This window comes from Bufo gargarizans, unplaced genomic scaffold (assembly GCF_014858855.1).
Source record: "Bufo gargarizans isolate SCDJY-AF-19 unplaced genomic scaffold, ASM1485885v1 original_scaffold_2135_pilon, whole genome shotgun sequence".
Lineage (NCBI taxonomy): Eukaryota > Metazoa > Chordata > Amphibia > Anura > Bufonidae > Bufo > Bufo gargarizans.
The window spans coordinates 118344-190432 of record NW_025334659.1 but is presented as its reverse complement, the minus strand read 5'-3'; the positions used below and the strand labels follow the sequence as shown (position 1 = coordinate 190432).

The window sequence follows — 72089 nt, the reverse complement described above, 5'->3', positions numbered from 1 at the left end:
AGGCATCGTTCTTAGAATCACTGCACACTTCACTTATTTGGGCAGTCACGGGGCCAAAACTGACCAAATAACTCAAGTATGAACTCAGCCTTACAGGCCGATGTTAGCGCCAAGAAGAAGCGAACTCCTTTTAGCTGTTGGAACAAGAGGGAGAGCTTATCGCTCTGGGATGGGGAAGAGCTTATGGCTCTGGGATGGGGAAGAGCTTATGGCTCTGGGGTGGGGGAGAGCTTATGGCTCTGGGGTGGGGGAGAGCTGATGGCACAAGGGGAGAGAGAGCTGCTGGCACAAGGGGGAGAGCTGCTGGCACAAGGGGGAGAGCTGCTAGCACAAGGGGAGGGAGAGCTGCTGGCACAAGGGGAGGGAGAGCTGCTGGCACAAGGGGGAGAGCTTATCGCTCTGGGATGGGGAAGAGCTGATGGCTCTGGGGAGGGGAAGAGCTGATGGCTCTGGGGAGGGGAAGAGCTGATGGCTCTGGGGTGGGGAGAGCTGAAGGCACCTTGGGGGAGTGGAGCTGATGGCACTGGGGAGAGCTGATGGCACTGGGGAGGGGGAGAGCTGAAGGCACTGGGGGGAGTGGAGCTGATGGCACTGGGGAGGGGGAGAGCTGATGGCACTGGGGAGGGGGAGAGCTGATGGCACTGGGGAGGGGGAGAGCTGATGGCACTGGGGAGGGGGAGAGCTGATGGCACTGGGGAGGGGGAGAGCTGATGGCACTGGGGGAACAGAGCTAATGGCACTGGGGGAAATGACAGGTGTTGGGGACTGATGAGTTTTTATAAAGGAAAAGAGTCTATTAATAATTTTTTTCTTCTTAGAATACTCGATTAATCGTAAAAAAATAATCAATAGAATACTCGATTTCTAAAATAATCGTTTACTGCAGCCTCATGTGGAACCATTCATTTCAATGGGTCCGCAAAAAAAAACTGAAGTTACTCCGTTTGCATTCTGTTTCCGTATGTCCGTTCAGCAAAAAAATAGAACATGTCCTATTATTGTCCGCATTACGGAAATGGATAAGACTGTTCTATCAGGGGCCAGCTGTTCCGTTCCACAAAATACAGAATGCACACGGACGTTATCCGTATTTTTTGCAGATCCGTTTTTTTGCGGACTACAAAATACATACAATCGTGTGCATGAGCCCTTAGGGTTATGATTAATAATAGGGTCATTATTACGGTTACCGTTATCATTAGGGTTGGTATTACAGTTAGGAGTCCGGATTAGGATTAGTAATACGGTTAGGGTCAGTATTATGGTTAGGGTTATTATTACAAATAGGGTCAGTATTAGGGTCATTTTTCGTGCAAATGAACATAAAAGGGAAGGACAGTCTCAACGAACCTGTCCCAGAGGGGTCCCACGATGATCATGCAGCGATGCAGACAGGCCTCTTCTGGCAGCTCTGCTCTGGTGTAACCAGGCATGGGATCCAGCCGGTTCTCTTCGGTTCTGCCGAACCGTTTGTTAAAATTACAGGCGGTTCGCAGGACCGGTGAGAAGCAGGGATCCCGACCCGGTCCTGCAGCTGCGCCTGCACCAGTGGCGTAGCTATAGGGGTGGGGGCGGAGCGGAAGCCGAGAGGAGAGGCCCTGTGTGACGCGCACTGTGCAGGGCAGCTGGGCAGGCGAAGTGAGGAGGGGCCGGGGGAGCGGATTCAGTTGAGGTGCGACGCAGGACTTAGTCACGTACCTCACTGTGTCTTCCTGCGGCGGATCTCGCGAGATGACGCGATGACGCGGCGCGGGAAGGCACAGTGAGCGAGGCATTGGTGACCGCCTGTACCAGGATGCCACAAGCTGTGAAGGAGAGAGAGGTAAGTAATAATTATTTCTCCTAAGCAGGTGCCTACTCCACCTTCCCCTCATCCTGACCCAATGTTTAGATTCTTTTAGCCAAACAAGAGTTATGGATGAGGTTGATGACAATATTTAAGGTGGCCACACACAGGGAAACAGCATCTATTTTGCCCACAGAGTAAGAGCAGCTTTTTTAAGCGGTACTCCACTATGTAATGGCCCCCTCTTTATTATTAATATAATGGCCCCCTCTTTATTAATATAATGACCCCCTCTTATTATTAATGTAATGGCTCCCTCTTTGTTATTAATGTAATGGCCCCCTCTTTGTTATTAAAGTGGGGGCCATTATATTAATAATAAAGAGGGGGCCATTATATTAATAATAAAGTGGGGGCCATTATATTAATAATAAAGAGGGGGCCATTATATTAATAATAAAGTGGGGGCCATTACATTAAAAATAAAGAGTGGGCCATTATAATAATAATAAAGAGGGGGCCGTTACAGTAATAACAAAGAGGGGGCCATTATATTAATAATAAAGAGGGGCCATTATATTAATAATAAAGAGGGGACCATTATACTAATAATAAAGTGGGGGCCATTAAATTAATAACAAAGAGGGGGCCATTATATTAATAATAAAATGGGGGCCATTATAATATACAGGGGGAATAATATTTACAAAGGGGAGTGTCTTGAGAGTGAGCAGAGGCGCGAAGCTGCCAGCCCAGAACAGAGAAGGAGAGAGGAGTCCTCTCACTGTCTGCAGAGTGCCCTAGTTGCTGACAGTCCACACCCCACACACAGCCATGAAAGATTGAAGAGCCGGCCCCTAGCCTAACAGAAAGGAGTCTGAACAGGTCAGGACAGCCTGGTTGGTTGAGTGTGATTTGTGTGACACTGACAAGTTGGCATTAACCACCGACCAGGGGCTGAAATTGAAATGTGACAACATAACAAAAATGGAGGGGGCCATGAATCTGTGGGGAGAAGCTATATGAGAAGTTTGAGAACATGGAGGGAGCCATGAATCTGTGGGGAGAAGCTATGTGAGAATATGGAGGGGGCCATGTGGGGAGAAGCAATGTGAGAACATGGAGGGGGCCATGAATCTGTGGGGAGAAGCAATGTGAGAACATGGAGGGGCCATGAATCTGTGGGGAGAAGCAATGTGAGAACATGGAGGGGGCCATGAATCTGTGGGGAGAAGCAATGTGAGAACATGGAGCGGTGTATGTAAATATGTGTCGTGACTCGTGACGCGCTGCGTATCCACCGCTGAGTAGGGAACCTGTTGTTAAAAATTTGAATCCCACCCCTGGGTGTAACGTCGCGGGCGGTGCGATGACATCATCTACATTACAGAGATGCGCCGGCAATGGAGGGACAGGTAGCCAACCGTTCCCTTCTTCCGCTGGAGCGGCCAGAGACTCAATTGTATTTGTGACCAGTGGACGCAGATACACTGTACAATTGAGTGCATGGACTCCAGAATAGAGTTGAGCGGACACCTGGATGTTCGGGTTCGAGAAGTTCGGCCGAACTTCCCGGAAATGTTCGGGTTCGGGATCCGAACCCGATCCGAACTTTGTCCCGAACCCCATTGAAGTCAATGGGGACCCGAACTTTTCGGCACTAAAAAGGCTGTAAAACAGCCCAGGAAAGAGCTAGAGGGCTGCAAAAGGCAGCAACATGTAGGTAAATCCCATGCAAACAAATGTGGATAGGGAAATGAATTAAAATAGAAATAAAATAAAAAAAAATTAACCAATATCAATTGGAGAGAGGTCCCATAGCAGAGAATCTGGCTTCACGTCAGCCACCACTGGAACAGTCCATTCTCAGATATTTAGGCCCCGGCACCCAGGCAGAGGAGAGAGGTCCCGTAACAGAGAATCTGTCTTCATGTCAGCAGAGAATCAGTCTGCATGTCATAGCAGAGAATGAGGCTTCACGTCAGCCACCACTGCAACAGTCCATTGGCATATATTTTGGCCCAGCACCCAGGCAGAGGAGAGAGGTCCCGTAACAGACAATCTGGCTTCATGTCAGCAGAGAATCAGTCTGCATGTCATAGCAGAGAATGAGGCTTCACGTCACCCAACATTGGAACAGTCCATTGGCATATATTTAGGCCCCGGCACCCAGACAGAGGAGAGAGGTCCCGTAACAGAGAATCTGGCTTCATGTCAGCAGAGAATCAGTCTGCATGTCATAGCAGAGAATGAGGCTTCACGTCACCCAACATTGGAACAGTCCATTGGCATATATTTAGGCCCCGGCACCCAGACAGAGGAGAGGTTCATTCAACTTTGGGTAGCCTCGCAATATAATGGTAAAATGAAAATAAAAATAGGATTGAATGAGGAAGTGCCCTGGAGTCCAATAATATATGGTTAAGGGGAGGTAGTTAATGTCTAATCTGCACAAGGGACGGACAGGTCCTGTGGGATCCATGCCTGGTTCATTTTTATGACCGTCAGCTTGTCCACATTGGCTGTAGACAGGCGGCTGCGTTTGTCTGTAATGACGCCCCCTGCCGTGCTGAATACACGTTCAGACAAAACGCTGGCTGCCGGGCAGGCCAGCACCTCCAAGGCATAAAAGGCTAGCTCTGGCCACGTGGACAATTTAGAGACGCAGAAGATGAATGGGGCCGAACCATCAGTCAGTACGTGGAGGGGTGTGCACACGTACTGTTCCACCATGTTAGTGAAATGTTGCCTCCTGCTAACACGTTGCGTATCAGGTGGTGGTGCAGTTAGCTGTGGCGTGTTGACAAAACTTTTCCACATCTCTGCCATGCTAACCCTGCCCTCAGAGGAGCTGGCCGTGACACAGCTGCCTTGGCGACCTCTTGCTCCTCCTCTGCCTTGGCCTTGGGCTTCCACTTGTTCCCCTGTGACATTTGGGAATGCTCTCAGTAGCGCGTCTACCAACGTGCGCTTGTACTCGCGCATCTTCCTATCACGCTCCAGTGCAGGAAGTAAGGTGGGCACATTGTCTTTGTACCGTGGATCCAGCAGGGTGGCAACCCAGTAGTCCGCACACGTTAAAATGTGGGCAACTCTGCTGTCGTTGCGCAGGCACTGCAGCATGTAGTCGCTCATGTGTGCCAGGCTGCCCAGGGGTAAGGACAAGCTGTCCTCTGTGGGAGGCGTATCGTCATTGTCCTGCCTTTCCCCCCAGCCACGCACCAGTGATGGGCCCGAGCTGCGTTGGGTGCCACCCCGCTGTGACCATGCTTCATCCTCATCCTCCTCCACCTCATCCTCGTCCTCCAGTAGTGGGCCCTGGCTGGCCACATTTGTACCTGGCCTCTGCTGTTGCAAAAAAACCTCCCTCTGAGTCACTTCGAAGAGACTGGCCTGAAAGTGCTAAAAATGACCCCTCTTCCTCCTCCTCCTCCTCCTCCTCCTGGGCCACCTCCTCTTCCATCATCGCCCTAAGTGTTTTCTCAAGGAGACATAGAAGTGGTATTGTAACGCTGATAACGGCGTCATCGCCACTGGCCATGTTGGTGGAGTACTCGAAACAGCGCAACAGGGCACACAGGTCTCGCATGGAGGCCCAGTCATTGGTGGTGAAGTGGTGCTGTTCCGCTAGTGCTGACTGACCTGTGCGTGCTGCAGCTGAAACTCCACTATGGCCTGCTGCTGCTCGCACAGTCTGTCCAGCATGTGCAAGGTGGAGTTCCACCTGGTGGGCACGTCGCATATGAGGCGGTGAGCGGAAAGGCCGAAGTTACGCTGTAGCGCAGACAGGCGAGCAGCGGCAGGATGTGAACGCCGGAAGCGCGAACAGACGGCCCGCACTTTATGCAGCAGCTCTGACATGTCGGGGTAGTTGTGAATGAACTTCTGCACCACCAAATTCAGCACATGCGCCAGGCAAGGGATGTGCGTCAAACCGGCTAGTCCCAGAGCTGCAACGAGATTTCGCCCATTATCACACACCACCAGGCCGGGCTTGAGGCTCACCGGCAGCAACCACTCGTCGGTCTGTTGTTCTATACCCTGCCACAACTCCTGTGCGGTGTGGGGCCTGTCCCCCAAACATATGAGTTTCAGAATGGCCTGCTGACGTTTACCCCGGGCTGTGCTGAAGTTGGTGGTGAAGGTGTGTGGCTGACTGGATGAGCAGGTGGAAGAAGAGGAGGAGGACGCTGAGTAGGAGGAGGTGGCAACAGGAGGCAAAGAATGTTGCCCTGCGATCCTTGGCGGCGGAAGGACGTGCACCAAACAGCTCTCCGCCTGGGGCCCAGCCGCCACTACATTTACCCAGTGTGCAGTTAGGGAGATATAGCGTCCCTGGCCGTGCTTACTGGTCCACGTATCTGTGGTTAGGTGGACCTTGCCACAGATGGCGTTGCGCAGTGCACACTTGATTTTATCGGATACTTGGTTGTGCAGGGAAGGCACGGCTCTCTTGGAGAAGTAGTGCTGGCTGGGAACAACATACTGTGGGACAGCAAGCGACATGAGCTGTTTGAAGCTGTCTGTGTCCACCAGCCTGAATGACAGCATTTCATAGGCCAGTAGTTTAGAAATGCTTGGCATTCAGGGCCAGGGATCGAGGGTGGCTAGGTGGGAATTTACGCTTTCTCTCAAATGTTTGTGAGATGGAGAGCTGAACGCTGCCAGTGTGACATGGTTGAGATGCTTGATGACGGAGGTGGTGGTGTTGGTGGTACATCCCCTGTTTGCTGGGCGGCAGGTGCCAACGTTCCTCCAGAGGACGGAGGAAGAGGCCGAGGCGGCAGCAGCAGAAGAGGCCGAGGCGGCAGCAGCAGAAGAGGTAGCAGGGGGAGCCTGAGTGACTTCCTTGGTTTTAAGGTGTTTACTCCACTGCAGTTCATGCTTTGCATGCAGGTGCCTGGTTATGCAGGTTGTGCTAAGGTTCAGAACGTTAATGCCTCGCTTCAGGCTCTGATGGCACAGCGTGCAAACCACTCGGGTCTTGTCGTCAGCACATTGTTTGAAGAAGTGCCATGCCAGGGAACTCCTTGAAGCTGCCTTTGGGATGCTCGGTCCAAGATGGCGGCGGTCAGTAGCAGGCGGAGTCTCTTGGCGGCGGGTGTTCTGCTTTTGCCCACTGCTCCCTCTTTTGCTACGCTGTTGGCTCGGTCTCACCACTGCCTCTTCCTCCGAACTGTGAAAGTCAGTGGCACGACCTTCATTCCATGTGGGGTCTAGGACCTCATCGTCTCCTTCATCGTCTTCCACCCAGTCTTGATCCCTGACCTCCTGTTCAGTCTGCACACTGCAGAAAGACGCAGCAGTTGGCACCTGTGTTTCGTCATCATCAGAGACATGCTGAGGTGGTATTCCCATGTCCTCATCATCAGGAAACATAAGTGGTTGTGCGTCAGTGCATTCTATGTCTTTCACCGCTGGGGAAGGGCTAGGTGGATGCCCTTGGGAAACCCTGCCAGCGGAGTCTTCAAACAGCATAAGAGACTGCTGCATAACTTGAGGCTCAGACAGTTTCCCTGGTATGCATGGGGGTGATGTGACAGACTGATGGGGTTGGGTTTCAGGCGCCATCTGTGCGCTTTCTGCAGAAGACTGGGTGGGAGATAATGTGAACGTGCTGGATCCACTGTCGGCCACCCAATTGACTAATGCCTGTACCTGCTCAGGCCTTACCATCCTTAGAACGGCATTGGGCCCCACCAAATATCGCTGTAAATTATGGCGGCTACTGGGACCTGAGGTAGTTGGTACACTAGGACGTGTGGATGTGGGAGAACGGCCACGTCCTCTCCCAGCACCAGAGGATCCACTAACACCACCACGACCATGTCCGCGTCCGCGTCCCTTACTAGATGTTTTCCTCATTGTTATCGTTCACCACAACAACAAAAATATTATTTGACCCAATGTATTGAATTCAAATTCAGGCCTTTTTTTAAAGACAACTAACACTATCTGGCTATCTATTTAGGTACCGTATTACACTAATACAGGCACAGCAGTAACCACAGATTTAGCTGACTATAAATTTGAGGCCTAGTATTTAGGCGCTGGGTGACAGGTATAGGTTTACTGACAGAATTAGACTTGGAAATACACAGTAGCGGGTGTGTGTGAAGTTATTCAGAATGACCCTATGTGCACCTTGAATATTATATACCCTTTTAGGGATAGATTTCAAATAGCTCTGATATAGCAGAAACCACTAAATTAGGAAATTGCTAAATTGGGAATTGTATTTCAACCCAGAACAAAAAATGTGCTTTGACGGACACTAAATAACTTGACCAGCCACAACAGGACAGCGGTAACGAGAGATTTAGCTGGATATAAACTTGAGGCCTAGTATTTAGGCGCTGGGTGACAGGTATTGGTTTACTGACAGAATTAGACTGTGATATGGCCAAAAAATAACCACACTATTGCTGGTTAAATGCACTTGGTGTGACAGCTTGACCAACCACACTACTGAGGGTTAAATGCACTTGGTGACGGGCGCAGCTTGCCCCTGATGTAGTATATGGCCAAAAAATAAACAGACTATTGCTGGTTAAATGCACTTGGTGACAGCTTGACCCTGATGTAGGCTTTAGCCAAAAAACAACCACACCATTGAGGGTTAAATGCACTTGGTGACAGGCGCAGCTTGCCCCTGATTTTGTATATGGCCAAAAAATAAACAGACTATTGCTGGTTAAATGCACTTGGTGACAGCTTGACCCTGATGTAGGCTTTAGCCAAAAAACAACCACACCATTGAGGGTTAAATGCACTTGGTGGCAGCTTGTGCTGGCGCAACACAAGACACAAAATGGCCGCCGATCACCCCAGAAAAAAGTGACTGAAAAACGCTCTGGGCAGCCTAAAAACAGTGAGCAATTCAATAGCAGCAGTTCAATCATCCACAGCTGCAGATCGATCACTGGATGGAGTCTTTTGGAGGAGTTAATCACTGCCTAATCTCGCCCTACTGTCGCAGCTGCAACCTCTCCCTACGCTAATCAGAGCAGAGTGACGGGCGGCGCTATGTGACTCCAGCTTAAATAGAGGCTGGGTCACATGGTGCTCTGGCCAATCACAGCCATGCCAATAGTAGGCATGGCTGTGATGGCCTCTTGGGGCAAGTAGTATGACGCTTGTTGATTGGCTGCTTTGCAGCCTTTCAAAAAGCGCCAAGAAAGCGTCACAAAAGCGCCAAGAAAGCGACGAACACCGAACCCGAACCCGGACTTTTACGAAAATGTCCGGGTTCGGGTCCGTGTCACGGACACCCCAAAATTCGGTACGAACCCGAACTATACAGTTCGGGTTCGCTCATCCCTACTCCAGAAGCCAGGTGAATTCACCTGGTGCCTGGGGTCATTGTTGGACTGGGGTGCCCAGGCCCCACCCCATAGCTACATGGAAATATTAGGGTACAGCGTGTCACACTGGACATAAACGCTGTAGATTTGCTGCACACCAGTATATGGTGGCCGGTTCACAGCGTTTACGTGCCGGCAAAGTGGGTACGATTTTAAAGGGTCTCAGCCACATGTCACAAAAAAAATTCACTGCACAGATTGCACTGCGGTGCGGATTAGAATTCAGTGGCATGATTTTCTGTGGATTTTACTGCTGCAGACTTACAAAATGGCGGACCGTCCCCTGTTCTTCATAGGGTGGCCACTGGCTTTACCCCAGAAAGCAGGACATCACCAGCTACGCCCCCAAACCGATAAACCACACCCGCCTCAGTGAAGCCACGCCCCCGCCTCAGTGAAGTCACGCCCCCCCATCGCCGACCGGGAAAAAAATGGGGGGAGGAGAGGGAAGAACTTTCTGAATGGAAGGTGAGCTGCGGGCAGCCGGGGGGGGGGGGGGGTGCTTCTCTCTGTCCGCGGCTCCAGTGACTGACTGGGGGTGGGAGAAGCTGCAGCTCACGGTCAGACAACGCAGTGCTGCTATCTGAGGGTGAGCACTGCAAGGGTGGACATCCCTGCGCCGGACGGAGGACAGGGAGCCTGAAAACCGGACTGTCCGGCCTCAAACTGAACCTCTGGCCTCCCTAGTTCTTCACGACCAGAACTGTATTGTGCATTGCCATATATCAATATCGCAGGCTGCGGATCAGCAACCTCCGGAGCTCCAACTGTTCTGAAACTACAGCTCCCAGAATCCTCCTTTCACATCTATGGGAGTTACAAGAACAGCTGAGTAAATGTGCATGCTGGGAGTTGTAGTTTCACAGCAGCTGGGGTGCTGAAGTGGCGTAGCTAAAGGCTTGTGGGCCCCGGTGCAAGAGTTCAGCTTCGGCCCCCTTACCCCAGTGCATTGAGGCCAGGGGCAGGGGAGCACATAGCCTGAGGCAAAAATTGAAACAGCAACAGCTACCCCCCATGCCAAATGCGACTGCTACCTCTGCACCTCCTATAGCTATTACTAATCGTTTTATGCCACTATGCTGATGCAAAAAAGTCACCGATTATGGCGCATGACATGTGTACCATAATTTGAGACTTTTTAAGCTTCTTGGCACCTTTCTGGAGCAACGTCCACCACGTCCTCACTCAAGTATGGCAGAGAGGATTACCCCATAGATGCTGCGGGTGATTAGCCACCACGGCATCTAAGGGGTTAACAGGGCAGCAGAGTTGATGATATAATCATAATCCTAGTATAATTCACTCCTCAAAAAGAGGGCACCATCTATTAGACTCATAATCTTATCCTATGCATTCGGCACAATACTAAGAATCTACTGTCACAGCGCCATCTGGTGGAATGATAAACCTGATCCTGTGTTCGCTGTTAGAGAAGCACACCGCCCTCTAGTGGACATGCAGAGTCACTGTCTGCTCAGTCAGGAATTATAGAACAGCATTTTGCATGCTGCACCGCGCCCCACTGCTGCTCATTTATTTGAATCTGAATGTTAGTACAACGTTAAAATGAAAATTCAAACGGTCTTTCTTTTTCATTTGACTTTTGGCAGGGGAAATGCCTGCAAGAGATGAAATTGGAATCTCAATCTACCATTTTCAGCTTCTACATGGTGTTTTCATTTGATTTATGATTTTGACATGAAAACCCAACTATAGGAAGAGGAGAATTGACAAAGTGGAAATTTAAAATGAAAAAGGCTGTTTAGTTTTACATTTACTTTTGACACTTATGACCCGCACTGGAGTTGAAAAAGAAAATTCAAATGGAGAAATTGAATTTTCTTTTTAGTTTTGGCGTTTATTTTGCAGACATTAGATGAAATTAAAATGTTAAAAAGGGTTATTTAATTTAATTTTTTACAATTTCATTTTAATTTTGCCAGGTTTTACCTCCTATATATACACAAGGATCTGTATGTAGGTAATTTTGCCCTGTATACAAATGGAAATATTATGTCCATATAAATGTGCAAATAAAGTTGGTGCAGTGCCTGTGTACATACATTACTTATCCTGTACTGATCCTGAGTTACATTCTGTATTATACTGCAGAGCTGCGCTCACTATTCTGCTGGTGCAGTCACTGTGTACATACATTACTTATCCTGTACTGATCCTGAGTTATATCCTGTATTATACTCCAGAGCTGCACTCACTATTCTGCTGGTGCAGTCACTGTGTACATACATTACTTACCTGTACTGATCCTGAGTTACATCCTTATACTCCAGAGCTGCACTCACTATTCTGCTGGTGAAGTCACTGTGTACACATACTTATTCCTGTACTGATCCTGAGTTACATCCTGTATTATACTCCAGAGCTGCACTCACTATTCTGCTGGTGAGTCACTGTGTACATACATTAACTATTCCTGTACTGATCCTGAGTACATCCTGTATTATACTCCAGAGCTGCCATCACTATTCTGCTGGTAGAGTCACTGTGTACATACATTACTTATCCTGTACTGAATCCCTCAGTTACATCCGCATTATACTCCAGAGCTGCACTCACTATTCTGCTGGTAGCAGTCACTGTGTCACATACATTACTTATCCTGTACTGATCCTGAGTTACATCCTGTATTAACATCCAAGAGCTGCAGCTCACTATTCTGCTGGGTGCAGTCACTGTGTACATACATTACTATCCTGTACTGATCCTGAGTTACATCCTGTATATACTCGCAGAGCTGCACTCACTATTCTGCTGGTGCAGTCACTGTGTACTACATTACATTACTTATCCTGTACTGATCCTGAGTTTACTCCTGTATTATACTCCAGAGCTGCACTCACATTCTGCTGGTGCAGTCACTGTGTACATACATTACATTACTTCCTGTACTGATCCTGAGTTACATCCTGTATATACTCCAGAGCTGCACTCACTATTCTGCTGGTGCAGTCACTGTAGCTACATTACATTACTTATCCTGTACTGATCCTGAGTTACATCCTGTATTATACTGCAGAGCTGCACTCACTATTCTGCTGATGGCAGTCACTGTGTACATACATTACTTATCCTGTACTGATCCTGAGTTACATCCTGTAATTATACTCCAGAGCTGCACTCACTATTCTGCTGGTTGCAGTCACTGTGTACATACATTACTTATCTGTACTGATCCTGAGTAATCCTGATTATACTGCAGAGCTGGCACTCACTATTCTGCTGGTGGAGTGCACTGTGTACATACATTACTATCCTGTACTGATCCTGAGTTACATCCGTATTATACTCCAGAGCTGCACTCACTATTCTGCTGTGGAGTCACTGTGTAATACATTCTTATCCTGTACTGATCCTGGAGTACATCCTGTATTATACTCCAGAGCTGCACTACTATTCTGCTGGTGGCAGTCTACTGTGTAATACATTACTTATCCCTGTACTGATCCTGAGTTACATCCTGTATTATACTCCAGAGCTGCACTCACTATTTGCTGGTGGAGTCACTGTGTACATACATCTGCTTATCTGTACTGATCCTGAGTACATCCTGTCTTATACTCCAGAGCTGCACTCACTATTCTGTGGTGGGTCACTGGTACATACATTACTATCCTGTACTGATCCTGAGTTACATCCTGGTATTATACTCCAGAGCTGCACTCACTATTCTGCTGGTGCAGTCACTGTGTACATACATACTTATACTGTACTGATCCTGAGTACATCTGTATTATACTCCAGAGCTGCACTCACTATTCTGCTGGTGCAGTCACTGTGTACATACATTACTTATCTGTACTGATCCTGAGTACATCCTGTATTATACTCCAGGAGCTGCACCTCCCTATTCTGCTGCGCTAGTCACTGTATACATACATTACTGATCCTGAGTTACATCCTGTATTTATACTCCAGAGCTGCACTCACTGATTCGGCTGTGTGCAGTCACTGTGTACATAACATTACATTACTTATCCTGTACTGATCTTGAGTTACATCCTGTATTATACTCCAGAGCTGCACTCACTATTCTTTCTGGGTGCTAGTCACTGTGTACATACATTAACTTATCCTGTACTATCCTGAGTTACATCCTGTATTATACTCCAGAGCTGCACTCACTATTCTGTGGTGCAGTCACTGTGTACATACATTACTTATCCTGTACTGATCCGGAGTTACATCCTGTATTATACTCCAGAGCTGCACTCACTATTCTGCTGGTGTAGTCACTGCGTACATACATTTCATTACTTATCCTGTACTGATCCTGAGTTACATCCTGTATAATTCTCCAGAGCTGCACTCACTATTCTGCTGGTGCAGTCACTGTGTACATACATTACTTATCCCGTACTGATCATGAGTTACATCCTGTATTATACTCCAGAGCTGCATTCATTATTCTGCTGGTGCAGTCACTGTGTACATACATTACATTACTTATCCTGTACTGATCCTGAGTTACATCCTGTATTATACCCCGGAGCTGCACTCACTATTCTGCTGGTGCAGTCACTGTGTACATATATTACTTATCCTGTACTGATCCTGAGTTACATCCTGTATTATACCCCGGAGCTGCACTCACTATTCTGCTGGTGCAGTCACTGTGTACATATATTACTTATCCTGTACTGATCCTGAGTTACATCCTGTATTATAGTCCAGAGCTGCACTCACTATTCTGCTGGTGCAGTCACTGTGTACATATATTACTTATCCTGTACTGATCCTGAGTTACATCCTGTATTATACTCCAGAGCTGCACTCACTGTTCTGCTGGTGCAGTCACTGTGTACATACATTACATTACTTATCCTGTACTGATCCTGAGTTACATCCTGTATTATACTCCAGAGCTGCACTCACTATTCTGCTGGTGGAGTCACTGTGTACATACATTACTTATCCTGTACTGATCCTGAGTTACACTATGTATTATACTCCAGAGCTGCACTCACTATTCTGCTGGTGCAGTCACTGTGTACATACATTACTTATCCTATACTGATCTTGAGTTACATCCTGTATTATACTCCAGAGCTGCACTCACTATTCTTCAGGTGCAGTCACTGTGTACATACATTACCTATCCTGTACTGATCCTGAGTTACATCCTGTATTATACTCCAGAGCTGCACTCACTATTCTGCTGGTGGAGTCACTGTGTACATACATTACTCCTCCTGTAGATATGATCATCATGTAAACCTCCTCTAAAAGGGTTTATCAGGAACGTCGGCCATTTGTGTCCCCGATGCGGCTGCTCCTCGGCCTCCTTTATTACACATCCCACTAACCGTGTGCAAGAAGGACAAGGTTTATATTCTGTGTCAGTAATTTATAAGAACAATATAAAGGATCATCTTAAAAAAGATGATGGGGGAGGGGTACTGCAAAAACATATTAACTCTTCCATGACTGATGCTACAATGCTCAGCGATGCCCTTCCCGGCCCTGGACCGCTCCTTCCTCTTCGTGGTTAAGCTGTTGATTCACGTTTGATGCTGGATATAAGAATAAATCATTAAAAGTACAATTTTCTGGACTATCTTCTCAGTTTGCGGCCGCTTGTACATTATAAAGTGATCTCCATGGTCAGAGATGAGTGTCTGTGGTCATCAGAGATGGAAGAACAGAGCATTATATCATCCAGGAGACCTGAAGAGACTTCATTCTACGGGAGACGATTACAGTTCGCTACATTTCAGGACACTGAGGTTCCTCGCGCCCGTTGAGGTACAGTACGCTCAGAAATGTCTATTATTCTGCATTTAGTTCTGATCCAAGTCATTTCTTCCAGTCTGTATTAATGCACAGATGTAGCAGAGCTGAAGTATTACAGATGTAGCAGAGCTGAAGTGATACTGATGTAGCAGGGCTGTATTTGTGATAGTTGTAGCAAAACTGAGTTTTGCCAAATGTATGAGAGCCGGGTGGACACAGATGTGGTTGTGTTTGTCAGGTGCAGGATATGTACTGTAGACTTGTAGTACAGGTGGGTTTGGACACATGCAGAAGATCTAGCATCATAGAGATGTAGCAGATATCTGGAGTAAAGCAGGGTAGACAGATATAGCAGTGCTGATGTGTATACCATCATTGTAATAACTTTTGTAGAGATATATAAACATATCAGTGCCCCAGGTGAAAAATGTATGCAGGGAGGGTGGATTTAAACAGATGAAGTGGAGTTTAATGGTCACTGTGGTTTCAACAAACTTTGCATAAAACAATAGTATGGGTGAATATAAGAAACTTTGTAATATATCCCATCAGAGAAAACTGCTTCCTTCTCTCTTCCCCTCTAAAACTAAAATTCTCTAATAGGGGAGGGTTTACACAAAGCTATTTATTTTTAAAAAATAAACTCAGTTTTTTATGCAGTTTGCAGTGTTCAAATAAACAACTGTGCAAAACGCAGGTTTTCAGTATACTGAAGGATTATATTACATGCTGCCCATAGAAGTCTATGGATAGTGGAGGGGGAGGGAAGTAAGCTACAGATTGAGATAGATAAAAGGATAGAGAGAAACGCACATGCTGCCCCTAGATGTCTACGCAGAGGGTAAGAAAAGAAAGAGATATTTTTCTCCAATAAGATATATTACAAAGTTTCTTATATTCGCCTCTTTTGTTGATTTTTTTCCAAACTTGCTGTCAGAGTTCTCTGACCAGTTGTTCAATATATTGGTTTTTATCCAAGCTGAATTTAGAAAGCTCCAACCAAGCTGATAAGAATAATTTTTATATAGTGCCGAGATATACTGCAACACTTTACAATTCTGAGGGCGTATGTACAGACAGAGTCAGGCGTTACATGGAATCAAACTACCAATCCCCTGCTCGTAAGAGCTTACCATCTGTGAGGGCTGTTGTCTGCAATTGTAAAGCATAGCATTCAAGTTAATACAGAAGTAGCAGAGCGTACAGTCAAAGCAAAGCTGATTTGTGCAGATGCAGCGTTGCTTCGTTTTTCTGGAGCCAGGTGTGCTGCCACGGAGACCCGGCATTCTGTTACAAGCTTGTTGTCTTGTGTTTTAGTTACACCGTTTTTGTTTTGTTTTTTGTTTCCTTTTTCAATATGGTTTGACTTTCCTATATAGAAGTCTACAGAAAATATAGGTTGAAAATATATTTAAAAAAACAGCAAAAACTAAAAGAATAATGTCTTAAAACAGCATTAGGCTACATGCACAAAACAGATTGCAGAACGGCACGGGCAGCCCTTAATATAACTGCCTATTCTTGTCCTCATGTGGTGTACACATGCAAAAACATTTTGCGCAAGTGAGTGTAAAAAGTCACCAATTTTAGCGCAAAAGCCCTATTTTGCGACTTTTTGATGCTAGAATTCTGGAGTGAAGGTATGATAAATCAGGGCCACAGTGTGAAAGCAGCAGAGCAAAAAGTTCAGAAATGTGACAAGAGTTTATCGACCGCAGGAGATTTTTTTAGGGTTCATCTAATAAAGTTTGTCTGGATATAATATGTGTTATCAGGTAATTTAACTAGAAATTGTAAAAAAGTAAAAATACAAAAAACACCAACATAAAATACAATAAAAGCAGACAGAAAAACAGAAGATTTATGGAAACCGAGTGAGAAGAATTGAAGACCAAAAGGGAACAAGAAATGAATGAAAATGATCGCAGCAGAAAACCAGTAACACAGAGAAATAATGATCAAAATCAAATAAATTTTTATATTATTATCTTGATCGCCATCTGCTGGACAATGGTGGAAATGCAATCCATCTGGTAGATATCAGCATATGGTATCAGGTTTTAATGGTGAGCGCAGCTCTGAGGGGAAGAAATAAAACAGCAGATAAAAGCATTACACTACTATAATAATAGTCACTTACTTCTCCGCTCAGCTCAAACATTTATAAACTCCCAGCTTGTCCCGGCCCTTTTCGACCAAGAATTCGTCACATTTGGATTTTTCCCTACTGTAGTGTCGCAGTCGCATCATGCCCGTGGCATAACGGGAGCACTTTCGCAATCATGACTTGTGATCTTGCCGTGCTTCCCACATCACTGTTTAATGAAAAATTCTGCAGATTTCTAATATACTGTGTTTTTAATTTACTCTCACTACCTCTGCTTGCTGCCAGTGAATGGAAATATGCTCACAGCAAAAACAAGCTGCCATGGAATGAATTGTGTCACTACACCCTGATACACATGCAGCACAAGGTTTGTCTCTGTATATAAATATGACTGTTCCCACACACTGACAACAAGCAGAGATCTTGAGAATGAAGGGAGGCATTGGAAGACAATGTATATTATTAAGCTGCCGATGCGTCTATCGTTACCTTAGCTCAATTTTGGTTAGAACTCTCATGAAACCAATACGTTACCACATATTAGCAAAACCCTTAAGAGGCTGCAATTCACATCACAGCCACTGGGTGGCCGAACACAGAGAGACATCTGGGATAGACATCTTGTGACACAGTATTACGAACACTGGTAATCTTGATCTCGGGATGTGTTAAGACCATAGGAAAGGTAAAGAAGAATATAAGCTATAAAGCTAAAGTCTAGTGCAACAAGTGCAAGAAGTTTTGTATGTAAGGTTCAGGGGTGTAACAAGAACCAAGGAGGCCCTATAAAAAAAACATGGGGCCACACTCGACTGTGACCAATTTCAGTAGCAAGTTCAGAACATGAAACGCTTATGATTATGTTGGTTTCCCCAATGTCCAAGGATAATGCACACAGTGACATCTTAAAGTTTTTGTCCCACAAAAAATATTCTACAGTTTTCGAACCAGCACCTGGATCTGAATACTTTTGTAATTGCATGTATTAAAAATGTTGTATAGCTACTGAGTTATTTTAATAAAATGTATCCATATAGCGCCACCTGCTGTTTTTTTTTTTCTTATCCTGAGATATGATAGGGGATGCTGAGACACGCTTCCTGAGCTGTGATAGGGAGAGCTGAGACATGCCTCCTGAGCTGTGATAGGGAGAGCTGAGACACGCCTCCTGAGCTGTGATAGGGGATGCTGAGACACGCCTCCTGAGCTGTGATAGGGGATGCTGAGACACGCTTCCTGAGCGGTGATAGGGAGAGCTGAGACACGACTCCTGAGCTGTGATAGGGAGAGCTGAGACACGCCTCCTGAGCTGTGATAGGGAGAGCTGAGACACGACTCCTGAGCTGTGATAAGGAGAGCTGAGACACGCCTCCTGAGCTGTGATAGGGAGAGCTGAGACATGCCTCCTGAGCTGTGATAGGGAGAGCTGAGACACGACTCCTGAGCTGTGATAAGGAGAGCTGAGACACGCCTCCTGAGCTGTGATAGGGAGAGCTGAGACATGCCTCCTGAGCTGTGATAGGGAGAGCTGAGACACGACTCCTGAGCTGTGATAGGGAGAGCTGAGACATGCCTCCTGAGCTGTGATAGGGAGAGCTGAGACACGCCTCCTGAGCTGTGATAGGGAGAGCTGAGACACGACTCCTGAGCTGTGATAGGGAGAGCTAAGACACGACTCCTGAGCTGTGATAGGGAGAGATTAGACACGCCTCCTGAGATGTGATAGGGGGAGCTGAGACACACCTCCTGAGATGTGATAGGGAGAGAGCTGAAACACGCCTCCTGAGCTGTGATAGGGAAAACATGGACACGACTCCTGAGCTGTGATAGGGAGAGCTGAGACACGCCTCCTGAGCTGTGATAGGGAGAGCTGAGACACGACTCCTGAGCTGTGATAAGGAGAGCTGAGACATGCCTCCTGAGCTGTGATAGGGAGAGCTGAGACACGCCTCCTGAGCTGTGATAGGGAGAGCTGAGACACGCCTCCTGAGCTGTGATAGGGAGAGCTGAGACATGCCTCCTGAGTAGGGATGAGCGAACTCGAACTGTATAGTTCGGGTTCGTACCGAATTTTGGGGTGTCCGTGACACGGACCCGAACCCGGACATTTTCGTAAAAGTCCGGGTTCGGGTTCGGTGTTCGTCGCTTTCTTGGCGCTTTTGTGACGCTTTCTTGGCGCTTTTTGAAAGGCTGCAAAGCAGCCAATCAACAAGCGTCATACTACTTGCCCCAAGAGGCCGTCACAGCCATGCCTACTATTGGCATGGCTGTGATTGGCCAGAGCACCATGTGACCCAGCCTCTATTTAAGCTGGAGTCACATAGCGCCGCCCGTCACTCTGCTCTGATTAGCGTAGGGAGAGGTTGCGGATGCGACAGTAGGGCGAGATTAGGCAGATTAACTCCTCCAAAGGACTTCACTTGATTAATCGATCGATCTGCAGCTGTGCATCATTGAGCTGCTGAAATTCAAATGCTCACTCACTGTTTTTAGGCTGCCCAGACCGTTTGTCAGTCACTTTTTTCTGGGGTGATCGGCGGCCATTTTGTGTCTTGTGCGGTGCTGCGACCAAGTGCATCCAAGCTGCGACCAAGTGCATTTAACCCTCAATGGTGTGGTTGTTTTTTGGCTAAAGCCTACATCAGGGTGAAGCTGTCACACCAAGTGCATTTAACCAGCAATAGTCTGTTCATTTTTTGGCCATATACTAAATCAGGGGCAAGCTGCGCCTGTCACCAAGTGCATTTAACCCTCAATGGTGTGGTTGTTTTTTGGCTAAAGCCTACATCAGGGTGAAGCTGTCACACCAAGTGCATTTAACCAGCAATAGTCTGTTCATTTTTTGGCCATATACTAAATCAGGGGCAAGCTGCGCCCGTCACCAAGTGCATTTAACCAGCAATAGTCTGTTCATTTTTTGGCCATATACTACATCAGGGGCAAGCTGCGCCCGTCACCAAGTGCATTTAACCCTCAGTAGTGTGGTTGGTCAAGCTGTCACACCAAGTGCATTTAACCAGCAATAGTCTGTTCATTTTTTGGCCATATACTAAATCAGGGGCAAGCTGCGCCTGTCACCAAGTGCATTTAACCAGCAATAGTCTGTTCATTTTTTGGCCATATACTACATCAGGGGCAAGCTGCGCCCGTCACCAAGTGCATTTAACCCTCAGTAGTGTGGTTGGTCAAGCTGTGACACCAAGTGCATTTAACCAGCAATAGTCTGTTCATTTTTTGGCCATATACTAAATCAGGGGCAAGCTGCGCCCGTCACCAAGTGCATTTAACCAGCAATAGTCTGTTCATTTTTTGGCCATATACTACATCAGGGGCAAGCTGCGCCCGTCACCAAGTGCATTTAACCCTCAGTAGTGTGGTTCGTCAAGCTGTGACACCAAGTGCATTTAACCAGCAATAGTCTGTTCATTTTTTGGCCATATACTACATCAGGGGCAAGCTGCGCCCGTCACCAAGTGCATTTAACCAGCAATAGTGTGGTTATTTTTTGGCCATATCCCAGTCTAATTCTGTCACTAAATCCATACCGGTCACCCAGCGCCTAAATACTAGGCCTCAAATTTATATCCCGCTAAATCTCTCGTTACCGCTGTCCTGTTGTGGCTGGGAAAGTTACTTAGTGTCCGTCAAAGCACATTTTTTGTTCTGGGTTGAAGTACAATTCCCAATTTAGCAATTTCATAATTTAGTGGTTTCTGCTATATCAGAGCTATTTGAAATCTATCCCTAAAAGGGTATATAATATTGAAGGTGCACATAGGGTCATTCAGAATAACTTCACACACACGCTACTGTGCATTTCCAAGTCTAATTCTGTCACTAAACCCATACCTGTCACCCAGCGCCTAAATACTAGGCCTCAAATTTATATCCCGCTAAATCTCTCGTTACCGCTGTCCTGTTGTGGCTGGGAAAGTTATTTAGTGTCCGTCAAAGCACATTTTTTGTTCTGGGTTGAAATACAATTCCCAATTTAGCAATTTCATAATTTAGTGGTTTCTGCTATATCAGAGCTATTTGAAATCTATCCCTAAAAGGGTATATAATATTCAAGGTGCACATTGGGTCATTCAGAATAACTTCACACACACCCGCTACTGTGTATTTCCAAGTCTAACTCTGTCACTAAACCCATACCTGTCACCCAGCGCCTAAATACTAGGCCTCAAATTTATATCCTGCTAAATCTCTCGTTACCGCTGTCCTGTTGTAGCTGGGAAAGTTATTTAGTGTCCGTCAAAGCACATTTTTTGTTCTGGGTTGAAATACAATTCCCAATTTAGCAATTTCATAATTTAGTGGTTTCTGCTATATCAGAGCTATTTGAAATCTATCCCTAAAAGGGTATATAATATTCAAGGTGCACATTGGGTCATTCAGAATAACTTCACACACACACACGCTACTGTGCATTTCCAAGTCTAATTCTGTCACTAAATCCATACCGGTCACCCAGCGCCTAAATACTAGGCCTCAAATTTATATCCAGCTGAATTTGAATACAATACATTGGGCCAAATAATATTTTTGTTGTTGTGGTGAACGATAACAATGAGGAAAACATCTAGTAAGGGACGGGGACGCGGACATGGTCGTGGTGGTGTTAGTGGACCCTCTGGTGCTGGGAGAGGACGTGGCCGTTCTGCCACAGCCACACGTCCTAGTGTACCAACTACCTCAGGTCCCAGTAGCCGCCAGAATTTACAGCGATTTATGGTGGGGCCCAATGCCGTTCTAAGGATGGTAAGGCCTGAGCAGGTACAGGCATTAGTCAATTGGGTGGCCGACAGTGGATCCAGCACGTTCACATTATCTCCCACCCAGTCTTCTGCAGAAAGCGCACAGATGGCGCCTGAAAACCAACCCCATCAGTCTGTCACATCACCCCCATGCATACCAGGGAAACTGTCTCAGCCTCAAGTTATGCAGCAGTCTCTTATGCTGTTTGAAGACTCCGCTGGCAGGGTTTCCCAAGGGCATCCACCTAGCCCTTCCCCAGCGGTGAAAGATATAGAATGCACTGACGCACAACCACTTATGTTTCCTGATGATGAGGACATGGGAATACCACCTCAGCATGTCTCTGATGATGACGAAACACAGGTGCCAACTGCTGCGTCTTTCTGCAGTGTGCAGACTGAACAGGAGGTCAGGGATCAAGACTGGGTGGAAGACGATGCAGGGGATGATGAGGTCCTAGACCCCACATGGAATGAAGGTCGTGCCACTGACTTTCACAGTTCGGAGGAAGAGGCAGTGGTGAGACCGAGCCAACAGCGTAGCAAAAGAGGGAGCAGTGGGCAAAAGCAGAACACCCGCCGCCAAGAGACTCCGCCTGCTACTGCCCGCCGCCATCTGGGACCGAGCACCCCAAAGGCAGCTTCAAGGAGTTCCCTGGCATGGCACTTCTTCAAACAATGTGCTGACGACAAGACCCGAGTGGTTTGCACGCTGTGCCATCAGAGCCTTAAGCGAGGGATTAACGTTCTGAACCTGAGCACAACCTGCATGACCAGGCACCTGCATGCAAAGCATGAACTGCAGTGGAGTAAACACCTTAAAACCAAGGAAGTCACTCAGGCTCCCCCTGCTACCTCTTCTGCTGCTGCCGCCTCGGCCTCTTCCTCCGCCTCTGGAGGAACGTTGGCACCTGCCGCCCAGCAAACAGGGGATGTACCACCAACACCACCACCACCACCTCCGTCACCAAGCATCTGAACCATGTCACACGGCAGCGTTCAGCTCTCCATCTCACAAACATTTGAGAGAAAGCGTAAATTCCCACCTAGCCACCCTCGATCCCTGGCCCTGAATGCCAGCATTTCTAAACTACTGGCCTATGAAATGCTGTCATTTAGGCTGGTGGACGCAGACAGCTTCAAACAGCTCATGTTGCTTGCTGTCCCACAGTATGTTGTTCCCAGCCGCCACTACTTCTCCAAGAGAGCCGTGCCTTCCCTGCACAACCAAGTATCCGATAAAATCAAGTGTGCACTGCGCAACGCCATCTGTGGCAAGGTCCACCTAACCACAGATACGTGGACCAGTAAGCACGGCCAGGGACGCTATATCTCCCTAACTGCACACTGGGTAAATGTAGTGGCAGCTGGGCCCCAGGCGGAGAGCTGTTTGGCGCACGTCCTTCCGCCGCCAAGGATCGCAGGGCAACATTCTTTGCCTCCTGTTGCCACCTCCTCCTTCTCGGCTTCCTCCTCCTCTTCTTCCACCTGCTCATCCAGTCAGCCACACACCTTCACCACCAACTTCAGCACAGCCCGGGGTAAACGTCAGCAGGCCATTCTGAAACTCATATGTTTGGGGGACAGGCCCCACACCGCACAGGAGTTGTGGCGGGGTATAGAACAACAGACCGACGAGTGGTTGCTGCCGGTGAGCCTCAAGCCCGGCCTGGTGGTGTGCGATAATGGGCGAAATCTCGTTGCAGCTCTGGGACTAGCCGGTTTGACGCACATCCCTTGCTTGGCGCATGTGCTGAATTTGGTGGTGCAGAAGTTCATTCACAACTACCCCGACATGTCAGAGCTGCTGCATAAAGTGCGGGCCGTCTGTTCGCGCTTCCGGCGTTCACATCCTGCTGCTGCTCGCCTGTCTGCGCTACAGCGTAACTTCGGCCTTCCCGCTCACCGCCTCATATGCGACGTGCCCACCATGTGGAACTCCACCTTGCACATGCTGGACAGACTGTGCGAGCAGCAGCAGGCCATAGTGGAGTTTCAGCTGCAGCACGCACGGGTCAGTCGCACTACAGAACAGCACCACTTCACCACCAATGACTGGGCCTCCATGCGAGACCTGTGTGCCCTGTTGCGCTGTTTCGAGTACTCCACCAACATGGCCAGTGGCGATGACGCCGTTATCAGCGTTACAATACCACTTCTATGTCTCCTTGAGAAAACACTTAGGGCGATGATGGAAGAGGAGGTGGCCCAGGAGGAGGAGGAGGAGGAGGAGGAAGAGGGGTCATTTTTAGCACTTTCAGGCCAGTCTCTTCGAAGTGACTCAGAGGGAGGTTTTTGGCAACAGCAGAGGCCAGGTACAAATGTGGCCAGACAGGGCCCACTACTGGAGGACGAGGAGGACGAGGATGAGGAGGAGGTGGAGGAGGATGAGGATGAAGCATGGTCACAGCGGGGTGGCACCCAACGCAGCTCGGGTCCATTACTGGTGCGTGGCTGGGGGGAAAGGCAGGACGATGACGATACGCCTCCCACAGAGGACAGCTTGTCCTTACCCCTGGGCAGCCTGGCACACATGAGCGACTACATGCTGCAGTGCCTGCGCAACGACAGCAGAGTTGCCCACATTTTAACCTGTGCGGACTACTGGGTTGCCACCCTGCTGGATCCACGCTACAAAGACAATGTGCCCACCTTACTTCCTGCACTGGAGCGTGATAGGAAGATGCGCGAGTACAAGCGCACGTTGGTAGACGCGCTACTGAGAGCATTCCCAAATGTCACAGGGGAACAAGTGGAAGCCCAAGGCCAAGGCAGAGGAGGAGCAAGAGGTCGCCAAGGCAGCTGTGTCAATGCCAGCTCCTCTGAGGGCAGGGTTAGCATGGCAGAGATGTGGAAAACTTTTGTCAACACGCCACAGCTAAGTGCACCACCACCTGATACGCAACGTGTTAGCAGGAGGCAACATTTCACTAACATGGTGGAACAGTACATGTGCACACCCCTCCACGTACTGACTGATGGTTCGGCCCCATTCAACTTCTGGGTCTCTAAATTGTCCACGTGGCCAGAGCTAGCCTTTTATGCCTTGGAGGTGCTGGCCTGCCCGGCGGCCAGCGTTTTGTCTATACGTGTATTCAGCACGGCAGGGGGCGTCATTACAGACAAACGCAGCCGCCAGTCTACAGCCAATGTGGACAAGCTGACATTCATAAAAATGAACCAGGCATGGATCCCACAGGACCTGTCCATCCCTTGTGCAGATTAGACATTAACTACCTCCCCTTAACCATATATTATTGGACTCCAGGGCACTTCCTCATTCAATCCTATTTTTATTTTCATTTTACCATTATATTGCGAGGCTACCCAAAGTTGAATGAACCTCTCCTGTGTCTGGGTGCCGGGGCCTAAATATCTGACAATGGACTGTTGCAGTGGTGGCTGACGTGAAGCCTCATTCTCTGCTATGACATGCAGACTGATTCTCTGCTGACATGAAGCCAGATTCTCTGTTACGAGACCTCCCTCCTCTGCCTGGGTGCTGGGCCTAAATATATGCCAATGGACTGTTGCAGTGGTGGCTGACGTGAAGCCTCATTCTCTGCTATGACATGCAGACTGATTCTCTGCTGACGTGAAGCCAGATTCTCTGCTATGGGACCTCTCTCCAATTGATTTTGGTTAATTTTTATTTATTTAATTTTTATTTTAATTCATTTCCCTATCCACATTTGTTTGCAGGGAATTTACCTACATGTTGCTGCCTTTTGCAGCCCTTTAGCTCTTTCCTGGGCTGTTTTACAGCCTTTTTAGTGCCGAAAAGTTCGGGTCCCCATTGACTTCAATGGGGTTCGGGTTCGGGACGAAGTTCGGATCGGGTTCGGATCCCGAACCCGAACATTTCCGGGATGTTCGGCCGAACTTCTCGAACCCGAACATCCAGGTGTTCGCTCAACTCTACTCCTGAGCTGTGATAGGGAGAGCTGAGACATGCCTCCTGAGCTGTGATAGGGAGAGCTGAGACACGCCTCCTGAGCTGTGATAGGGAGAGCTGAGACACGACTCCTGAGCTGTGATAGGGAGAGCTGAGACACGCCTCCTGAGCTGTGATAGGGAGAGCTGAGACACGCCTCCTGAGCTGTGATAGGGAGAGCTGAGACACGACTCCTGAGCTGTGATAGGGAGAGATTAGACACGCCTCCTGAGATGTGATAGGGGGAGCTGAGACACGCCTCCTGAGATGTGATAGGGAGAGAGCTGAAACACGCCTCCTGAGCTGTGATAGGGAAAACATGGACACGCCTCCTGAGCTGCTGTGATAGGGAGAGCTGAGACACGCCTCCTGAGATGTGATAGGGGAAGCTGAGACACGCCTCCTGAGATGTGATAGGGAGAGAGCTGAGACACGCCTCCTGAGCTGTGATAGGGAAAACATGGACACACCTCCTGAGCTGCTGTGATAGGGAGAGCTGAGACACGCCTCCTGAGATGTGATAGGGGGAGAGCTACAGAAGAAAGGCATGCCCCCTTGATTTGCCAGCTTGATATAAATCTAGTAAAGCAACTCGAGCAATGAATGTGGAGATCTCTGGATCCATGTGAGGTACAGGGCTGGTTCTAGGTTTGTTAGAAAGAGCTTGTTATGTTCTAGATGATGTCCTATTTTTATTTTTTACATTAATCATGGGATAAACCTTTTAATAGTGGGATAATGTGCACAGTGAAGTTACCGGACTGGCATAATGCACACAGTGATGTCACAGTGATATCAGAATAGTATGATGAGATGCATGGCAATGTACAGAAATCAATCAATGAGGTCACAGCTCAGGTATAATGCAAAAAGTAATGAGCTCGTCCATTATCCATATACATTAGTAACTGCACATACTGTGTTTCTGAGTGGAGATGGGCCCCTTTATTATTGGGCCCCATAGCAGCTTCTATAGAGGTAAGTGAACGTCCACCTGATTGCACCATTATGGCTGCTACAGGGAAATTTTCCTCAACCCTGGAGAACTATGGTCATTTCACATATTTTTGTAGAAGAAGTGATTGCAATCAGGGGAGTAGCTATAGGTGGAGCAGGGGAAGCGGCTTCTTTGGGGCCCTGACCCAGAAGGGACTAAAAAATGTTGTCAGGGCCCCCTCAACAGTATTACACAATGAAATGATATACAGTGACAGTAAAGACAGTGTAGAAAACGGATGGAACAGCTGCCGGCCCTGGTCTGAGAGAGCAATCTTTACTAGCTACAGGAATGGGGGCGGCATGAAAGGAAGGGGTTGCAAAAAAATTACTGGGGGAGGGGGGCCCCATTCAAAAATTTGCTGTCATTTATAGCTACGCCACTGATTGTCATTCATGCAATTCTCTCACTGAATGGTTAGTAAAGGCTCCAGAGCAGAACATCACTTCACCTTCCTGCTGTAGGAAAATATCAAGATGCAAGGAAAGGAAAAAGTCTGTGAAAACTCTCCCCCGAGAGAAACTTTCGCTTCACTTAAGAAAACAGGAAGAAGACTTCAAGCCGTGGAGCCGTCACTTCTGTCCTGGATATTCTTCTTAGATAAATATTGATATTCCTGTAGGATAACAGCAGGGATGGCATGTCTTCAGCTTGAATAAAGTTATGATCTCACTCAAAGTGCAGGGAAAAAAGTAAGTTATTTAGCAGCAATTACCTCCATCAGATGTTTCCTGCAGTGGCAAATAAGACTTGCTCAACCTTGAGAAGAAATTTTGGAATATTCCTCCCTGCAAATGTGTTTCAGTGCATCAATATTTGGTTGTCTTTCATCTACAGTATAGTCCTCCTTAGGTCACCAGCATCTTCATACTGTTCAGCTCAGGACTTTGACTTGACCATTCCAAAACACAAATCTTCTATTTCATCCATAATTGATTTACTTGAGTGCTTTGGGTCATTGTCTGGTTTTCAAAGACCTTAGAAATAATTTTCCCTTCAATTATCGCAAGTTACCCAAAGTGTGAGACAGCAATCGAGCCACAAACCATGATGCCTCTACACCAGTAGCATACAATGATTCCCCTCCACCAGTACAAAACTATGATGCCCCTAAACCAATACCAAACCATGATGCCCCATCACCAGTACCAAACCATGATGCCCCTCCACCAGTGCCAAACCATGATGGACCCTTCACCAGTACCATACCATGATGACTCTCCACCAGCTCAAAACCATGATGCCCCCACAAGCCTCACACAATGATGCCCCCAACAAGCTTCAAGCCATGATGCCCCCCCCACCAGCTCCAAACCATAATGCTGCTCCACCAGTTCTAAACCATGATGCCCTTCACTAGCTCTAAACCATGATGCCCCTCCATCAGTAGCAAACCATGATGCCTCTCCACCAGCTCCAAACTATGATGATTCCTCCACCAGTACCAAACCATGATGATCCCTCCACCATTACCAAACCATGATACTCCTCCACCAGTATCAAACCAGGATGCCTCATCACCATTCTTCACATTTGGGATGAGGTTTTGGTGTGCAGTTGTGTTCCATGTACACATGGGCCAATGGCTTAGAGATGGTTGGGCACAATTCTGTCTTGGAAGTTAAAGAGCACAATACATAAGCTTTTCTAGTTAATCCAAGGCCATTTCCTATCCTAATTTATTAGTATTCTGAATGTTCTTGAAAACTAATCTGCATGTGAAATTTTTATCTAAAGAGCATGCTATCAAAAATATTGGAGAGATCTCAGGAATAGCATGGACATTGTTAACCTGGGGTTCTTTGAGCCCACCAGAGAAGATGATCGATCCAGACATTCATCCATACACGTTCACATAATCTTTGTTGATATAATTGCCTACACAGGGCATATCATCAGTTAGGCCTAATAGAGTATTTGTGAATCAGCCCATAAAAAATACACCCTAGTGACGAGTGATTGCTCCAAGGTGGGAGTCACTGCAGAACGTTCTGGTACTATGGTATGTCAATCCATCCTGATCTGCCGTTTCTCCTGCAGTCTATAGAAGTGGAGGTACGCCCTGTCCATCAGTCCATAATAGCAATAATGAAGCCACCGTGTGATACAAAGTCTTGAACTTACTTCAACTTGTCACCATATTCTTTGATGGCTCTTGAACCCCCTCTGGTTTGTTAGAGAAGAACAATATCAGCAATTATCATTATTGGTGATCATCACTTTCTAACCCATGTGTGAACATCTCCTCCAAGAAATTTCAACTGTCAACTATTAGTGTTGATCGCGAATATTATAATCGAAAATTTTTATCGCGAATATCGGTACTTCGAGAATTCGCGAAGATGTAGAACAGGTATCCTCAAACTGCGGCCCTCCAGCTGTTGTAAAACTACAACTCCCACAATACCCTGCTGTAGGCTGATACCTATAGGCTGTTTGGGCATGCTGGGAGTTGTAGTTTTGCAACAGCTGGAGGGCCGCAGTTTGAGGATGCCTGATGTAGAATATAGTGCTATATATTTGGAATCGCAAATATTCTATATTTTTTTCATCAGTAACCTCCCTTCTTGCTTGTGGGCCAATGAGAAGGCTGCAATGTCTTTGTCTGAGCTTAGCAACATCCCTAGCAACCAATAGGAAAGTTGCAAACCCCTTACTATATAGGAACCTCCCCAACTGCCATTTTATGCTGTTTTTTGCAGTTCTGAGAGAGAGAGCAGTGACAGTGCTGTGCTCTGTGCTTTCATCTGGATCCTATTCCTTATCCAATTACATTAGATAGTTAGGGCTCTTTCACACCTGCCTTATTGTCTTCCGGCATTGAGTTCCGTCGACGGGGCTCTATGCCGGAAGAATCCTGATCAGTTTTATCCTAATGCATTCTGAATGGAGAGAAATCCGTTCAGGATGCATCAGGATGTCTTCAGTTCCGGAACGGAACGTTTTTTGGCCGGAGAAAATACCGCAGCATGCTGCGCTTTTTTCTCCGGCCAAAAAAACTGAAGACTTGCCGCAAGGCCGGATCCGGAATTAAAGGGTTTCTACCACTTGGATTTCACATAATTTGGTGTCAGACACTAGCGCTCCGCTAGTGTCTGCTCTGCCAAACTATCCTGCTATAATAGATTTTGGGGCAGCCGTTTACCTAAAAAAAGAACTTTTATTAATATGCTAATGACCCTCTAGGTGCTATGGGGGCGTCATTAGCACCTAGAGGATCGGTCTACCTTCTCAAGATGCCGCCGCTCAGCGCCTCCCTCCAGCCCGCCCATCTGCTTCGGAATGCATCAAACGGACGACTTCACGCGCATGCGCCGTGCGCGGCTGTATTCGGCGCATGCGCAGTGAATGTCCGACCGCTTCCCTGCTCAGACATCTCCACTGCGCCGATGGAGCACTATGACGTCATTGGCGCAGGCGCAGTGGAGATGTCTGAGCAGGGAAGCGGTCGGACATTCACTGCGCATGCGCCGAATACAGCCGCGCACGGCGCATGCGCGTGAAGTCGTCCGTTTGATGCATTCCGAAGCAGATGGGCGGGCTGGAGGGAGGCGCTGAGCGGCGGCATCTTGAGAAGGTAGACCGATCCTCTAGGTGCTAATGACGCCCCCATAGCACCTAGAGGGTCATTAGCATATTAATAAAAGTTCTTTTTTTAGGTAAACGGCTGCCCCAAAATCTATTATAGCAGGATAGTTTGGCAGAGCAGACACTAGCGGAGCGCTAGTGTCTGACACCAAATTATGTGAAATCCAAGTGGTAGAAACCCTTTAATGCCCATTGAAAGGCATTGATCCGGATCCGGCCTTAATCTAAACGTCGTTTCGGCGCATTGCCGGATACGACGTTTAGCTTTTTTAGAGTGGTTACCATGGCTGCCGGGACGCTAAAGTCCTGGCAGCCATGGTAAAGTGTAGCGGGGAGCGGGGAAGCAGCATACTTACCGTCCGTGCGGCTCCCGGGGCGCTCCAGAGTGACGTCAGGGCGCCCCAAGCGCATGGATGACGTGATCGCATGGCACGTCATCCATGCGCATGGGGCGCTCTGACGTCACTCTGGAGCACCCCGGGAGCCGCACGGACTGTAAGTATACCGCTCCCCGCTACTACTATGGCAACCAGGACTTTAATAGCGTCCTGGCTGCCATAGTAACACTGAAAGCATTTTGAAGACGGATCCGTCTTCAAATGCTTTCAGTACACTTGCATTTTTCCGGATCTGGCGAGTAATTCCGGCAAGTGGAGTACACGCCGGATCCGGACAACGCAAGTGTGAAAGAGGCCTAAGTTACCGTAGTTAGTTAGTTAGCTAATATATATAATGCAGATAGTTAGTGGGAGATAGTCAGTGTAGGTTATATCCTGATATAATGTAGCTGATAGGTTCCAGTGCAGGGTGTTAGGTAGTGTGATAGGGATTACTGTTTCTCTGCTGTCCATACATACATGATACAGACATAGTGCTGTGATGTCACCAATCAGTAATATCTTCTCAGACCTGATAAAATGTGAAGGTGCACGTATTGCACAAAAAATGCGCATCACTGGAGATCACGAATTCTAGAAAATATTATGCAAAAAATTCACAAAATATTGCGAAACGAATATTGCCTATGCCGCTTATCCTATCAACTATCTGTCAGAGTGGAATATCTCGTGATGAGCATAAGAATTGAAAACCTTCCCATGTGGGACATGTGGTGACCCAAACTCAAGGTGGTCTCAACCATCAGTGTGCATAACTGCTCTTACTCAGTGTCTTCTCTTCTTTAAATATTTTTTGGGGGCCATAATGGTTTAAAAATAAACAATCATTACTCACCTCATCACTGGCAATCCCTTCAGACTTTGCTTTGGTCCACCTGTTCTCTAATTCCTGGACCAGATGCAAAACACAGGAAATGCCTGGCAATGTCTTCTCAGCCAATCACTGATTACAGCGAGGACTTACCTTACCCAGTAATTGGCTAAGCAAACATTCCTAGCCATTTCCTGTGCATTGAACTCAGGAGCAGGAAGTGGAGGGCAGGAGGAACTGCCAGGGGAATCAGTGAGCAGAGTAATGTGGTCCGTTTTTTTTTTTTTTTACAAAAACAAAACAATACAATTCTCTGCTTAGACAACCTCTTTGAAAAGTCAAAATAGAATGACTGACAGCAGAGAGCAGATTGGCAGAAAGACAAAAAAAGCAAAAATATCTTAAATGGATTTAGGGTGGTCTATGAGGTTTAGGGGGTCTAGGGCATAACTATTTGTTTTCAAAATGCAGTGAATACTTTAAAATAAATAAAACAAATCCATTACCAATTAAGCACCAATCTCATGGTCTCTGAATTTGTCTCATGGTCTCTGCAATTTCCTAAAGGAGGCCCTTTCTATTGTCTGATGGCCATTGCCTGATGGTCCTTGCCACTGTCTGACAGTCCCTGTCATTGCCTGATGGTCCTTGCTATTGTCTGATAGTCCGCCCCATTGACACATGGTCCCTGCCACTGTGTGGCGGTCCCAGTCCTTGTCTGTACACTTCCATGCGGTTGATCACATGCTATTTTGCATAGCAGTATACAGAGATGGACAAGGACCATTGGATCGGCAGATCTAAATAGCTGGGGGTTTGTAGGGGTGAGCATTTTGTTTTTCAATGATTAAATTCCCTTTGAAAACATTCTGTATACTGTGGACAAACCCTTTATCCCCCAAACTTGGTTTTCATATCATTTACTATTGGCTATAGGACTCATTTTCTTATTTTATATGGTGATATCACCTATAATTGATTATAATTCCTCATGTTTCTCTTTATGTCTCTTATTATAGGCCTCTCTCTGCCGGTCATGTCTTCTGTCATTTATACTCCACTCGTCCTCTTTGTCTATATCTTGGCCTTTGTAACAGGAGTGCCTTCCAACCTCTTAGCGTGTCACACCTTCTTGGTCAAGGTTCGTCAGAAGCCATCTCTCATTGGGCTCTTCCTACTCAATCTTACCTTCTCTGACTTGCTCTTTGTTTGCATCCTTCCTTTTAAGATGGTAGAAGCTGCTTATGGCATGACCTGGCCTATGCCACGTTTTCTTTGCCCCATTGTGGTATGGGTGTACTACTGCACCATATACGTCAGCACACTATTCCTAACAGCCGTCAGTATTGAGAGGTATCTTGGAGTTGCTTACCCACTGAAGTACAAAGTCAACAGGAAAACTGTGTACGCAGCCTGGATCTGTGTGTTCATCTGGGGGTTCAGTTCCCTACATGGCTGCATCAGTTTTATCGTTATCACCGTCTTGCCCAGTAATGACAGTCAACAAGACCAATGCTATCAAAGTTTTTCTGAGGAACAGGGGAAACTTGTATTGCCGTTTAGACTAGAAACCAGCCTTTTACTGTTCTGTATTCCATTCATAATAACCATCTTCTGCTATTTCAACTTTGTTAAATTGCTCTTGTCCATGCCCAATATAGAAAGAAGGAAGAAGTCTCGAGCTATATGTTTAGCGCTGGCCACACTCTTCAATTTCATGCTATGCTTCGCTCCATATAATATTTCTCATATCGTAGGGTTCATTCAAAGCAAGAGTCCACGTTGGAGAGTTTACGCTCTACTTTTGACCACACTCAATGCGTGTATTGATCCCGTAATATTCTATTACTCCTCTACTGCCGTACAGAGGACATTTCTAACATTTCTACAAGGTATGAAGAGAAAACTGTGTATGCGAAATGGCAATGAAGCTCAGTTAAGTGAGACTGGGACAACCTGCAACAATGATGGGACATCTATCTAGAAATGTCTGTGACTTTAGGTCATTCATGATGTTCTCAAGGGCTAAATAAATAAATAAGAGTCAAAAAGTTCAATGGATCCATCCATATTAAATGTTGTTAAACTGTTTTGTGGTGTCTTTTGCATTGTTTCTTTTTGAGCTGTGAGTATTAGTATAGATGCCAAAGAGACAGGCCACCAATGCTAGAAGAACTGTGTAAGGTTGGCAACATTAAGCCATTTCTCCACCAAGGATGAAGGACAGATCATTGAAAGAGATGGTCCTTTTTTTCAGGTCTTTACTGAACTAGAGGGTTGAACAGACCATTAACTTTGCTAATGTATAGATATCGAGAATGTACTGGTTCTCCTGTCATAAGCTCTAAGGGAATGTTTCTTGGAAAAGGTATGCAAATTAGATCTCCTCCAGAAGGAAGAAAATAGTCTCTCTAGTAGCTACATTGTAAGTCAATGTACACCCAATAAAAGAATCTTGAAACATGACAAGGCATATCAGCCAAATCAAAGTGTCCTTCAAATAGTAGAGACACCCATCGGAATAGGTGCCTGTTTGTGCATATCTGTATCACTTGTGCAGTCCAACCATAACAAATGTTCTTCAAATTGGTCTGAAAAGGTAGCTACAGCTGAAAATATCATAAAAATATCTCCATTACAGATGACTCAACATTACATATCCCACTCTTTGGTGCAAAAATGTAGGGAGCGTAGAGCCGGAACACCTAGGTTCTGGAGCCTGAGGAGGCTTCAAAATCTTCTTGATCAAACGGGGACGATAAATGGCACATGGTAGATGGAACCCAGGACCTGCAAGTTGTGCTTCTGGAGTCACCTTTACACATATATACTGCACATCTCTTGCCAAGTTCATAAAGTTACACATTGTACTTCTGCTCCCAATAAAGAGAGCATTTTTTGGCTGCTTGTTCAGAACAAGCCACTGATTCTTTTAAGGCTATTATGTGCATGCATAAATGCTATCAGTGACAATAAAAGTATAAAAAATATAAAGCGGCTCACACCCAGACATGATGGATGTTGAGGGTTCACCACCTTACTAGGTCACCCAGTCCCAGTAAAGAATTTTAGATGAAGCAAAAAAAATGTGGTGTGCACAGCTTCTTCTAGTTTTGCATCTAGTTTTGTATTTATTAATAAAAATAAAAAAACATTAAAAACATTTATATACATTACCCAAAATTATAAAAATGAACGATCGATAAGAGAAAAATCATATATATATACATAAATCATTCCCAGTTGCAGTGCATGATTCTGATTTTAATACATGATTGTATGAACAGACCGATCATGGAATAGTGGAAAAAAAATATAAAAATATAATAAATAAAAACAAATAAATTGATTGTAAAGATAAATATCTGTATAGATATATACATGAGTGCCTATGTGGTGAGCGCTCAAAATCACACAGGGATGTAGAGCATTGGCAGATCATTTATTTAGTAGTTCACAATATTTAGCGTATATCCACAACAATGGTTATATATCATATAGATGACCAGAAGGATTATGGTGAGCCTTTATACTATAAAAAAATTGCCCCAAAAAACCTAGTCCATGATTCCAATAGTGATTGATGATGCCTATTTCATTAATTCAAAATAAGTAACTCCACATTTATTCAACAGAAGCGCTGATCAATTAATGCGAACACGCCAGGTGCACGTGTCTTGTCTCCGTAAAACACTCAATAGGAGGCAGGAGACCAGTTCAGCACTAATGACGAGCTCGATATCAGTGTCCTGCTTCAGTCAGTCAACATCAATGATTCATATCGCCAACACTATACGTGGTGTCATTTCCTCACCTGGAGTGCAGACCGTCCATGTCGCAAATCTGTGGGGTTTGTGCACTTACCCCTCCTCCTTTTATATCAGCGCTGGTTAATCCTTATGGGGATTCTCTATGGCTGTAGGTTTGTGTATTGGATTGTAGCGCGTTACCTCTTTCAACTGCAGCGAGTTGGCTCCACAGTGAGCAATACAGTATATATATCTTAGGTCCGGACCGTACAAAAAATATATATAGGTATTTCTCAAATAATTACCAGACGCGTTTCGGGGCACTAGCTCCTTCTTCAACGGCTTACATTTTTGAGTGTGGCGATACCATCATTTTTATAGTGTTCTGGAGTAGTTGCAAAGCTGAACTGGATTAGTTCACAATTCAGGTTATTAGTAAAACCCGTATATGAAATGGTTTTCTACTCAATTGTCACTGCAGTCGTTATTGTTGCCAAATTTCCATATATTCTTATTGTAAACATATAGCTTCACCATTTATGTCAATATCAGCAAATTATTGTGCATAAAGCTTTATATAACCATTATTCTAAACCAATGCCGTTTCTGTGCGTTTTTTTTTTTGCAATTAAATGTGTTTTCTATGAAAAACCTTGCTTTATCAATTAATCCACATCCCGTCAATTAAAAAACAAAAACATTCAAAATAACAATAAAAATTTAAATAATAAATAGAAAGATAGAGGGACTTAATCTCTTCTCTTCAATCCAAGGAGGAAACATATAACATAGTCTATGGCTGAGAATAAATACTGTAAAGAAAAAAAAAAATAACGATATGTCTAATAGATCTAAATGAGGGTTGTATTCCTATGGCAGATGGTTTGAATTGCCTTCAATTATCTCGAGGAATTATAGATATAGATAAATCTCCCATGTTGCAGGAATGTCCTGTGCTGAAGCAAGAAGAATTTTTGAGTTCAATACATTACTACCATTAGGTTTAAATTCAGATATTTTTTTTTTTTTTTTTTTTTTAGGAAGGTTTTAGGCCTGGAGCTGATGGGACATCGAGGTCAGGCTGTTTTATACCAGCACCTCGATCTCCCCTTTTGGCTTTAGGCCCATTCTCTATATCTCCTCCAGATAATTCAAGCAATTCAAACCATCTGCCATAAGAATACAACCCTCATTTAGATCTATTAGACATATCGTTATATATTTTTTTTCTTTACAGTATTTATTCTCAGCCATAGACTATAATACATATACTTTGGACCAAACCAAAGATAGGTTCTACTGCCTGTTCAGGCATCTGTAAATAAACCAGCCATAGACTATGTTATATGTTTCCTCCTTGGATTGAAGAGAAGAGATTAAGTCCCTCTATCTTTCTATTTATTATTTAAATTTTTATTGTTATTTTTAATGTTTTTGTTTTTTAATTGATGGGATGTGGATTAATTGATAGAGCAAGGTTTTTCATAGAAAACACATTTAATTGCAACAAAAAAAAAAGCACAGAAACGGCATTGGTTTAGAATAATGGTTATATAAAGCTTTATGTACAATAATTTGCTGATATTGACATAAATGGTGAAGCTATATGTTTACAATAAGAATATATGGAAATTTTGCAACAATAACGACTGCAGTGACAATTGAGTAGAAAACCATTTCATATACGGGTTTTACTAATAACCTGAATTTTAAAACATGACAGGAGGCTTCCTATTTTGCATTAACTCTCTTTACTAACTCCACAGCAGTAAAGAAAAATGTAAAGAGTAACAAGTAGATCACTGCGCCACATAGTATATAAGGGTCATGCTGCCTGTGCACTTCCTCTTTCTTTACTGCTCCATCACAGACAGGTCAGACTTTTTGCTCCCCTGGAACTATATTACTTCTTGTACATTTATTCTTACTATATTGTATTATTATCATTTACCTCGGGTTCCTCAGGTCCCCCTCTAGCCTGGAGTGCCTCCTGGCTTCCTCCTTTTAGCGCCATTTCGCGGCCGTTTTTCCCGCCATTTTCGCGGCCGTTTTCCCGCCATTTTCGCGGCCGTTTTCCCGCCATTTTCGCAGCCGTTTTTCGTGCCAGCCTACTTCCAAATCACGGCTGGCCTCAAAAAAATTTAGTCTCCGGCTTACAGCCATCTTAATTTTACCTCATACCATCTCACTGGGGATTCAGTGTGACTGTACTAATTAGCTGTTACTCCCTCATTACTGGTTTTCACCCCTGGGCCTATCTCAGACTACTATTCAGTTCTCTCTGTGCCTCATGTGGCTGGGTCAGTCAGGTCAGTGCTGCTGCCTGTTTATTATTGTGACCTGCATTTAAGGGTTTCAACCCTGTGCGAACCGGGGTGAGCCCCCACTATTAATACGCTGCTTATTGGGAGACTAGCTGTTGCAGTTCTCTCTAACTGGGTGAGCCCCAGTTTTTAAGGTCACTACTTTACCCTGCTGGGGTTTATACTGGGCTTTGTTCCCATACTATTAAAACTGACCATACGCCTGTTCTCAAGACCTGGGTGCCCGTTTATTACTGTACCTTTCAGTGACATACCAGCCGACCCTTATTATGGAGAATTCCCAGAATGTCCCTGTAGACTTCCAGGCTATGATTAACGCAGCTGTCGCTGCCTCTGTGGAGAAGGCACTCTCCAAGGCCCGAGCTTCGGCTCCTGACGTACCTAAAACTCGCAGGCGTCCACGGCACGAGTCGGAAGCCGACCTGTCCGACTATCAGACAGGGGATGAATCCCGCCCTACGAAACGCCATGACAAAGGCGAGGACTATACACCCAAACCACCCAAGGGTAAGACACCTGCCAAGCGTAAACCTGCCAAACTTCACACTCCGGCCCCGCGTCAGGAGTACTCTTCAGAAGAAGAACAGGACCCTACCCACTCCATGTCAGTGCTAGATGAGTGGCAAGCTGACGCTTCAGAGTCGGATTACGACGCATGGGGCTCGGACGAGAAGTCTGTTTCTGCTTTCATGCAGGAGACCCTCCTGGGTGCGGTCCAGGCAAGAGGTATCGAAGACACTGCTGACGCAGAACCTCCTCTTGACTCAGACACCATTATGGACCCCTCAGGTCAGGCGATGTTCGATCCTCGCAACATACGACACCCCAGATCGGGTGAATGGTCGCCTCCAGAACACCTTTCCAGGTTCATGCACCTGTGGCTCCGCAAACCTCTGGAGAAAGAGGTCCGCAACCGACTCAGGTCTGAATGCCCTTGCCCTTCCCTGCCGGATAAGGTCGCTCAGACCCCAGAATTTGACAAAGTTATGACAACCTTTATGATGCGCAGTGGCAGAGACCCTCGACGGGGCTTAGAGAAAGGCCTATGGGGCGCCCAAGATAACCTACTGGATTCCGTAGGCCCCCTGGCTCGCATTATGTATCTGGCGGATGATGCCTACGCCAAAGCCGATTCCTTCTCCACCGAGAACCTCAGGGAATGGGCACATGACATTCGTGAGTGGGCACAACGTTGTTTTTGTTTCATCGGAAACGCCAATGTTACGCTCTCTTCGGAGAGACGAAAAGCAGCGTTATTCCGTATTAACGGTAAATTGGCAGACCTTGGCACAAAAGAGATTGGGCCCCAGGCGCAAGGAAAACTTTTCGGTGAACCATTCCTCAAGGAATTAAACAAACATGTCAACGTGTTCACCTCCCTTAATAAGGTGCAATCCTCAATGCGCAGTGTCTTCAGGAGCAACCCTACCAGAGGGGTTTTTGGAAGGGCTGGCCGGCAACGGGGCCGTGCCGCCAGCCGATTTTGGCCTTCAGGCCCCCGTACTCAACCAACACCATTTTATCCGACAAGGGACTATCAACAACGACCCTTTTCCAGAGGCTCGGATAGAGGCCGTGGAATCCGCGGACGCGGACGTTCCCGCTTTACTGCAGGTAAGGACCCATATTCCTCCGTTGTTACCATGTACCCGCATTGCGGGCCGTATTTCCCTTTCTTTCCACAATTGGGCATCCCTTTGCTCAGACGCATGGATTCTACAAACAGTGCAGGGATATATCATAGACCTAGTGGGAACCCCCTTTCAGGTTCAGCCCCCTCACCCCATCCACATGTCGTCTTTCGACCCCAACCTCGTCAACGCGGAGCTACGCGAGCTTCGGGACAAAGGGGCTATTCAACCAGTCCATGAACAGGGAGGTTACTTCAGCAACATTTTCCTCGTGCGGAAGAAGTCGGGAGAATACCGCCCAGTTATCAATCTTCGCGCCCTCAACGCGTACGTGGTCTACCGCCACTTCAAGATGGAGGGCATCCACCTCCTGCGGGACCTTCTTCGGAGCAACGACTGGTTCGCCAGGCTCGATCTAAAAGATGCATACCTGTCAGTCCCGGTGCACCCGGACTGTCGAGCACTCCTACGTTTCCTCTGGCATGGTCGCCCTTGGCAATTCACTTGCCTCCCTTTCGGGCTCAGCTCAGCCCCATGGTGTTTCACCAAACTCCTAAAACCGGTGGTGGCCCACCTGAGGTCCAGCGGCATTCGATGCATCATCTACTTGGACGACCTCCTCCTGTTCTGCTCCGACAAACGCAGACTACGCCAACACACTCACCTGGCAGTATCCCTACTGGAATCTCTGGGCTTCGTGGTGAACCAACAGAAATCGGAGCTGACCCCTACCCAGACGATACAATTCCTCGGCTTCGAGATCGACTCGACGACGTGCACTCTGAGGCTACCAACCTCAAAGATCGCAACCATTCGCAAGGAGATTCGCAGAGTTCTCCGACTCGATTCCATCCCTCTACGCAACCTGGCCAGGATTGTAGGTCTCCTCTCAGCTTCCATTCAAGCCATATTTCCGGGTCCTCTCCACTACAGGGCCATGCAACGACTCAAGGCAAAATACCTTCGCCACAGACCTACCTACGATCAACCCGTCCCGGTGACGACAGAAGTTCGCGAAGAGCTGTCATGGTGGCTGGACAGCATGCAAGCCTGGAACGGCAAGGCCATTTTCGGAGACACTCCAGATTTCGTTTTAGAGTCAGACGCCAGCTTGTGGGGATGGGGTGCCACCAATGGAACCATCTCCACGGGAGGAGCATGGATGACGCAGGAGCTCTCCATGCACATCAATTGCCTCGAACTCCTAGCAGGATCCTTTGCGATTCGCAGCCTGGCTCGGGAGAGCTCCAATTGTTGCATCCTCCTTCGCATGGACAACATCTCTGCAGTCCAGTACATCAACCGCCTAGGAGGCGCTCGCTCACGCCTACTGTCGGATATCACGAGGGACATCTTCGACTACTGCCTCCCTCGCAACATCACGTTACAAGCGGAATACTTGCCGGGAGAAATCAACCTCACAGCCGACTGGTTCTCTCGCCACTGGAGAGACGTCAGCGACTGGAAGCTGAACACGAGAATCTTCAGGGCCCTGGCAGCCCGGAGGGGTCCCTTTCACCTGGATCTGTTCGCCTCTCGCAACAATCACCAGACCCCGGAGTTCTTCAGCTGGCTCCCGGACCCGGAGAGCAAGGCGACAGACGCATTTCTCCAACAATGGCCGGCGACAGGAGCCTACGCTTTTCCCCCATTCTCCATGATTGCGAGAACACTACACCAGATGCGGACACAGCAAATCAAACTGGTTCTCATAACGCCCTTGTGGCAGAGTCAACCATGGTTCCCGGACCTCCTGGCCTCCTCCTACATGGATCCTCTCCTCCTTCCATCCTTCCAGAACCTGCTCACGGATCCCAAAGGATGTCTCCACCCGCTCATCCTGGAAGATCGACTACCCCTGGTGGCTTGGTCTCTTTCCGGGGTTCCTGGCGAGTCAGCGGACTATCGCAGACTGCTAGGGACCTCCTATGGGACTCATGGGCCCCGGGAACTAGAGGCTGCTACCTTTCAGCTTGGGCCTCCTGGTCTACTTGGTGCATGGAACGGGACTCCGATCCATTTACGGCACCTGTTCCCATGATTCTCAATTTTCTTTCCTCCTTGTTTTCTTCTGGCCGCTCTTATCGCTCTATCAACGTCGTTCGCTCCGCGATTTCGGCAGCCCATACTCCCGTCGGGGACCTCCCGGTCGGCAAAGATCCTCTGGTCTGTCGCCTACTCCGCGGCATGCGGCTCCGCCGCCCCCCAGCCCCCAAATACCATCACCTATGGGACGTGGGACTGGTTCTCCGTTTTTTCAGGGATTGGCCTCCGAATGACCGCCTCTCCCTTCGCCAACTATCCGCTAAGTGCGCTTTTCTCCTTTGTCTTGTGTCTTTCCGACGGGTGTCGGACGTTCGGGCCTTCGATGTCGATGCCTTTGAGGTGACCCCTGAAGGGGTCACATTCCATATCTCTCGTCACACTAAATCAGGTTCGACGTCGGTCTCTTATCCCTTTTTTCCAGACGACCCGCAGCTCTGTGTTGTTTCCACCCTTCGCAGTTATGTTTCGGTTACCTCCTCACTCCGTTCCTCTACGTCGGGTCAACTCCTAGTTTCCTACGTGCGCCCTTACGCCCCAGTCTCTGTCACCACGCTGGCCCGTTGGATCCGCTGGATCCTTTCCCTCACAGGTATAGACCCCGCTTTCGGCGCCCACTCCGTTCGCGGAGCGGCGGCTTCATCAGCCCTAATGGCAGGGGCGTCCCTTTCGGATATTCTCCGAACGGCGGACTGGTCTAGGGAATCTACGTTCCGTACCTTTTATTTTCGCGCTCCCCCTTCTGCTGGGACATCTCTTCTTCAGCGTTAAAATTGCAAAATAGGAAGCCTCCTGTCATGTTTTAAAATTGAAGATTATGCTAGCTTTAGTGTACTAATAATCTTAATTTTAATAAAGACAGGAGGCGAGTATTTTCCCTCCCTTCTATTCCCTACCCTGACTCTTTGGGGGAGTGAATCTCAAGGTGTCGGATATGGGGCTTGATTTTAATAATTTCTCTGTTTTGGGACATATTTGGAATTTCTCACCCTAAGTATTGCCACCCTGACGGACAGTTCTTAGTTGTATTACATACTTACACCTACCATACATTTAGCCACTAGATAATTTGCACCCTATTTGTGATGATTTAACTTTACACTATTCCGTTAAAGCCCATAAGCGTGAATAGTTACGATTTTATACCTAACCTATTTTATACTCTCCTTTCAGTGTAACCCTCTTCAGGTCCTCCACTGGTCGCTGGTTTGTTAATCTTACGACCCGATAGGATGAGATGAGAACTTTGTTCGGTCTTACCTCCAACCTCGTTTACCAGAAGTCTCCTCAAGTTCTACTCGCCAGAAACCGCTGTTACAGTTTTCGTTGAATTTCTGGATGTTCGAGCTCAACCTGGACTTTGATGTCGCTTTTAGAAAGAGGAAGTGTACAGGCAGCATGACCCTTATATACTATGCTGCGCAGTGATCTACTTGTTACTCTTTACATTTTTCTTTACTGCTGTGGAGTTAGTAAAGAGAGTTTATGCAAAATACTCGCCTCCTGTCTTTATTAAAATTAAGATTATTAGTACACTAAAGCTAGCATAATCTTCAATTGTGAACTAATCCAGTTCAGCTTTACAACTACTCCAGAACACTATAAAAATGATGGTATCGCCACACTCAAAAATGTAAGCCGCTGAAGAAGGAGCTAGTGCCCCCGAAACGCGTCTGGAAATTACTTGGGAAATACCTATATATATTTTTTGTACGGTCCGGACCTAAGATATATATACTGTATTGCTCACTGTGGAGCGAACTCGCTGCGGTTGAAAGAGGTAACGCGCTACAATCCAATACACAAACCTACAGCCATAGAGAATCCCCATAAGGATTAACCAGCGCTGATATAAAAGGAGGAGGGGTAAGTGCACAAACCCCACAGATTTGTGAGATGGACGGTCTGCGCTCCAGGTGAGGAAATGACACCAAGTATAGTGTTGGCGATATGAATCATTGATGTTGACTGACTGAAGCAGGACACTGATATCGAGCTCGTCATTAGTGCTGAACTGGTTTCCTGCCTCCTATTGAGTGTTTTACGGAGACAAGACACGTGCACCTGGCGTGTTCGCATTAATTGATCAGCGCTTCTGTTGAATAAATGTGGAGTTACTTATTTTGAATATATGAATTCATCAATGATCAATCACTATTGGGATCATGGACTAGTTTTTTTTGGGCGATTTTTTTATAGTATAAAGGCTCATAATCCTTCTGGTCATCTATATGATATATAACCATTGTTGTGCATATACGATAAATATTGTGAGCTACTATGTAAATGATGTGCCAATGCTCTACATCCCTGTGTGATTTTTGGCGCTCACCACATAGACACTCATGTATATATCTATACAGATATTTATCTTCACAATCAATTCATTCATACAATCATGCACTGAAATTGGCACTTATTTACCGTCTTGTTTATGTGATCGTTTACTGCAATTGAGAGTGAATTAGTATAATTATGATGATCTATATCTTTGTATAAATTAAGTACTTAGCAATATTGGCATCTAGTCATTTATATGATTATTTATTATATTTTTATATTTTTTCCACTATTCCATGATCAGTCTGTTCATACAGTGTGAATTAGGTATGCATATGATTAGAGATGAGCGAATTTAAAAAAAAATTAGACTCGCCGGTTCACCAATTTTTTTATATTTTTTTTTGCCTTGATTCAAAATAATTTGCGGTGAGTTAAGTTAAAAAACGGCTATTTCCTGGCTGCAGAGAGCCTGTATAGCGGTGTAGAACACTGTGCCTTGCAGTAACACACATAGGGAGTCTGCTGTGGTAGTGAAACAATACTGTGAGTCAGTATGACATGCAGATGACAGGCGTCGCTCATAGAATAACTGCACACTTCACTTATTTGGGCCATAACTGACCAAATACCTTAGGTGAAACTTTACATTTTAGCAGGTCTGCATGTATGTATGGACATCAGAACCTAGAAACACAGAGCACAGCAATGACACTGCTCTCTCTCTCTCAGAACTTTAAAAAACTGCAGAAAATGGCTGCTGGGGAGGTTCTTATATAGTAAGGGGTCGGCAACATTCTTATTGGTTTCTAGGGATGTTGCTAAGCTCAGACAAAGACATTGCAGCCTTCTCGTTGACCCACAAGCAAGAAGGGAGGTTACTTTGGCTCCCGCCGCACTAAACGCCCGCTCTGATGCCCCACTACTGGCCGGGCAGGACAGATTTTCCAGGGCAAACTCTGCTAGTTTCGGCCACAAATCCAGTTCGGCTACCCAGTAGTCCAGTGGATCTTCAATGTGGGGTGGCAGGGTGCTGTCCAAGTATGCCACCACCTGCTGGTTCAGGTCCTGCTCCAGGTCTACCTGCTGCTGTTTAGTAGTTTCTTCACTATGCGGGTGAAGAAAGCCACTCATCAGCGACTGTAGATCCAGGAGCTGATGGAGCTGGTACTGCTACTGCCACCCCACCCCTCCCCAGCAGCCATGTCAGTGGAATGTGAGCGCAGAGGGCCTCCCCGGTCAGAACTGCGAGAGGATGGACGATGGCGCAGATAGGCAGTGGCCAACTGACCACATAGGATGTCTCTGTAGTAGTTCAGTTTGTCCTCCCTCTCAGTGGGTGTAAAAAAGGCCCCATACTGGGACCAGTAGTGAGGGTCCAACAAGGTGGAGAGCCAGAAGTCATTCCTTTGCCAAATGGTGACAATAAGGGTGTCACTACGCAAGCAAGTGAGCATGCATCGGGCCATTTGTGCAAGTGACTCAGAGGTAGGGTGGCCAGACGTCCGATTTTAGGCCGGACAGTCCGGTTTTCTGGCTCCATGTCCTCAGTCCGACGCAGGGCCTGGACGGACACAGGAATGTCCACCATTTCAGTAGCTCACTCTCAGACAGCAGCACTGCACTGTCTGAGCGTGAGCTGCAGCCACTGACTGATGATTCTCTCACCCCCAGTCAGTCACTAGAGCCGCAGACATGACTCCCTGTGGCTGACTGAGGGGGAGAGAAGCGCCACCGCTGCCTCCAGCTCACCTCCCTTCTTCCCTCTCCTCCCCCCGTTTTTTTTCACAGGCTGTGATGGGGGTGTGGCTTCATTAAGGTGGGCCTGGCTTGGGGCGTGGTCGGTGAGGTCCGGCTTTCTTTGGTGAAGCCAGTGGTCACCCTACTCTGAGGGACTCCCTGCCTCCATCTCCACTACATACTGCCACGGTGTGTCCGTTCCTCTGTCTCATCTTCCTCATTGCCCTGTAGCTCCTCTGGCTGCTCCTGTTCCTCCTGCCATATTAGCTGATCATAAAAACCACCCATTTCTCTACACATTGCCTGTGCTCCAATGTCCTCGCTCCTACCCCTCCTCTTCCAGTTCAGCCCCCACAGAGCTCATGTGGCCGTGAGAGCTAGGCACCACGTCTCCAATCCCCTGACCAGCCATTGTTACCAGCATCTGTTCCAGGACAAGAAGCAGTGGAATGATGTCGTTCATCCCGTAGTCCTGGCAACTGACAAATAAAGTGGCCTCCTTAAAGGGCCTGAGCAAACGTCAGGTGTCACTCATGAGCTGCCACTGGCTGACATCGAAGTTACACAGGGGAATACTCCTGTCCGCTTGGATTAAGAAATCGTTGATAGCCTTTCTCTTTTCGTATAGTCGGTCCAACATATGGAGGGTGGAATTCCAACGGGTGGAAACGTCGCATATCAGCCTATGTTGGGGGATTCCGTTCTGCCGCTGCAGCTCAAGGCGCACCGCCTTGTGGTGTACGAGTGGCTGAAGTGCATGCAAATTTCCTGGCCATTTTTAGGATGTCTTGCAGATGGGTAGAAGACTTCAGGAACCGCTTGTCAACCAGATTGAACACGTGTGCCATTCCAAGACATTATTTATCTTTTTTTTATTATTTGCTATTACTGTCATTGCATTCAAGAGCCTATAGGGGGTAAAGAAAAAATGTGAAAAAATATATCAACAGGAGAGAAAGACAAGAAAGAAAAAATATAAGTTGTAGGAGACCTCGGAGTGTCATTTGCTAATTTTCAGGCCAGTTGGAGCACATTTGAATCGGGTAGAATCGATTCAGTCCTAACTCAAATTTCAGACTAATTCCCCTTGTATGGGGTGGGATGGGGGTGTGAGTGAGTACAAATGTCCCCCCATGCAAATACTTGAGTCTAAGTGCAGTCTGTCCTTTCATGTCATAGTGAGGCATAGATCCTGACACCAATTAGGCCATGAAAAGTATCTGGCTACCATTGTGACCAATAGAAGAGCCTATCATCAAACCCTGTGACAATCGTCCTAAAGGGAGAACTCCTGTGTTGTTGATGTCCCTATCTCAGAGTGGAATTCACTGGGGGGGAAACTGACTCAGCCTGTTATTCTGTCCTGAGGAGCAGCTCTAAGGCTTACTTTACAACTTACCAAACAAATATCTTTCCATAAAAACCACAATATTCTATGCCATTATTTATATCCCACCTAGTGTTCCATATCTCGCCACCAGAACTTACAATCTACCACACAAGTCAATTCTATCAAAAATAACACTGTAGCTTTTTTAGACCTGGAAAAAAATCTGCTCACAAGTGTTTTATGGTGAAGTGATGGGACCAGGAGGCACGACCAAGTCCCGTGAAATGATGACAACTAAATCCAGAGGGATTAGAGAGAGGCTGCAGTTAATAAGCGCCAGCCATATAGAAACAAGGACATGGAAGGAAATGAACTTGCATTTGTCCACAGTTATAGATTAAGAGAATTACTTTATGACATATACACTACCTGTTCTCTCTTCATACACATTCACACAGTGTGCAGTCTGACATTCAGCATAAACCATTCCTGTCTTCCAAATAAGAGGACTGTTTTCTGTCGTCTAACTTGTTTATTGGTCAACAGATTGTACACTCTGTGCGACGCGCGTGAGTGAGAGATTGTGCAAGTGTGGTAAAACTACAAGAATACAAATAGCATGTATAAGTATAAAGCATAGCATAGCATGTAGTTTAAGATTTACAGTCATCAGTGAAGGCGAATGGTAAAATGGCTGCCTGTACATAAGATTGCATGGCTAGCTAACAGTAATAACTCCCTGAGTAACAATTATAACTAACTGAACAGCTCTGCATAACATAATGTCCCTGAAACAAAGGTAGATCTCTCACCAGATATGCATTTACAAGGATAGTGGAGTTTGAGAAGGAGACATGCATAGGACAGCTCTGTACTGTGTCCTGGAGACTTCTCTTTCCCAGAATGCTTTGCACTCCCACAATGCCGTGCACCACCCACAATGCAGTAGTCTTTGTAACAGGAAAAAAAAAGTGTAATACAACTTAACACTGCTAGATGGTGCTATTACCACACTAAACACTTTAGAAATACCAAGACTAAGGCATACATGATCTGTAATGTTTCTCTAACTCAGCTGGGCAGAACACTCCCCGTCTGGCGTCAACAGATGCCACCACTAAGTCCCTCAGGTGAAAACAACAAAACAAGCTCCGCTACTGGCCTGAGGAATAGCTTACACTCGCCAAGCTTCCAAACCTTGACCTCGGCCTTGCGTACGTTCATATCCTTGCTTGGGAATGTGTTGGTGATGAGGCCCAGTGGCCACTCATGCGACTGGCTGTCTTTCATGAGCACGACATCCCCAGGTCTGATGTTCAGCTTTTTAGTTTGCCACTTCCTTCTTGAATGTAAGGTAGAGATATACTGCTTCCTTCACCTGTCCCAGAAGCCATTAGAAAGACTTTGCACCTGCCTCTATTGTTGTCTATAGAGATCTTAAATTCTCCAAGAGGAGCATTCGGGGTGCTGGTCTTCTGTGTGAGTAACATGGCCGGAGTGAGGATAGTCAAATCTTCAGGGTCGCTGGAAAGGGTATTTAACGGTCTTGCATTCATGATGGTTGAGACTTTCGCCAATAATGTGGTCAATCTTTGTATGTGTGAGTCTCGTACTCCCTACTTGCAAGAAGATTGAATCCAAGATTTTCCTTGCTATCCCTATGATCCTTTTCCAGACGCCGCCCATGTGAGAAGAATGTGGTGGATTAAAGGTCCAGGTGCATCCTTGCTCATTTAAGTATCTTTCCACATTGGTAGTGTCCAAGTTGGAAGGAATTTTAAGTTCTTTCACTGCCCCAACAAAATTTGTGCCTCTGTTCAAACGAATATGCTCCACGGGCCCTCTAGTGGCAATAAACAGTTGAGGTGCGTTTATGAAACTTGAAGTGTCCTTGGATTTGATCACTTCTATATGGACAGCTCTGCTGGACATACAATTAAACATGACCGCCCAGCGCTTTGCACTGGCGTGAATACCTCTAGTATGCCGTGTAGCCACTGACCAAGGACCGAACACATCCAGACCAACGTTGGTGAAAGGAGGATCTGTACTGAATCTCTCAGTTGGGAGACTGGCCATCTTCGGGTTCTGGAACATGCCACGAAGTTTGCGACAGGTAACGCAGTTGAATATGAGCTTGCTCACACATCTCTTTGCTCCAGCTATCCATAGTCCAGCAGTTCGTAGAATCCCTTCGGTAAACAATCGGCCCTGGTGTTTCACTTGAACGTGGTGATGTCGCAGGGTTGTGACGTGATGATGTCCGGGAATTATTACAGGATGTTTTTCCACGAATTCAACTTTGGCTTCTTGAAGACGGCCTCTTATTCTGAGCAACCCATTTTGGTCAATGATGGGATCAAGCTTTCTCAAAGCGCTGTCCTTATAAACTGTTTGGCCTTTGCTGAGGTATTCTATTTCTTTAGCATAACATAACATTGTATCGTGCAAATTATTATGTTCTTGGACCTTTCCAGATTAGGAGCGGTAAAGCCGTGTTTGCAGTGATATCAACCTTTGCAGGGCTTGTGGCTCACAGGTAATGTCGACTTGTCGACTTGTAAGACTGAGCTATATGAAGTAGACAGGCTATAGCACGAACAAGCGACATCCAGGTGGAGAACCTGTCGAAATGATGGGATTTGAGTTCGTGGTCCAAAGTCACTGTACATAGAACAGATAATTCAGGTCGGATTTCTTCATCGGCACCTAAGTCTACCAATTCAAACGTGTCAGATCCGATGCTGCAAGACGTTGAGCAGTACAGAAATCCAGGACCTGTAAACCATATTGTATCCTTAAGGTGGCTCAGTGCAACAGATCTAGTTGCGTGGTCCACAGGATTATGGTGTGTGGGCACATAGCGCCACTGTTTAGGACAAGTGGATCTCCTGATCCTTAGCACCCGATTGCTGACATAGACTAAAAGCATCTGGTTTTGTAGCAAATATATCCTAGGACTACCTTGCTGTCCGTATAAAACTGGACTTCCTCGATTTCCAGGTTCATTCTTGTTGTTATAAGTTCAGCCAACTCCACTGCAAGCACAGCAGTGCAGAGTTCCAGTCTGGGTATTGTGTGTTCGCGGAGTGGTTCCAGTTTGGTCCAGTTCATGACAAACCCTATATGGCATTGATTTTTGACATAAATGGTCTTTAGGTATGCTACGACTGCAATCGCCTTGACTGAAGCATCGCAGACGATATACAGTCTTTGCATCTTGACTTCAGTTGATGGCACGGAAGCATATGGTCGTGCCACATGAAGGCTGGACAAAGCTTTGAGAGACTTCCTCCAATCAGTCATCCCAATCAGATGTCTCTGTGGTGAAGTCTCTTAACATCATTTTGTCTTGGATAGTAACAAGCGCTACGAATCCCAGAGGATCAAATAAGCTGTTTATGGTGGACAGGACTCCTCTGCTTGTGAAGGGATTTTCTTCCTTGCTGATTTGAAAGGTGAATGTATCTGCCTTTAAATCCCAGAGAAAACTGAGGCTCCACTGCATGGGAAGGGAGTCAGTGCTAAGATCCAAGTCTTTTAGATCATTTGAATGGTCTTGGGGGGAGAAGGCTTCCATTACCTCACGGCTGTTGGAGGCGATTTTGTGCAACCTCAAATTAGATAAATCGAGCATCTCTTGAGCCCTTTTCAGGAGACTGACTGTGGTTTCATTCGTGGGTGTGGAATTCAAGCAGTTGTCCACGTAGAAATCTTTTTCCACAAAGTATCTGACATCTGACCCATATTTTGCTTCACCCTCTTGGGATGAATGTCTGAGACCGTAGATAGCGACTGCAGGGAAAGGACTGTTTCCAAAGATGTGCACTCTCATTTGTTACTCTACAATGTCTTCATTGGGTTTGTTTTTGCTGAACCAAAAGAACCTCAATAAGTTTCTATATTCTTCCTTGACGAGGAAGCAGTGGAACATCTGTTGTATGTCGGCCATAAATGCTACGGAATCTCTGCGGAAGCGGAGAAGTACCTCCAGAAGTCTGTTGTTGAGGTCTGGACCAGACAGTAAGACATCATTAAGTGAGACCCGTCTAACAGAGATCGCCTTGACGTTCGGCAGACAGGCTCAGATGGTTTTGCACAAAATGCATTGGCCAAGCATCTCACTTTATAAATAAGCATAGCATTAGCACCATTATTCTTGTAATCATAATTTTTTATGACTATGGCATTGTTGTACTTCATCTGATTTGCAGGGTGCTGCTGCATTGCCTTTTTTTCCTCTAGGTCTTTGCCATGGCAGCGTGCACCTGCACACTGGGAGGTGCTGACTACCCCCCTTTTTTTTGCAGATCTACTGCGGTGTCTATGTCAGTGTCTATCTGCTTCCCGTCATGTTCCTCTGCTTGGGGTGATACCTGAGAGGGTGGTCCAAGGTGTAAGCCGTGTTGTGTTTTTGTGCTACCGCATTCTGTGCATGTCACACTGACCTTACAGTATCTGGCGAAGTATGATGTTGTAGCTCAGCACCTGAAGCAGATGTTGTTTTCTTTCAGGAAATCTATTCGGTCCTCTAAAGACTTCTCCCTGAAGGCTCTGCATTTTAGTAGAGATTGTGGTTCTTGTGCAGAAGGCGTTGTTTGGTAAGATCTTTGGGTATGTTCTCTTCTTGAGAAGACTTAAACGGCCAATAAGGAGAACCTATGGAGGCAACGTTAGTTTTGTGGACTACCACTGGTGTTTTATGAGGTTTGACACCAGGGGTAGTGGGACATTATATTGTAAAGTCAAAACTGAAATCATTTCTAATCCTCACATGTTGAGTAACAAAGTCTACACCACGAAGGGGGTGAATGGTACAGGTACATTATGAACCTGTTTATACCATGCGTGATCCACTTCTCCTGCAGGTTATAAGGGAAAACACACAATGAAAGTCAGTCCTGTGTCCCAATAAAGGCAAATACTTGCGCTGCTGCAGGCTCCGGGATAGTGTGGTAGGTGTTCACACTTAGTACAAGTAATAGAAAGTTTGGAACCGCGCTGCTTTAGACTAGATTCCCCGGTCACTGATAGATGGCATTAGGCTCCAAACCCTTTCCTTATCACCCCAACAAGGTCCGGTCTTCCACAGACAGTAGCCTCTATGAGGTTCAAAAGAATAGGCAAAATAGTGAAGCACCCTTTGTCAAATGATTTTAAAACGTTTTAATCTACTCACAAGAGTTGTTCAACAAAAAGCATGTAACAGTATCGTTTAAGATCGTCTCGTTATAAGGGAGTTTTTGGACAATCGGATTGACACCTCTGGCGGTGTCCAGGAATGCGAGCCCCGGCAGATCTCTTTCTGCCTGAACAACCTGTACCTCTATCAACAAGTCACTGAGTTCCCGGAGCTTCTGGTGACCCCTACCCACTGTTATGGGAAAATTAGCAATTCTCTTATATAAAGCATTTTCTATAGCTTCTATTGACCCATAACACTCATCAAGTCTTTCCCACACCATCTTTAGTCTTTGCCTGGATAGTTTATGTTAATGTCTCTGATTCTTTTGGCGTGTTCAGCAGACTCGCTTACAAGCCACTTTACCAGGAGATCTAACTCCTCACTACAGGAAAGATCTAAGTCCCTTATGGCGCCCTGGAAGGAGGCTCGCCATGCCCTGTAGTTCTCGGGGGCGATCGGTAACCAGCTCCCGTTTAGCAAAGAACTTAGCGAAGTCCATGGCAGCCTGGGTAGCGCCTATACTACCCGGTGTGTTGTTGTTATGCTGCATATGTGGTGTATCACCATACCTTTAGGGGGTTTCTAGCTTAGGGAAGTCTGTATAATACCTTTCTGTCGAAACAAAGGTTGTAGCTTTTGTTCTGTAGGGCGGTAGTTGTGGTCAGCATCGCTTTGTTGCATACCATCCTGCTCGAGGTACTGTGGTTCAAAGTAGGATCTTTGACACTCTGTATAAGCTGGCTGATGTTCTGGATCATAGTCATCATTTTTCTTGGGATGCTGATGGACGTATTCTGAGACACGCCGTGTTGTATCTTGTTCATATATGTCTGGCCCAAGTACTTGGCTGTGTTTCTCAGATTCGGGGAACTCCAAGGCTTCTAGGAACTCTGCTTTGGCTACTGCGGCTGCCGCTTTTATCTACGCGGTGAGTTTTTCCAGGGACACTTGCAGGAGCACTCTTTACTTTTCCATTGACGCCTGACGGCGTTCTCTCTCTTCCTCCAATGACACTTGCAGGCGTACTCTCTCTTCTTCCAGGAACACTCTCTCCTCTTCCAGCGATGATTGCACGCATGCTCGTTCTGTTTCTTGATCTGCTTGCTTTAGCTTTAGTTGCATCTCTTGTGCGGAAAAAGGAAGACCTTACTGTTGCTGCCTCAGCTTCTGCACGGGCAAGTGCAGCAATTTCTTTTATTGAGGACTTGCTAGAGCAGCTTGCTCATGACCTGGTCCTGAATGATGATGCCTGGCTAGTGGACATTGTGTGCCTGTTTGCTGGATGCTTAATGTCTCTGTGCAAACTCAGTCTAGGTAGGAACAGACTTCAGTGCGGTCTGGATCGTGCTGCACTTGCTGGGGGCTGCACTCTCACTTCTCGTGACTGTATGGAAGCCGCTGCAATCTTATAGACAGGACCGTCTGTGTGATGGCAGCTCTGTATAGTCAGATCCACTATCGCTGGTGACTAGCATCTGTTTTACTGTTCTGTCTTCATAAACATTGTGAGGGGTAGCTTTCTTTCATTGGGATCATCCTCACAGATACAGCTTCCGGACAGCAGGTTTAAGGTCCAAACAGTGCATTTATTGTGGCACACCAGCAAAATCATAACAATAAACACTCGCCCGTCCAGGCTCTAACTAAACACAGTATTCCTGATTCACCTGAGTCACCATTCACACATACGTGAACCCATGCGGCTTCCCCAGCCAATGTCCCACAGCCTCCTGGCTGTACAGAGTACAGTACACCCACTGTCTCCAGTCCAGTTTCTCTTGTGGGGGATTAAGGCTCAGTAGTCCGCCTGACTATTGCCCTGCGACCCTCCCAGGTGTTGCTTTGTCCCCAACTCCAGGCTATCTCGTAGCCTCGTGTTCCCTCAGCCTTGCCCATCTGAGACCACACTCACAGAGCCTTGAGGCCTCTCTCCACGGGTAACAGACACACTTGCTGGGCTGACAACTTGGGAGGTGCTTTATGCCAGCCCGAGCACCTCCAGCTGATCTCAACTGTGGTGGAATAGGGGTGTGGACCACACTATCCACCCCTTCCTTGCCTCTAACCTTTGACATGGCAGCCTCACTTTCCGAGTTGCTATTGGTTACGGCACATGCCATTATCAGCTCTGACCTCTAGGGCCACAGATGAGCTAATCCCCACATTGGACACTTCCGTAGTAACCATAGAATACGGTAGAGACTGCTTATCCACCTCTAGCACTGCCAGCATTTCCTGCACATTTTCTACAGTGGGTTCCCCCAGCTGTGTGCTCTCAACATTTATCAGCATTTCTGCATTCTTTATCATTTTTTCCCTAGGGAGCGCTATTCCCATAACCACATCGCGCAACGGAAAAGGCATATCTCTGTCACCACATATTTCATATGACATCACATTTTCATTCTGCATTTCCACACTTTTGGCACCATCACTTTGGATTTTACCAGCACCGTTGCTCTTTCAATGGTCACATCACTTAAAGGGGTCAGTACTGGTTCTGCAGGAGTTTTCTCACTAGCTGCAGAAGTACAGTCCTGATCAAAAGTTTAAGACCACTTGAAAAATGGCAAAAAATCATATTTAGCATGGCTGGATCTTAACAAGGTTTCAAGTAGAGCTTCAACATGCAACGAGAAGAAATGGGAGTGAGACAAAACATTTTTTGAGCATTCAATTAATTGAAAATAACGAATAAACTGAAACAGGTTGTTTTTCAGCTGATCAAAAGTTTAGGACCACATGCCTTTAAAAGGCCAAATCTGTGCAAAGATGTGGATTCATTGTCATCTTCTGTCAGGTAGTCACACGTTGAACGTGGTCGGGTTGTTGAACTGCATAAGCAGGGTCTCTCACAGCGCGCCATCGCTGCTGAGGTGGGATACAGTAAGACAGTTATTTGGAATTTCTTAAATGATTAAAGTGGAAGACCCCAAAAAATGTCATCAGCACTGAGCCGGAGGATCCAATTGGGTGCCTGTCAAGACACTGGACGATCGGGGGGCGAAGCCTGCACCGGAGCTGAATGGCTGTGTGATGTGAAGCTCTGCTGTGAACGATTCCCTCTAAAGCTTGTATCTTTAGTACACCAAGCCTGACATGGTCAAGATCGGAGGTCCAAGACCTGCTGACACCCAGGAGTCGGCCAGAACATTGTCTCAAGCTGGCGACATGGAAAAATTTATAAATAAAGCCGCACAGACATATGCGGCTACAGATCCCAAGATGGCGCCGGAAGCACCTCGCACGCCGAGGAACAAACAGCAAGCCGGAGCTGCTGCTGAAAAGGTGAGAGACGATTCCCCAGGGACCGACACACTCCCACTATCAAGATCCTTTTTGAAGGAAGCTTTATCGGAAGCCCTGGGGCCTCTCAAGACAGATCTTACCTCTATCAAAGAAGATATGAGACACATAGGGAGAAGGGTGGAGGTGCTGCAGGAAGCGCACACCGCTCTCACTGCGCACCAAAACGCAATCTCCTCCAATTTGATCATATATCAAAAACACCTGAACTCCCTTTACACGCAGCTGGAGGATCAAGAAGATAGGGGCAGGCGTAACAACCTGCGCTTTAGAGGTGTCCCTGAATCTGTGGGCCCTGAAGAGATACCAGAGACTGTGATGCAGATATGCCTGAAACTTTTGGGCCCTGACTCCTCTCATGACGTCATTATTGAACGCGCCCACAGAGCACTTTGCCCCAAACCTCAGCCGGCGGATCCGCCAAGAGATATAATCTGCAAATTTCTACATTTCCCAGCCAAAGAGGCTATACTCAACAGCGCAAGAAACACTCTACAGCTGACATGGGGTGATAACCCAATATCTATCTACCAAGATCTAGCCCAATCCACACTTAAGAAGCGCAAAATACTAAAACCGCTCACTGATTTTCTGCGGAACAGAAAAGTCATTTACAGATGGCTATTCCCATTTGGACTTTCATTTTTCCACAGCGGACGCAGGATTTCTATCCAATCATATGGAGTCCTGGATAAAGCATATGAGCTTCTACAGATCCCACCACTTCCCATTGAAAATTGGGAAACAGTCCAAGACATCTCTGATCTACCAAACCTGCCTACAGAGGAGCCATGGGAGACACCCCGCACCCAAAAGTCTCAAAGATCCAGAAGAAACTGCCAAGCCTCCTCTTCCAAGCGTCTGACACTCACAGATGACTAAGCGGCCTTACACTCCTTCATTTAACCCCCATGCTGGCGGAGTACACTTCAAACACAGGACTCTACAGAATCAAAAAAGTGGACCAAACTACCTCTTCATGGGGGCCACCACAGATAGATACCCATAAAGTTTTTTACTCCACTCCAGAGACTCCAAACTCCAGATGCTACAAATGTTTGGTAGATGTATAGTATAAGGGTTTTCTCCATACTTATCTGTTCTTCCATGTACCATTCGATAACTACCCCCCATCCCCCCAGCCTCTGGCCCTTAGACATGTTAGGCTCTAAACCTAAGATCTTATTGAGGGTTCGTCATGGTCGTTCGCAGGGTAGAGAACCCCCGCCCCCCCCCCCCATGCCCTCAGAGCAATGTTGCTCTTATACTTTAACACCTTTTAGGTGACAGGATCCACAAATTTACTATGCTATATAGCTTATTACATGTTGTACATTACTGGTACTATGACAAGTACCTCCATTTAGCATTACAAATCTGCAATCTGTTTAATATTAGGCATATGCAAAGCAGGAACATATCGGTGCAGGATGGCGGTTGGGATCGTACTTACCTCGAGGTGGCACCCTCTTTCTTCTCCTATCGGTTGGTTATAATTACTTGATCAAACCTCTCACAGCAATACCTGTACCCCCATATATTTCCAAACATGTCTAAATTCAGACTAGTTTCATACAATGTCAAGGGGCTGAGATCTCCGTCAAAGATATGCCAGATCCTTTCTCTCTTGAATAAAGAGAAATGTTCAATTGTTTTCCTACAGGAAACTCACTTTAAACATGGCAATTACCCCAATCTCTCCTTCTCCCAATTTCCCAACTGGTACCACTGCGGAGCCGGGGGTGCCGCCTCGAGGGGAGTTAGTATAGGCTTCCATAGAGGACTAGCTTTTCAATATAACTCTCACATTCAAGCCCCGGAAGGTAGATACCTCCTCCTCAAAGGCCTAGTGGTTCATACCTTGTTTACATTTGTGAACATTTACGCCCCTAATACGACCAGATTAACTGGGTTACCACTCTCTTCTCACTAGTGGAAACCCACAGGGAGGGAATTCTGATTATGGCTGGGGATTTCAATCTAGCCTTTAACCCACTAATTGATACCTCCTCAAAGAAATCTTCAATCTCCTCAAAAGCACTTAATTTACTACATATGAAACTCTATAATTTAGGCGTTCTAGATACCTGGCATTGCCTCAACCCTCAAGTACTTGATTACTCTTTCTACTCCCCAGCAAACAATTCCTATAGTAGGATAGACTATATCCTCGTATCAAAAGAACACTTAGAATTCTGCCCATCCTCCTGGATAGGTGATTTAACCTTATCTGATCACTCCCCAGTATTCTGTGACATCCGCTCATCCATTAGATCTAATAAGAACTCAAACTGCTGGTTCAACGAATCTCACATATCCTCCTTTCTTGAGGACTATTTCTCAACTAATAACACACCAGGAATTTCCCCCCAGATCCTCTGGGACGCTCATAAAGCCTATATCAGAGGTAGGCTAATAAGCCACTGCTCTTTTCTTAAAAAAGAATCTGAGAAAAAAGTCACCACTCTGTTATCCAAAATTCATGTCCTGGAAAAAGCCCACAAACAATCACTGCTTGCTCAACAACTCTCGGAACTTTCCTCTCTCAGAACTGAACTAAAAAACCTTCTCAATGAAAGGTCAGCCAAGTATTACTTGTCGGCTCAACAAAAAGTCTTTGCCCCTGGCAACAAGGCTTCTAAGTATACGATGCAGAGAATAAAACAGAGGCGAAACTCCCGTTATGTTCAGAGCATTAAATCCCCCCAGGGTACTCACTTATTTAAAGCAGAAGAGATAGCTGAACAATTCAGGCAATTTTATGAGTCGCTTTATAACCCCCCCCCCCCCCCCCCCCTCAACACTTCCAAATCCTTCTTAAGATAGAGAGACCAATATCAACTCATTCCTAGACACCCTTAATCTCCCATCTCTAACCCTGCCACAACAAGAATCCCTGATTAAACCATTCACCTCTTCAGAACTATTACTAGCTATTAAATCAACCCCCAAAGGAAAATGCCCTGGCCCTGATGGACTTCCCATAACTTATTATCCTGCGTTCAAGGACACCCTTCTCCCTTTTCTGCTCCCAATTTGTAATCTCACCATGGCCAAACACCCAATTACTATAGATATGACAAAAGCCACTATTACAATTATCCCCAAACAAGGCAAAGACCCCACTTTTTGCTCCAACTACCGCCCTATCTCCCTGCTCAATGTGGACCTTAAGTTACTATCCAAGATGCTCGCCACTAGACTACAAAACCTTTTACCAAACCTAATTCACCCAGATCAAGAAGGGTTTGTTAAAGGACGTGAGGGGAAAGACAATACCACTAAGATACTAAACGCCTTATATTACGCCTCTCACAAATCCACCCCCCAAGTCTTGATTGGCACGGACGCCAAAAAAGCATTTGACAGAGTAGACTGGACTTTTATCAGGCTAACTTTGTCTAAATTTTTAATACCAGAGCCATATATCAACGCTATTTTTTCTATGTACTCTCACTCTTCAGGGTCCGTGTCAGTCAACGGAATCCTATCATCCTGTTTCCCAATTAGAAATAGAACGAGACAGGGCTGCCCGCTCTCCCCTCTTCTATTTGTCCTAGTGATGGAAATTCTTCTACAGACCCTCAGACAAGACTCTGAAATTAGAGGCCTCCTGGTCAGTGGATATGAGTTCAAATTGGCAGCATTTGCTGATGACCTACTGATTCTCACAACCAACCCACGTAAATCCATGCCTGTAATAATATCAAAACTCAGTCACTTCGGATCTCTATCCAATTTCAAAGTCAACCCTTCCAAATCCCAAATACTTCATGTTGGCCTTTTGCCTTCTACTCTTATATCCCTCCAGACAAACTCCCCCTTTAATTGGCACACCCAACAATTGAGATACCTAGGTGTGAAACTATCCAGGCATCTAGCAGATCTATTTAAACTAAACTACAAACCCTTCTTGGTATCAATGATTACCCAACTGGAATCACTAGATTTCCCATACTTATCCTGGTTCAGGACCAAAAAATATCCTCATGTCCTTGGGAATAACAAGACTCACATTCCTGATGCAGGTCCTTCCCATTGAGATCCCCAAATCTTACTTCACCTCCCTTAACAAACATATTCGCCAATTTATTTGGCAGGGGAAAAAATCACGTATCTCATTTGACACACTAACCAAGACTAGAAATAAAGGAGGCATTGGGCTACCTGATCTCGAGATGTACATGAAAGTTATTCAACTCTCAAGAGTAGTAGATTGGATCAGAAACCCATCTTATAAATCATGGCTCGTATTGGAAAACGCCTTCTTACCGTCCTCTATTCGGGCCTCACTGCTGGCTGACAGACCACCTCCTGTACACAACTCTATACCAAACCCCTTGATTGGAAATACTCTGAAGATCTGGAGGTGGTTCTCGGCCAACTCTGGGGCCTTAACACTCCCCTCCCCCTTATTCTTATAAAAGATGTGATTGCCTTAGCCCCCAAAGAACTGAAAGAGAGCTGTCCTTTCCCTCTAAGGTCGTCTGAGCTCGCTATTTCAAAACTACTAAATCAGGATGGATGTATTCTTTCTGATCTTGACATCTGTGAACTAATTAAAACAAATATCCTGAACCCCATTTTCTTGCGCTTCCTTAAGACAGAATCGCTCCTTCTTGCAAAAAAGACTCCTCCTTCTCATGAACCTTATTGGTTCTATAAGATGTTAGGAAACTCACTGTACCCCCCTAGAACCATATACACGATATACAAACAGTTAAAATCTCCTCCCTCTTTGGCAAAACCTGCTGTTATTAGCCTCTGGGAGAAAGACCTACAGCAAAGTTTGACACCCTCTGAGACTTCATCTCTAGATGCATCCGAATCCAAGAAAATGGCTACAAAATTTGAATGCGTTGGTAAAGAACTCCAGATAAAACCAGCTACTACAAATCCAGCTCCTCTGATACCTGCTGGAGATGTTGCAAAGAAAGGGGCTCTTTTATCCACATATGGTGGTCTTGCGAATTAATTAAACCCTGGTGGTTTAACATAGTCAAACTCAGTAACCAGATTTGCCAGACCTTCTTCCCCTGCACACCTGAATTAACCCTGCTTTCCTTGGGAGTTAGAGGAGTGAACCCTCATAAATCAACACTCTTCTCCCTCATGCTAGCAGCTGCCAGATTACTAATACCAAAACACTGGCTCTCTTCTGAGATCCCTAGCTTAGATCATTGGGTTAACAGGTTGGACCAGATCTATAGACTAGAAGAATAGATCCACTTTTCTCCAGATCTGGTCTCCTTGGAAGACTTACAGGAACTTCTCATAACTCCTGACCTGTCTTTCAACTCACAAAATAACACTAAAAGTAATTAAAAGCTGTAGTGGCTTTACTTTACTGTTGTCTGAAAATATGCACTGCCTGTCTTGACCGGCATATGCTGGTCATTTTATGTTTATTTTATTTTATTTTGTTATTATGTCATTATGTTTTTATTATGTCTTTATCATTACTTTTATCTCGATCTGACTTATTACAAAAGAATGCATGTAGTGTAATTTTACACCATACATGACTAATTAAATTTATTTGGAAAATAAAAAAACAATAAAAATAAATAAAAAAAAGACACTGGACGATCCTCGACCCAAATTAAGGCCCTTACTGGTGCTGACTGCAGCCCCATAACCATCAGACGGCATCTGAGACTGAAGGGCTTCAAAAACAAAAAACGTCTTCAAAGACCTCGTCTCCTTGAACGCCACAGAACTGCTCGTTTGGACTTAGCAAGAGAGCACCAAACATGGGACATTCAAAGGTGGAAGAAAGTTTTATTCTCTGATGAGAAAAAATGTAACCTTGATGGTCCTGATGGTTTCCAACGTTACTGGCATGAAAAGCAGATCCCACCTGAGATGTTTTCTACGCGCCACAGTGGTGGGGGCGCCATAATGGTCTGGGGTGCTTTTTCCTTCAGTGGAACAATGGAGCTTCAGGAAGTGCAGGGGCGTCAAACGGCCGCTGTCTATATCCAGATGTTACAGAGAGCATTCCTCATGACTGAGGGCCCTCGTCTGTGTGGTAACGACTGGGTTTTTCAACAGGACAACGCTACAGTACACAATGCCCGCAGGACAAGGGACTTCTTTCATGAGAATAACATCACTCTTTTGGCCCATCCTGCGTGTTCCCCTGATCTAAATCCAATTGAGAACCTTTGGGGATGGATGCAAGGGAAGTTTACAAAAATGGACAACAGTTCCAGACAGTAGATGGCCTTCATGCGGCCGTCTTCACCACATGGAGAAATGTTCCCACTCACCTTATGGAAACGCTTGCATCAAGCATGCCGAAACAAATTTTTGGAAGTGATAAACAATAACAGCCGAGCTACTTATTACTGAGTTCATGTTTGGAAGTTGGATTTCTGTTTTTGGGGGGGGATAGTTTTTTTTTGGAGGTGTGGTCCTAAACTTTTGATCAGCTGAAAAACAGCCTGTTTCAGTTTATTCGTTGTTTTCATTAAATTGAATGCTCAAAAACTCCCATTTCTTCTTGTTGCATGTTGAAGCTCTACTTGGAACCTTGTTAAGATCCAGCCATGCTAAATATGATTTTTAGCAATTTTTTAAGTGGTCTTAAACTTTTGATCAGGACTGTATTTCCCCAAAGTCCACATACCAAAAGGAAACCACGCCCCCACTTCGCCTCATGTACAAGCACTTTAACATCAACAAGATCATTAGTCCCAGTTCCCACTGGAGTCTCACACTCAGTGAGAGCCACCAGACAGTTCATGCTATCCCCATGAAAGTCCCACACAGATATAAACCCAGTCCGCTAACGGGATTATATAGGTGAGAAACCAACCCGCGGTAGCTTATAACTAGGCCGAAACATGGACGTGGGGATTCGTGATCGAGATACAAGACAGCACAAGATTAAATTATATATTTAATCGCCTTAAGGGCACACTAGATATAACACAATATACACTAAGAATATATACAGTGGTCTGAGGTTACAAATACAGGTAATATGGTGCAAACAGGATTACAGAGAGTACAAGTCAGTTACCGGGTAGATGAATGTTTCTTTGCTGTATTCACATGGAGAGCAGTGATGTCAAACACATTTACATGATGTGACCCCCTTTCAGAAAAAGACACGCCCGCTTGCTGGCACAAGCCTTTTAACCTGTAGCCGGCCCCTCCTCTGGGAAGGGTCCACTCCCCCCTCTTCTGGGCTGGCATTAAATGACCCATAAAACCCTTTAGGGTTCATAGCTCCAGACCAGAATGTCGTAGGAAGTTGGTTCCGGGCCCAAATGATCCGCCTGGGTTCCGGCTACAACTAGAGTCCAAACATGGTGCCGCTACTGGGTTTCTGTGGGTCATTTATATGTATATCTCCCTTCCCTGGCATCCCACCATCAAACTAAGTCCATGAGCATGTTCATCGTGGTCACTGGGACACAAATATGGATCCTGTTTGCGCCTGCGATGGCCGGGCGATTCATAATTCCTTATAAATTGCCGGTTCCATGCTGTATTCTAGATTCAATTGAACTGGGGAATGGCAAATTTTATTTGGCTATTCCAGGGCCCTTTAATATTGATTGGACCTGAGCAACCCACCACAGATCATCCTCCCACTCCCCTTGTACTTGTTCCGCTGATCCGCTACTTGTGGGCTGCATGGGCATGAGTTCAGTCACTTCGGTGCACAATCCCGTCCTGCGGCGCATGATCCCGCGAGACCATGGGGGATCACGCGCCGCAGGACGGGATTGCTCACCAAAGTGTCTGAACTCATGCCCGCGCAAGATTACTCCAAATGGTAGAAGCCTGGTGGATCCCCTGCAGCAAAGACCAGATCCCTGTATAGGATGAAAGAATGAAAATCAAAGGAGACCACTTAGATAATGACCTTAGGCCAAATCTGTTCAGAGACATGGCGGATCCACACCTGCTGTGCTACACAGAAGTGAGAGCATGGTGTTAAAAAAAGAGGATGAATGCGCAAGATCCAAAAGCACATTCACAAGTAGTCCAACTCTAGCTTTCTTTTTTACAATAACTCTCATACAGTACTGAGAACAGTATTGGACTTTTTATTACTTTCTGTTGTTATAAAACAATTCAGTACTAATGTAATTAGTAAGCAAACCAAGCGGATATGAGATCTCTCATCTTCTCTCCCTGTCCATTCATCTCTCTGAGGCGTCCTCCTCCCATCAGTCTATAGCTGTGACCTGAGACAATTTAACAAGTCATCACCTTCAGGTTTTATTAGTCTTCACTCCAGGACTACATCTGCTCAGGAGCTGCCACAACGACCCGCACCCGATACACATACACGCCTGCTACATACAGAATCTCCAGGATTCAACAGATAAAGAACAGAAAGTTCTTATAAGAAAATATTTGTTTAAACCACATGTAATTATATCTAATCGGAAGAAAGAGACAACAACATTACACTAGAGGAAAGATGTGGAGGGAATCACAGGTAAACGTAAATATTTAAGGTATGTATATTCTATCTATTTATCTATTATCTATCTATCTATCAATATCTTCTATCTCATATCTATCTATCTATCTATCTCCTATCTATCTAATATCTATCTCATATCTATCTATCTATCTCTGTCAATTCAAATCAAATCAGCTTTATTGGCAGAACTGAATACATTTAAGCATTGCCAAGGCAAGTGGGAAATAATTGGGTAGGGTTGGGTGATAGAGACACATCCAGGGTGAGGTTATAGGGTAGGTTTAGGGGATGGGGAGATATCCAGGGTGGGGGTATAGGAGTCCATGGTATATCAGACTCCTCTCAGTCTACGGCAGGCAGTAATATATTGTGCTGCTGTGGCCGCTGTGTTCTCCTCTCCCCCCAGCAGTATGCAGAGTCTCTCTTCCTCCTCCATGGAGATGAAGTCTGGGCAGAGATCAGACAGTCTCCTGAAGTGGGAGTCGCTCACTGTTGAGTATTGGGGGCACAGCAGCAGGAAGTGAGTCTCCTGGTCGCACTGCTGCTGGCACAGTCTGCTCTCTCTGGGCATGTACCTTTGTCGGTGATGCCCAGATTCGATGAGCAGGCTGTGGGAGCTCAGTCTGTACCGGCTCAGGATCTGTCGGTCTCTTGGATTGGGGACTTTCTCCAGAGATGTGATGTTCCTATGTCATTTTGGATTTCCCCCTTTGTCAGGCTGTACTGGTTGGTCTGTCTATCAGTCTGTCTATCTTTATTTCATGCACATTTATCATCTATTTCACAGTTATATATCTATATGCCTGCGATTTATCTACCGTATTTTTCTGCCTTTAAGACGCACCTCTGTTTACTAAAATGGGAAAGAGTTACTTTGTAACAATTACATCAATGAACCTGTTAATCAATGCAATACAATTGCTTATGCTAAATCAATCATCCATCCTTTCCTGCTTAAAATACCCTGTTTTTATATTATCATTTTCAGCAGAAGCTTACCTATTCTATAACATACAGTAATGCATCCTTAATCAGCTGCTCTATCCATAAAAACATTCAATCTAACCCACACACATTACAAACTTCCTTATATTTATAATCTACCTATCATTAATGGCTTATCTTCCCTGTATTCTATTACATAAAACAGACAGATAATACACAAGCGTTACTAAGAGCCAGGAGTACAAGCAGACTTTCTACCCATAAGACAGATATAGGCAACATACCTTCTAAAGGCATAAGGCTATCCTTCATATAAGATAGAGCCAGGGACTATTCATAGGATTTAGATATATTGGGCAGACTAGATGGGCCAAATGGTTCTTATCTGCCGACACATTCTATGTTTCTATGTTTCTAAAGGCAGCATTGTATACAATAAGACATGCTCTCCATCTGAAAGGACCTAAGAGCCAATAAGCCTCAGCACTACCTGCCCGTAGGTGGACCTGTTCGCTATGCTGGTTATCATGAGGGCGACAAAAAATATGAACCCTTTTTTGATGCCATGTAACTCTTCTCTCACTTTCATAAAAATGTTCTTATTCATTAGTGTTTCTGCTGATTCATTTAATGTGAATGTGTTTAAACCTGAGTTTATACAATTTAGTTTACGTGACAAAACAGAAAAGAGAGGATATTGTGTATAAAGCTAGGACAATAGAAAAATGAAAAATGTTATGCACTATCTGTAATCTTTCTGTCCGTCCGTCCATCCATCTATTCTATCTGTCATCAGTTATTGAATCTATCAACCATAATTGGTACTGGTTTCATAGTTAGGGTCATTGTTCCTGTGACCTCAGTGGTGGACAATATTTAGGCATTAGGACCAATTTAAAAGCAAAATCTGTCAACAATAATCCGGTGGGGTTCCATCCTAAGAGACTCCAACTGTATTTTAGCAGATGGGTCCATTAACCTATTGTTTTAAAGGGAACCCGTCATTAACTTTATGCTGCCCATACTAACGGCAGCATAAAGAAGTGACAGATGAGTTGATTTCAATGGTCAGTTATTTATATGATAAAAGTAAGTAGAGCCCAGGCCTGGAAAAGAGTCACGGCAGCCTGAGAAGAGTCATGGCTATTCATGAGCGCCTACTTCCCTACCCACCTGCTAATGACTGACAGTCTTCTTCCTAGTTTTCTCTTTCTCTCTACGAGAGAAGTGACAATTATCAGCAGGGAAAGCAGGAGCTCATAAATAACCATGACTCTTTTCAGGTGGCCGTGACTCTTTTCCAGGCCCGGGCTGCAATGTTTAGGATGCTGGTTCTCGGCAACCACTTATGTTTAGCTCATGAGTGACACACCACCGAAATCAGCATTTTTGTCACTACTTTATGCTGCCCTCGGTCAGCATACAGTTGATGACAGGTTCCCTTTGGGGTCCCTTTAGACAGGACAATTCAGCAGGCGATTGTTAGGAAGGAAGTGTTCTTTCTGCTTCTTAGTGAAGGAGCCTGCTAATATCATCGCTTATCCCCATACAGACTTGTTGTTTGCCGGCAGCAGAGCGTGTTTAGACAGCACAATCTGCTGCCGGCAAAGGATGATTTAGATGCCAGCACAAATTATCCAATTACTTGACGAATGAGCATTTCCACTGTTCCTATGAATGGTGGATTCTTGACCTGTGTAAATGGCCCATAACTCTTGTTTTCTAATGTTTAACATCCAAACTTTTACTAATATACTAATAGCTTATCTGTGCCTTCTTCTCTAGTTCCCGAATAAATCCTCAAGAACCAGGTCAAGAAGTTATAGAGATCTGGCTCTACTTACGGGTGAAGTTGTGAAGCCATCATGAGCTACTTCCCAGGATCGAAATATCTATTTTTGTTTGTCTACCTTTTCACTTTTATCACAGGACTTCCTCTTAATATAGCTGCCTTATCCATACTTGTTAACAAATTCAATCGCAAACTTCTTCCTGTGGACATCTTGTTGGCTAACCTGACAGTTTCAGATTTGCTCCTATTGACGTTCCTCCCTTTCCGCATGGTTGAAGCAGCATTTGATATGCATTGGCCAATGCCCCATGTTTTTTGCCCTCTGTCTGCTTTCATGTACTTCAGTAGTATTTACATCACCTCTCTGTTCCTCATGGCCATAAGTGTCGAGAGATATCTAGCTACAGCATTTCCTATAAGATACAAGATCCTGAGAAATCCAGTTTACCCCTTGGTGGGAAGTATCTTCATATGGTGCATCGCAACAGTTCACTGCAGTATTGTCTACATTGTGGAACATATCGTGCCAGATAACATGACAACCGCAAACTATAATGTGTGTTATAGCACATTTTCACCACCCCAGTTGGAAGTTCTACTTACTGTTCGTTTAGAAATATGTATTGTGCTCTTCTGCATTCCATTTATGATCACCATTTTTTGCTATGGGAATTTTATCAAGATCATCATGTGGCGGTCTCGTCTGGACAAGAAAAGGAAAATAAGAGCTATTGGCCTAGTGATGGCCACACTCATCAATTTTATCGTGTGCTTCATGCCTTACAACGTATCCCATATTGTGGGCTTTATCAATAGCACAAGTCCAGACTGGAGGGTCTACGCTTTACTTCTCAGCACCTTCAATGCATCATTGGATCCCATCATATTTTACTTTTCTTCTACCTCTTTTAAGAAGTCTTTTCTGGAGGGTTTAGTCCATGTATTCAAAAAGTTACAATTTAGCAAATGTTGGCACAAATTGTGTATTGCTCCCTGTAAAAAGGAGACAGTGGACATCAATGTCTCTGCTTAAAAAACTGCTTAGTATAAAATGTGATTATTTATATTAGAATCCATTATTTTAGTTCTAAATCATACGTCTCAATTTTAATTTTATTTTGGGGGACCGCCATGGGGTCAGTATTTGCCCCTTACCTACGCATGTTTCTTTTTTATATTTGTTAATTGTAATTTGTTAATTGCTTTCAATTTTTTCAAAATAATTTAGGTATTTCAGGTTTAAAAGATATAATCATGATTACTTGGTAGGATGTAGGTTTATTTATTAATTTTTACTAATTACTTTGGCTTTTCAAATGGTGTTCTTAGGAATAAGTAAAGTTCATTAAACCAATCACTGGCAGTTCCTGGTGTTTCCAATTTGGCTGTTGCAAGAATTTCGTCCCGATACATTAATTGACAGTGGGATAGCCAAAAGTGCTGGAAATAGTAACATTTGGGTACTGCAATGGGGTCTAGATTCACCCTTAGCTAGGCTGTTTGGGAAGTCCAACTTTATGTGAGGAAAATAGAGGGTAAAATGATACTGATTCAGTTGGAAGAGGTCACATTTGGTTTCCTTAATTTAGTTAAAGTCAATTAAATCAATAGTGGGCTGTTTTTAGTGTATGCAATGTAGTATTAATAGAGTATACACTCACCTAAAGAATTATTAGGAACACCTGTTCTATTTCTCATTAATGCGATTATCTAGTCAACCAATCACATGGCAGTTGCTTCAATGCATGTAGGGTTGTGGTCCTGGTCAAGACAATCTCCTGAACTCCAAACTGAATGTCAGAATGGGAAAGAAAGGTGGGCTACAACATCAGAAGACCCCACCGGGTACCACTCATCTCCACTACAAATAGGAAAAAGAGGCTACAATTTGCACGAGCGCACCAAAATTGGACTGTTGAAGACTGGAAAAATGTTGCCTGGTCTGATAAGTCTCGATTTCTGTTGAGACATTTAAATGGTAGAGTCCGAATTTGGCGTAAACAGAATGAGAACATGTATCCATCATGCCTTGTTACCACTGTGCAGGCTGGTGGTGGTGGTGTAATGGTGTGGGGGATGTTTTCTGGGCACACTTTAGGCCCCCTAGTGCCAATTGGCCATCGTTTAAATGCCACGGGCTACCTGAGCATTGTTTCTGACCATGTCCATCCCTTCATGACCACCATGTACCCATCCTCTGATGGCTACTTCCAGCAGGATAATGCATCTTGTCACAAAGCTCGAATTATTTCAAATTGGTTTCTTGAACATGACAATGAATTCACTGTACTAAAATGGCCCCCACAGTCACCAGATCTCAACCCAATAGAGCATCTTTGGGATGTGGTGGAACTTCAGGGAGCTTCGTGCCCTGGATGTGCATCCCTCAAATCTCCATCAACTGCAAGATGCTATCCTATCAATATGGGCCAACATTTCTATAGAATGCTATCAGCACCTTGTTGAATCAATGCCACGTAGAATTAAGGCAGTTCTGAAGGCAAAAGGGGGTCCAACACCGTATTAGTATGGTGTTCCTAATAATTCTTTAGGTGAGTGTACTACAGTAATCTACCATAGTGGTGACTGGGAAAGCTTAGTGCAACATGATAATGGTAATCCAACTTTCCTAGAGATCAGCTGTAAAGAAATTTTTAATGACAAAAGAGTGCATCTCAATGATATATACCTACCAAATAGGCTGTGATTTTATGAACAAATGCTCTTGAGGCCATAGTACACGCTTGGCACATTTGGAGTATGCTTCTGTACAACAGCTATATAACATTTTATATACCTGTCCAACGAAGCATAAATTTATCGGTGTTTGCCTTGCTTTTCACATCAGGTTCCTTCTCTTAATTCATGGTTCAACCTTTGCTCTCAAACATCACAACAATACAGCCGCTGCCTCACTGTTGGTTTAAGACTTATCAATGTCGAATACCCCATCAATTGTTTATTCTTGCATAATGGCATTGGCACAAATGTTATTTCCTGGGTCAAGTATGAGGGCAGGTAAGTACTTGCTGATGAACTATGGAAGATATTTGTCTATTTCACAACCTGTTGTGGTGGAGTCAAAGTTGAATCCTGTTGAAAGCGCCAATAAAATAGGTTTTGCATTACGTTATGAACTTGGGGTCAGATCTAGAGATTGAATGAGTCTAGGGTCGGATCTGGGGTCTGTATGAATTTGGGGGCTGATCTGGGAGTCTGTGTTAATTCTTGGGATCTGGTGTGAGGGTCTGTATTAATTCTAGGGTCTTATCTGGGGGCTGATCAGGGATCTGTATGAATTTGGGGGCTGATTCAGGGTCTCTATGAATTTGACGGCTGATCTGGAGTATGTAGGAATTTTGGGTCATATTTGCAGTCTGGATAAATTTGGGGCCAGATCTGGTGTCTGTATTAATATTGGGGCTGATCTGAGAGTCTATCCAGCAACAAGAACCCTTATGAATTTTAGATAGCTAATATTTAATAAGGAAATAAACTATGCTATATAGTTATCCAGGTAGGACCACAGAGGGCTAGGTATGCCTAGCTAGTGGGTGGGGAAGGTGTCCCTATACTGCTACCCTCGTCTAGGACCTCAGCCCAGGGACGTCCCCTAATGGTGGGGACTCCCTGTCCTCGAGCCTTACCTCAACTCCTGTCTAGCCCTGACAGAAGGTGAGATCTGGTGCCAGGGTGGCCTACCATAGGATGACTAACAAGATAAAAAAAATAGAAAAATAGAAAAAACGGTGCCCGCTGTATACGGCCCTCGTAGACAATGGGTCAGGAGGTACAGGGTACACCAGATATTAAAAGCACATACAAAAAACACAAAAACACACTCCAATTATTAGATAATTATTAAAGAGTGAAAAGATAGAGAGAGACCCCGACGCGTTTCACCCACATAGTGGGATCATCAGGGGGTGATGAAAAGTGAATATATGATGATATTTAAAGGTGCCTGTACCTAGGGTTAAAACAGGTACAGACGTCAAATAGGCCCAAGGTTGGGCACCGATACATCATACGATGTTGTATTAAATAATGGAATCAGACCCAGCCTTAAGATGAAGGTAAATTAGATAAATAACGAATGGCAAAATACATACGGTCCGTAGAATAGTGAGTAATGGACACACAGGCTAGCATAGGCTCCTTGATTGAGGTTTTTTTTTTGCTACCTGACAGTTCAACGGTATTAAAGGTCCAGTGCTATAAGGTCGCACTGGGTAGATGCCATTGACGACATCAATGAGCCATCCGTTAGGGACAAACAGGTTCCCCTAAGGTCTGATCTGAGAGTCTGTTTTATTTTTGGGGTCTGGTGTGGGGGTTGATTTTTTTATTCTGGGGTCTGGTCTGGGGGCTGGTCTGGGGGCTGATCTGGGTTCTGTATGAATCTGGGGGCCGATCTGGGGTTTGATGGTTGCCGGTGAACAGTGAACATTTAAACAGTAAAGTCAATCCTGAACACAAGAACCAGTCCGCTGCTGCAATGCACCAAGGAGATACAATCTCACTCCAGGTGACAGCAATCGACCCAAACAGACGTTAAGCCTTTTAGATACTGACTATGGGCAGCCGTTATCCAAATGGCTTAAACCTCAAAACGGATTTTGCTTTTTTTTATTATGTTATTATTATTAATGTTTTTTAAGTTACTGAAAACCCATTTGTGTTGTCCATGTGTTCTCGTGCTTTCTTGCATATTCTCTATAGGCACAGTCCACTGTTCCATGCCAGTGCTGTTCTCCATGCGTGCCTTGCTTTTCTGCATGTATTATGCCACGGGTGGCCAACCTGCAGCTCTCCAGCTGTTGCAAATCTACAACTCCCAGCATGCAATACTGCCTACAGCAGGGAATGGTGGGAATTGTAGATTTACAACAGCTGGAGAGCCACCGGTTGGCCATTCTTGTATTATGCCATGACTAAGGGGTCCTCTGCCCGAAACCCGTCGGCGCTATGTTTTTAATTTTTTTATGTCCTGAGATAAAATAAAGACATTTTATGCTTCTCCTGTCTATCCTGGGACGCAGCCCTGTGTCCGTGCACCGCACCACCGATTGTAACCTACGTTCTTTCTTGTATATCATGCAGCCTGTACCTCATTGCAGGCCTCGCTATAAACTACTGGATTACAATTACAGCCTCCAGCAGTATATAGGAAGCACTGGAGGGACAGCGTACCCCACAGCCAAGTAGCGCCATTTTATTTGGGGTGGAAAGGTTACAGGTTTTTGATGTTCGCCCTTTTTGTTGACGTTTTTGCAGCCAAAACCGGGAGTGTGGAAACCCGATGTAAACATGCCCTGGGGATCCCACTCAGATGTGTTTGCATCCCCCCACGTGCTGAACCCCTGGCTACACCTGACTAGGAAATCCTGAAGAAGAAGGACCTACAGGTACAGTGCTCGTAGAGAAGACCATAGGTACAGTTCCTGTAGACAATGTTCTCATGCTTGAGTGATCAGTGGAATCGGGGAAGCTGTCCTGAAATATTCATTGAGGAAATCCTCGAAAGGACAGGAAAATAATTATGGTGTTAGAAGGGTCAGTGATCGGTAATTTGGGATGTGAAAAAGTAAAGGAGTAATTTTACCCCAAACCACTAGAGGGCAACAGAGATAAGTAAAAAATAATAATAATCAGCAGTTGCGTCTGAACACAATCCGACACCGGCCGTTATAGGAGATATCTGTATACAGTCTACTACTTCCCAGAGAGCCGCGAGCTGTCCCTTCTTAGATTTTCCCACATAGACATAAGAGGGGTCATTTATCAACCTGAAATATGCCTATATTAGGAGCATTTCCGGC

General features: G+C 45.6%; 2 protein-coding genes across 2 annotated transcripts; both read left to right on the top strand.

Moving 5' to 3' along the window:
- The first annotated feature begins 14822 nt into the window (after positions 1-14822).
- Positions 14823-33477, top strand: LOC122924003 (free fatty acid receptor 2-like). The gene is made up of 2 exons (XM_044274928.1): positions 14823-14913; positions 32513-33477. The coding sequence occupies exon 2, from the start codon at positions 32530-32532 to the stop codon at positions 33475-33477; it is 948 nt and encodes a 315-aa protein (XP_044130863.1). The 5' UTR covers positions 14823-14913; positions 32513-32529.
- Positions 33478-66340: 32863 nt separating this feature from the next.
- On the top strand, positions 66341-67300 carry LOC122924002 (free fatty acid receptor 3-like). Its single transcript, XM_044274927.1, has one exon. It carries the CDS (start codon positions 66341-66343, stop codon positions 67298-67300), a length of 960 nt encoding a protein of 319 aa, XP_044130862.1.
- Positions 67301-72089: the final 4789 nt, after the last annotated feature.

Coding starts and splice junctions, on each gene's coding strand:
- LOC122924003 (XM_044274928.1), top strand. CDS start 32,530: ATGTCTTCTGTCATTTATACTCCACTCGTCCTCTTTGTCTATATCTTG.
- LOC122924002 (XM_044274927.1), top strand. CDS start 66,341: ATGAGCTACTTCCCAGGATCGAAATATCTATTTTTGTTTGTCTACCTT.